The sequence below is a fragment of the Natator depressus genome, chromosome 14 (genome assembly GCF_965152275.1).
Source record: "Natator depressus isolate rNatDep1 chromosome 14, rNatDep2.hap1, whole genome shotgun sequence".
NCBI classification, from domain to species: domain Eukaryota; kingdom Metazoa; phylum Chordata; order Testudines; family Cheloniidae; genus Natator; species Natator depressus.
The window spans coordinates 38,234,923-38,306,489 of record NC_134247.1 but is presented as its reverse complement, the minus strand read 5'-3'; the positions used below and the strand labels follow the sequence as shown (position 1 = coordinate 38,306,489).

At 45.8% G+C, this 71,567-nt stretch overlaps 3 protein-coding genes and 4 pseudogenes across 4 annotated transcripts; all 7 read right to left on the bottom strand.

The window, feature by feature from the left end:
• Positions 1-2,912: 2,912 nt before the first annotated feature.
• LOC141998912 (putative olfactory receptor 2W6) lies at positions 2,913-5,678 on the bottom strand (annotated as a pseudogene).
• A 7,690-nt stretch (positions 5,679-13,368) lies between these two features.
• LOC141998911 (olfactory receptor 10A7-like) lies at positions 13,369-16,080 on the bottom strand (annotated as a pseudogene).
• Positions 16,081-24,403: 8,323 nt separating this feature from the next.
• LOC141998541 (olfactory receptor 10A7-like) lies at positions 24,404-25,218 on the bottom strand (annotated as a pseudogene).
• A 7,414-nt stretch (positions 25,219-32,632) lies between these two features.
• Positions 32,633-33,589, bottom strand: LOC141998515 (olfactory receptor 6N1-like). Its single transcript, XM_074971381.1, has one exon. The coding sequence runs from the start codon at positions 33,587-33,589 to the stop codon at positions 32,633-32,635; it is 957 nt and encodes a 318-aa protein (XP_074827482.1).
• A 12,894-nt stretch (positions 33,590-46,483) lies between these two features.
• On the bottom strand, positions 46,484-51,221 carry LOC141998507 (olfactory receptor 6N1-like). 2 transcript variants are annotated; one of them, XM_074971376.1, is made up of 2 exons: positions 48,051-48,975; positions 46,484-46,485 (listed from the first exon to the last, which is right to left on the bottom strand). In XM_074971376.1, coding segments are annotated over exons 1-2 (927 nt in total). The 2 variants fall into 2 exon arrangements, with proteins under 2 accessions (XP_074827477.1, XP_074827476.1); XM_074971375.1 differs by lacking the exon at positions 46,484-46,485 and adding an exon at positions 51,202-51,221 and having other exon boundaries at positions 48,013-48,961.
• Positions 51,222-60,950: 9,729 nt separating this feature from the next.
• LOC141998527 (olfactory receptor 11A1-like) lies at positions 60,951-61,887 on the bottom strand (annotated as a pseudogene).
• Positions 61,888-70,222: 8,335 nt separating this feature from the next.
• On the bottom strand, positions 70,223-71,197 carry LOC141998505 (olfactory receptor 6N1-like). The gene has a single exon (XM_074971372.1). It carries the CDS (start codon positions 71,195-71,197, stop codon positions 70,223-70,225), a length of 975 nt encoding a protein of 324 aa, XP_074827473.1.
• Positions 71,198-71,567: the final 370 nt, after the last annotated feature.

Sequence of the window (71,567 nt, the reverse complement as noted above, 5' to 3'; positions counted from 1 at the left end):
TACCCCTACAGATTTTTTTTTTTAACCTACTAAACTCGCAATCTGATCCACCTCTGTTTATGGTAGGGGATTAGCCGGAACAGTTTGATCAGAGCTGTTGCTGTGATAGAAGGATAGGTGCAGCTGCACTTTAAGAGATCAAGGACACCGCATTTCAGCACCGAGTCCTGTCGGTGGTGTCAGTGGAAGTGTGCGGACCAGGCTCATGCATGGGGGGAGGGCAGAAAAACCCACAGAGGAGCAAGGTCCCCCAGATCCTGACTGGGGCTGGGGTTGCTGACACCCCCTTCCCGCCTTTGTCTGAGGTGTGTCCCTCTGTCTCCCAGCCATTGCCCTGAACAATGGGGCTGTGAATAAGAGGCAACTCTCCTTCTCCCCCCGCCCCCCCACCACCCAGGCTAGACAGGAGTAGGGGAGGGGAAGGGAAAGGGGTGGTGGCTTCAAACGAGATAGGGGAATGTGGAGCTGACAATCCCCACCTCCTTAGCCCCCACTCCCCCTTCCATCCATACCCATGATCCCCTTCCACTGTTTCTCCCCTCCCCCTGGCCTGACACGCCCCCACCCCCCGGAACACTCTCCCCACCCTCAATCCTCTCCCCTACCACCCATCCCCATTTATCAGCAATTCATAGAGTTTAAGGACAGAAGAGACCATCAGGTCCTCCAGTCTGACTCCTGCGTAGCCCTTACATTTCACCCGGTTACCTGTGTTTTGAACCCAATCACTCATGTCTGGCTAATACAGCTTTCAGAATGGCAGCCAGGCTGGGTCTGAAGACATCAAGAGATGGAGAATCCCACACTCCTGGGGATTTTGTTCTAATGGGAAATTACCCCCCACTGTTAAAAACATGTGAGCCTTATTTCTACTTTGAACTTCTCTGGCTTCAACTTCCAGCTATTGGTTCTTGGTCTGCCATTCTCGGCAGCCTTCTCCGATATTGACTAGCGTTCTTTTTGGTTTAATCAGAATGTCACTCGGTACTAAATCACACGCCTTGCACAAGTCTAAGTAGATCACGTCTATGCAGTTACCTTTACCAACCAAACTTGTAATCTCAAGGAATGAAATCAGGTTAGTTTGACAGGATCTGTTTTCCATAAAACCAGGTTGACCGGCATTAATTATATTCCTATCCTTTCATTCTTTAGCAGTTGAACCCCGTAACAACTTTTCTAGTGTTTTGCCCGGGATTGATGTCAGGACAACCGGCCTATAGTTACTCAGTCACCCTGCTTGCCTTTTTAGACTATTGGCATCACATTCTCTCCCTCATTCCCCCTCCCCTTGCCACAGCCCCAAACCCATCTCCTATTCCCCCTCCCACCACATATTCACCCTCGTTCTTCGCCCTCCCATACTTCCTAGCTCTGCACCCAAAATAAGGATCTGGAAATGCAAAGAGCAGCTCACCTTAGAGGCAGGGTACGTCAGAAACCCCTTCACCAAATGACCCTGCAACTGGTTTGTCAGTTTACACTTGGTTCCATTGCTCAGCATGGTTGAATTACTAACTGGTTAATAAAGTTATTCAATTTCCATCTGTTTAATCAAGGCTAACATACTTGACAATGCTGCTAAAGTAAAATCAGAGGCTGCATGTGGATTCTAGAGCTCTTTGAAATAATGCTGTAAAACCAGAAATTTTGGTTTCAGGGCAGAACTTCCTGAAGGAACCCTTCAGAATGCAGGGACCTTGCCCAGGGCCCATTCTCCGAGAACTGCCAAGGACAACAGGGCTCAAATTCAGTGTGTGGGTGTAACTTCGGTTCAACGACCGTCATGTGTCACCTTCAGCCATCGACTTCCTGGCACAGCAGACTGCCCACAAACGTCTGGCTGTCAACAGACCCTTTGTCTTGCTGCCCATGCGTATTTCACTCTCTTGGGTCAGCTTTACTGCTGCACTGACCTGGAGTTCCTAACTTAACCCTCAATAGCAGTGATGCTTCCCGGGGGTACCCAGGGCAGTGCAGAGAGGAAGTCTCGTCTGTGTCTATTGGGGGTCAGCTTCCCAACTCCGCCGGCCAGGGTTAATATAAGCACTCCTTCTAGGTCTATGCAGGCCCTGCTGTCAATCTACTGGTTAGTGATAGGCACACTCCAACCCTTGAGCCCTCTGAGCATCTCCATGGAGAGTCCAGCACCTGTTCCACTGGGCACTCAGCATTTCACAGGAAAGGCCCAGCACCCTGTAGGAGTGGACACTATATGCTTTCTCTGCTTTCTGTAATTGAGAAATCAGACTTTAGAGTGCTGGTATTTGGAAATCTGCAAAACAAGGGTACCCCAAGCAATAAGGAATCAAAGCAGCCATTCACACAGGGGTCCCAAGAAACTCCATTGTACAAATGAGGAAACGGATCCAGAGAGGTGAAGTCAGCCAGAAAGAAAACAGGGAATAGAAGTCCGGTGTCTCTGTGCCACTATCACAGTACTGACCATTCTTCTTCACTGTCCCACCTCAGGGCTCCCGTTCTTACAGAGTTATGGGGCCCTGAGACCTGATTCACATCTTACATTACCATTGCACATTGAAGGAGTTAGACTAAAGGAAATATTGAGTATCTGGTGCAATCCACGATAAAGGGGCCTGGTACAAAACACAGCGTGTGCTCACGTAATTACAGACTATCGTAATGGAGACACAGAGAATGGCATCTCTCGGCCTTGGTGCCTCATTGAGGAGGTGTTTCAGAACAACCCACAACAGCAGTGATAAATATCAGACTAATCAAACCACAAAGACCTGTATCCCTAAGCCAAAACAGCAGAAGTATCTGTCCCAATATTGTGCGCAAGCTATAGCAGCCGCTCCCCTCACCTAAAAAGCCAGATGGCCAGTGAGAGGTGACTCAGACTCATTACAGCAAACCAGCTTATTTCCATTTCACGGGCACTGAACAAACTACGGTAAGACGGTCTGAACCCTTTTGACAGCAGCGAATTTAGTGACAACTTTTCCCAGGGTCTCTTTGACCTCTCTGTTCCTCAGGCTGTATATGAGGGGGTTGACCGTGGGAGTCAGGACTGTGTAGAAAACGGAGAACACTTTGTTCAGGTCTCTCAGTGTATCAGTTTTTGGTAGCATGTACACAATCATTATGGTCCCATAGAAAATTGACACCACGATAAGGTGAGAGGAGCAGGTGGAAAAGGCCTTTTGCCACCCAGTGGTGGAAGGCATTCGCAGGATGGTGGTGAGGATACAGATGTGTGTTGCCAGCCTTCATAGAAATGGCGAGAGAGTGCATATAGCAGCCAGCATGGTAGTGACAAGCTCCATCATACGTGTGTCACTGCAGGAGAGTTTTATTACTGGGATGAAGTCACAGAAGAAATGGTCAATTTCATTAGGGCCGCATAAAGTTCATGTCAGCAGCCAGAGAATGACTTATCCAAGTGTAAACTGCTAGCTGGAGGCAGGACCTGCCATTCATAAGGGCTTCATAATGCCGTGGTTTGCATATCGCTAAATGCCAATCGTAGGACATCACTGCCAGGAGAGAACACTCTGCAACTGCCAGGAAACCAGAGAAATAATATTGTGTGAGGCAGCCGCTAACAGAAATGGTCCTGTCCCCAGTCAGGAGACTGGCCAGCATCTCAACCCTCCTGCCCAGGGTGTAGCAGGTCTCCAAGCAGGACAATTCACCAGGAAGAAGTACATGGGGGCGTGAAGTTGCTGATCAGCCACAACTAGCAGAACAATGAGGACGTTCCCAGCCACGGTCACAGTGTAGATGATGAGAAGCAGGAGGAAGAGAAAAAACAATGAGGAGTTCTTGTGGCACCTTAGAGACTAAAACATTTATTTGGACAAACTTTTGTGGGCTAAAACCCACTTCATCAGATGCATGGAGTGGAAAATACAGTAGGAAGAAATATATACAGAGTACACAAATATATACAGAGATGGGGGGCTGCCTTACAAATTCTAATGGGACAGTTCAATTCTATTCGACATTGGTGAGGCCTCATCTGGAGTAGTGTGTCCAGATTTGGGCCCCACACTACAAGAAGGATGTGGAAAAATTGGAAAGAGTCCAGTGAAGGGCAACAAAAATGATTAGGGGTCTGGAACACATGACTTATGAGGAGAGGCTGAGGGAACTGGGATTGTTTAGTCTGCAGAAGAGAAGAATGAGGGGGGATTTGATAGCTGCTTTCAACTACCTGAGAGGTGGTTCCAGAGAGGATGGTTCTAGACTATTCTCAGTGGTAGAAGAGGACAGGACGAGGAGTAATGGTCTCAAGTTGCAGTGGGGGAGGTTTAGGTTGGATATTAGGAAAAACTTTTTCACTAGGAGGGTGGTGAAACACTGGAATGCGTTACCTAGGGAGGTGATAGAATCTCCTTCCTTAGAAGTTTTTAAGGTCAGGCTTGACAAAGCCCTGGCTGGGATGATTTAATTAGGGATTGGTCCTACTTTGAGCAGGGGGTTGGACTAGATGACCTCCTGAGGTCCCTTCCAACCCTGATATTCTATGATTCTATGAATTCAATTAAAGTGGGCTATTATCAGCAGGAGGAAAAAATCACTTTTGTAGGGGTAATCAGGGTGGCCAATTTCAAACAGTTGGCAAGAAGGTGTGAGTAACAGTGGCGGGGGGGGGGGGGGACAGAAGAACCCCGTCCGTCGCTGTAGTAAGTGTCTACACGACAGCAGCACAGCTACAGCGGAGCAATTCCAGTGTAGACGTGGCCTTAGAACGATTCTGCAGCCTGGTAGTTCAGCATCAACCTCCACTGGATGAAAGCCACTGCCCCAGCTTGTGTTCTCGAGCCAGTGCCTGGGCTGGTAGCCAGAAGGCGATGGGGGCATTTGAATATAAATTCTTTTAAATTCATAGTTATTAAAGTTTAACAAATGCTGTATTCTCATGATCTTGGAGAGTTTGTTTTATCTCCCCCAGATACAGACCATGGCAGACACAGAAGGGGGAAATCAAACATCCACCACAGGATTCATCCTCCTGGGACTCAGGAATCTCCCAGAGCTGCAGATCCTTCTCTTCCTGCTATTTCTAGCAATCTACATAGTGACTGTGGCTGGGAACATCTTCATTGTTGTGCTAGCTGTGGCTGATCAGCATCTTCACACACCCCCATGTACTTCTTCCTGGGGAACTGGTCCTGCTTGGAGACCTGCTACACTTCTGCCCTCCTGCCGAGGATGCTGGCCAGTCTCCTGGCTGGGGACAGAACCATTTCTGTCAGAGGCTGTATGACAATTTTATTTTGTTAGTTTCTTTGGGGCTACAGAATCTTCTCTTAGCTGCTATGTCTTATGATTGGTATTTAGCAATATGCAAACCAGTGCACTATGCAGCCCGTAAGAATGGCAGTTTATGCCAACAGCTAGCAAGTGGGTCTTGGATAAGTGGGCTTCTGGCTGGCACCACACCAGTGTCCTTCACATCACAATTATCTTTGTGGCCCCAATAAAAAAAACAACAACATTTTTTTCCTGTGAATCTACAAAAATAATAAATCTCTGCTGCAGTGACACCTACCAGCTAGAGCTTGTAACCACCATCCTGGCTGCTTTACTCACTCTGCCCCCATTTGCATTAACCCTGGCATCCTACGTGTGTATCATCTTCACCATCCTGAGAATCCCTTCCACCACTGGGAGGCAAAAGGCTGCTCTACCTGCTCCCCTCACCTCATCGTGAGACCATAATCACTGTATCTGCTACCAAAAACCAACACACTGAGAGACCTGAGCAAAGTGTTCTCTGTCTGCTACACAATTCAGACTCCTATGGCCAATCCCTTCATGTACAGCCTGAGAAACAAAGATGAAGGAAACCCTGAGAAAAATTGTCAGTAAGTGTGTAGATCAGTGGTTCTCAACCTTTTTGGGCTCCGGACCCATTTGTAAATGTTTATGGCCTGTCGCGACCCAGTAAACAGGCTGCGGGGGAGGCCCTGGGGTGGTTTTGGCTGGGTCCTGCCCCCCAGGGGAGTTGGGGCGAGTCCTGGGCAGGGCCCAAAGTGGCAGCTCCTGCGCTGCAGGGCTGGCTGGGCTGGGCTTGGCTCTCCGCTCTGGGCATTGCCACCTCCAGGGTTGCAGCGCCGCTCAGGTTTGCCCCCGCCCCCCCTCCTGACTGGACCAAATTTGTGTGTGTGGAGGTGTGACCTGGCTCATGGGGGTGCAGTGCCACTCACTCAGATTTGGCCTACCCGGACTCCCGCCATCATGATGGCTGGGCCAAACCTGAGTGGTGCTGGGACCCCAGAGCAGAGCTGATACTAGGCGTTAGCAGACTAAGCAATCGCTTAGGGCCCCGAGCAGCTCAAGGGGGCCCCCTATTAGTTATTAGTATGTGTGCTATGGGGGGGGTCCCCCCAAATATTCCTGCTTAGGGCCCCCAATGGGCTGGCACCACCTCTGCCCCAGAGCTTGCAGTGCCTGGAGCAGGGAGACGAGCCCAGCCAGCCCTGTGGGACAGGAGCTGCCCCGCCACCTTTGAAACATTCTGGTGACAATTTTTGGTCTTGGCCCACAGGTTGAGAAACCCTGGTCTAGATTGTCTGAGAATTCAGAAATCTCACTTTAAAAAAAGAAGACAAAATGGTGACGAGCGCAGCTGCTTTGCTGTTTGATACTCAGATGCTGTGTAGCCCTTACTTCTCGCTCAGTCTTTGGTCACGTGCACTTATAACATTTGCGGATGTGCAAAGATTTAAACAGGTAAGAGGAGTCCGTACTGGGATCATTACAGTCAGAATAAACTTGCACTGTAGTTTACCTGCTGAATTTGGATAGATAATGATATTTTGGTGAATTGTAGCCAGAGCTATACTGATATAAGGAATCTTTGCATTGCTGTAACTGCCAGGTATAAGGGCTTGGGCCAGTATAATTATATTGGTTAAAAAAAAAATCACACCCCTAATAGACAAAGTTATCCTGCTATGAAATCTAGCACAAACTAGAAGAAGGTTGGTGGGCAGAGCTATCCCTGAAAGTCTTCCTACCTCAGACATGGCTTTTACCAGCCAAAAAGTGATTTTGCTTGTAGAGCTTATACAGATGGGTTCCCTGAAAGAAATAAGCTATATTAGTAAGAGCACATTTTTTGGTTGGTACACCCAGGTCTACGCTAGGGATTTTGCTGGGGAAGAAGTGTCATTAAAAAACCTAACCAACATTACTGTACTGGGAAACATTTCTGTTTAGACCTGGCCAGAGATACAACTGTATTATACAATGGCTACTGGGTAGCAGCAGAGGGTAATGAAAGGAGAAAGGACCATTTTACTCTGGAAATACCCCTAGATGACAGGAAATAAGGAAGAGGGAACAGGCTGTTATACTGTGTAATGACTGCTAGAGGAGAGTGGAAGATAAGGACAATGGAAAGGGGCAGCTGCACTCTACATTTGCTGCCACTGGGTGTGTTACTGGCACCCATTGAGAGTCAAGAGAAAAGGACACCTACAGAAAAGCGTTCTCAGCCGTGGTGCTGTGGCTGCTAGATAGCCAGGCAGCACCAACGATAAAGACAATGTACTGTGCACTAGGTGGCGGCACAAGGTAAGAGATACACATGGGGGAGTCTATTGTGGTAAATAGATAGTGAGAGAGACATAAGAAGCCATCAGTGAGAGCCAGGAGGATTCTGTAGAGGGTAAAGAAGAGGAAAGGATGAACTATACTTCAGCTTGGAAGAATTAGATTTTTCTTGGTAAATGTTGATTTCACCCAACACAAACTGATGAAAAAAATTTCCATTGATGACCATTGAAATTTACAGATCGGCAAAGAACAAAAAATGCTGCTTGGGAACTTAGAGTTTGATTTAAGGATATTTACTTGGTATATTTTGACACGGGATGTTAAAAATTTGTGTTTTAACAGTTTAAAGCTTTAACGTTTTGAATCTCAACAACTACTGTAATTAAATAACTATTGACTGACCCACTCACGGTCTGATCCCCCATAAATACATTTTCAGTTGCAGAAAATTAAGTATTTTTTTATTTTTATGGATTAAATCAATATTATCCATTGAAACAAATAAAAACTGGCTTCTGCCAAGCCTAGCGATAGGTTCCCTTTTCTCTTGCATTACTCTCAGCTCTCACCTTGTCCCAGTAGCAGAGATGCCCCACTCCTTTGGGACACTGCTTTGCCATCTAAGGTCCATTAGACGCTGTAGCAGCATAAATAGTATAAAAGTTGCAATGTTGCTACCTAGTGACTGTTACACAATGCAGCCACTTAGCGAAGGGATGTCAATCCAGAGCCCTCTCAGGGGGTCATTATTCAACATAACATTTTCATTGCTTTCCCAACACCATCAGCCTGTGCCATGCCATTGAAACCTGGGGCCTGAGCTATATAGCACCTGGGACAAGGAGCACGCAGCATCCTTACCCCTCTGAGCATTCCTCCACCCAGGGTCCTCATCTCTCAAGCGGTTCCCAAGTTCACAATCTGGGAGTTCCCACAAATATCCCACTGTGCAGCACTACACTCAGCCTGTATCCAACGCAATCTACGAGAGTGGGGAGCAAAAGTTCTGTGCATCCCCTCTCCCACAGAGCTCAGGTAGACAATCACCCAGATAGAGTCACTCATGGCCCACAGATAGAGCATGGAGACATTTCTTCAGCGAATGGTAAATTTGCCAAAAAAAAAAAAAAAAAAAGCATTTTTCAGGGCAGTGAAACTATTCAGGAATTCAGGTTGAATTTGGTGAAGAGTTTTGGGGGGAAAAAATTGGGAATGTCTTGAAATGTTTTAAATTCACATTGAAAAAATTTCATTCAACTTGAATAAAATTTTTTCAGCCGTTCATTTCAGTGAGAGACTCATTTTGGTTAAAAACAAAAAAACTTACTAATTTGATCAGTTTTGCTGTGACACTTCCTGTAATACCCAGTGCTGTGAAGCACCTCGCCACCGCCTGCCCTCAGTGTGAGGAAGACTTGTTTGTACCTACCGGGGGTCAGCTCCCCAACTCCACCAGCCATGGGCGACACAAGCACTCCTCTCTAGGCCTCTGCAGGCCCTGCTGTTACTTTACAGTTCGCATTGGGCACATACCAATGCTCAAGGCCTCAGAGCATCCCCCTGGAGTGACCAGCTCCTGGTCCACTGGACACTTGCCATATTCACAGATCTGCTGCTTCCAAAGAACCAGAAAACCTTAGCTTAACCATTCCATCTCGGATCACTGCTCTGCTTAACACACAGCACTTACATATGTTTATAGTGAAAACAAATAAAAGTTTATTTAACAAAGCTTAGAGATTCCAGTAGTAGTAAGTACTGGAAACAAATGGTTACCTATAATAAAATAAAATCATAACATGTATTCTAGAGCCCAAACTTAGTTAACAAGATACATGTGTCTTGTAGAGTATTGCTCCCCCAAAATCCTTGCTGTGCTTTATAGCCAGGCTAGTGGTGACCCTCCTTTCATAAGACAAATACTGTTAACTTGTCTCCTAGGTGAAGGACGCTCAACACCCCCTGCTGTTTTGTTTCTCTCCGATTTTGCAATCTCTCAACTTGCACCAGGCTCATTCTGTAAAGAGGCCTCCATGGTGAGGCCTACAATATACAAATGGCCAGACAGGGAGAAAAGCATCCTGTTATCTCAGACGTATAAAACTATAGGGTTAGAAGGGACCACAAGGGTCATCTAGTCTAACCCCCTGCCAAGATGCAGGATTTGTTTTGTCGAAACCATTCAAGACAGCTGGCTATCCAGCCTCCTTTTGAAAACCTCCAGTAAAGGAGCTTCCACAACCTCCCTAGGCGTCTGTTCCGTTGTCCCACTGCTCTTACAGTTAGGAAGTATTTCTGGAGGTGTGTCACCTCCTGGTGACCTGGCTCAACCCCAAGATGGTATTTTCAGTATAGATACATAATCCTTGTGAAATGTTTGGCTCGATAATTCTTAAGGAGTTATGACAATCCGTGTGATATTGGCTCTCAGTACAGACCTCACATGCCACCCTCTGGTGAGCTTTTGTGCAGATATCCAACCCAGGGGATCCCTATGAAACTATGCACACTCTGTGCCCTTGGCCAGTTGGCAGAGGTCCTGGTCTCATGTGGGCCACCAAGCTGTAAACGTAATGATTCCCTCCGCTCTCATCGGAGAGGTTAAAGACCAGGAGTAAAATTTTCAGAAGTGCCCAAGAGCCAGATTTTTATAGAATACCAGGGTTGGAAGGGACCTTAGGAGGTCATCTAGTTCAACCCCCTGCTCAAAGCAGGACCAATCCCCAACTAAATCATCCCAGCCAGGGCTTTGTCAAGCCTGACCTTAAAAACTTCTAAGGAAGGAGATTCTACCACCTCCCTAGATAACGCATTCCAGTGTTTCACCACCCTCCTAGTGGAAAAGTTTTTCCTAATATCCAACCTAAACCTTCCCCACTGCAACTTGAGACCATTACTCCTTGTTCTGTCATCTGCTACCACTAAGAACAGTCTAGGTCTATCCTCCTTGGAACCCCCTTTCAGGTAGTTGAAAGCAGCTATCAAATCCCCCCTCATTCTTCTCTTCCGTAGACTAAACAATCCCAGTTCCCTCAGCCTCTCCTCATAAGTCATGTGTTCCAGTCCCCTAATCATTTTTGTTGCCCTCCGCTGGACTCTTTCCAATTTTTCCACATCCTTCTTGTAGTGTGGGGCCCAAAACTGGACACAGTACTCCAGATGAGGCCTCACCAATGCCGAATAGAGGGGAACAATCATGTCCCTTGATCTGCTGGCAATGCCCCTACTTATACATCCCAAAATGCCATTGGCCTTCTTGGCAACAAGGGCACACTGTTGACTCATATCCAGCTTCTCGTCCCTAGGTCCTTTTCTGCAGAACTGCTGCCTAGCCATTCGGTCCCTAGTCTGTAGCAGTGCATGGGATTCTTCCGTCCTAAGTGCAGGACTCTGCACTTGTCCTTGTTGAACCTCATCAGATTTCTTTTGGCCCAATGCTCCAATTTATCTAGGTCCCTCTGTATCCTATCCCTACCCTCCAGTGTATCTACCTCTCCTCCCAGTTTAGTGTCATGTGCAAACTTGCAGAGGGTGCAATCCATGCCATCCTCCAGATCACTTATGAAGATATTGAACAAAACTGGCCCCAGGACCGACCTTGGGGCACTCCACTTGATACCAGCTGCCAACTAGACATGGAGCCATTGATCACTACCCGTTGAGCCCGACAATCTAGCCAACTTTCTACCCACCTTATAGTCCATTCATCCAGCCCATACTTCTTTAACTTGCTGGCAAGAATACTGTGGGAGACAGTGTCAAAAACTTTGCTAAAGTCAAGGAACACGTCCACTGCTTTCCCTTCATCCACAGAACCAGTTATCTTGTCATAGAAGGCAATTAGATTAGTCAGGCATGACTTGCCCTTGGTGAATCCATGCTTACTGTTCCTGATCACTTTCCTCTCCTCGAAGTACTTCAGAATTGATTCCTTGAGGACCTACTCCATGATTTTTCCAGGGACTGAGGTGAGGCTGACTGGCTTGTAGTTTCCCGGATCCTCCTTCTTCCCTTTTTTAAAGAAGTGCACTACATTAGCCTTTTTCCAGTCGTCCGGGACTTCCCCGGATCGCCATGAGTTTTCAAAGATAACGGCCAATGGCTCTGCAATCACATCTGCCAACTCCTTTAGCACTCTCGGATGCAACGCATCCGGCCCCATGGACTTGTGCACGTCCAGCTTTTCTAAATAGTCCTGAACCACTTCTTTCTCCAGAGAGGGCTGGTCACCTCTTCTCCATGCTGTGCTGCCTAGTGCAGTAGTCTGGGAGCTGACCTTGTTCGTGAAGACAGAGACAAAAAAAAGCATTGAGTACGTTAGCTTTTTCCACATCCTCTGTCACTAGGTTGCCTCCCTCATTCAGTAAGGGGCCCACACTTTCCTTGACTTTCTTCTTCTTGCTAACATACCTGAAGAAACCCTTCTTGTTAAGAGTAACATCTCTTGCTAGCTGCAACTCCAGGTGTGATTTCGCCTTCCTGTTTCACTCCTACATGCCCGAGCAATATTTTTATACTCTTCCCTGGTCATTTGTCCAATCTTCCACTTCTTGTAAGCGTCTTTTTTGTGCTTAAGATCAGCAAGGATTTCGCTGATACATTTTAAAATGTATTTAGACGCCAGTAGGACTTTCAGCAGCATCTTGGGGCCTAAACCCATTTTTGGCAAGTTCTGCACCTGGATGCTTTTGAAAATCCCACTAGGCACCTCAATACCTTTAAGTACATCTGGCCTCAAGCGACCTTGGCGACACAGGAACACAAATCTCACTGAGAGGCCATGGGCCTAAGAGCATCCGTCTCTTCGGAAGATGGGTTTTCAGAGCTAGGTCCACAAAGGGACTCAGGTGCCTCGGGCCAGCATTTAGGCACCACTGAGAGCCTCAAAACCTCGGCTCAGCTGACACCTGATGTCATAGGTGGCTAAATCTCTGCCACTAAAGGCCTGTAGGAGCCAGTCTCTGCCAGTGAACATATGCACAGCCCCCTCAGTCTAGGCACTTGTCTCAGACCTCACCCCCACAGGAGCCTCAAGCTAGACGTGGCCCTGCCTGTCTCACCCGCAGGGCTCCATCCGGTAGGCATGCTCACAGCACGCCTATCCCCAACCAAAGTGGCTGGGGGCATGAAGCCTCCATTATAACCCTGATCCCAGTGGCTAGGGCATTCAGCCAGGACGTGGGGGAGACAGGTCCAATTCCCTCCCCCCCGCCCCCAAAGAGGAGTCCAGTGGCTAGGACACTTGCCTGGGGTGGGGGAACCCACAATCATATCCCTGCTCTGTATTAGTCGGGGGGACTGAACCTGGGTCTCCAACAGCCTGGTGAGTTCACCCCTCCCCGCTTGGGGTTCCCAGCTGAAAATCCCAAGCAGAGGCAGTGTCGAACTCCATGGGAGAGATGGGGCTTAGGCAACACTCTAACTGATTTTTCCTCTTGGCTAGGTGAGGCAGCTCCTTGCTTCGCATGCTGACCTCTGGGGATCCCTTTCTTAGCTGCCTACTTCTCCCCATGCACCGTATAGGGAGCCTGGCTGCGAACTCAGGGCTGAGGTTCCCACTGGCTGGCCTGGCACTAAAACTTACTCGTTGCAACACCAAAGTCCCTTCGTAGATCTAGCCCTAAGTTATTCTAGTGTATGGAATTAATCGAGATATCTACCCACATTCAGCAAGTAAAATACAGCTCAAATTTATTCCAACAGTCCTGGTATTGACTCTTCTTATACTTTCAAAACTTTGCACATCCTCAAAATGTTATAAGCGCATATCACCAAAAATGGAGTGAGAAATAAGGTCCACATAGCATGAGTATTACACCATTTTGCCTTAAGGGATTAAAGTTTCTGAATTCTCATAAAATCTAGACACTTACTGACAGTTTTTTCAGGGCTTCCTTGACCTCGTGGTTTCTCAGGCTGTATATGAAGGGATTGGCCATAGGAGTCAGAATTGTGTAGCAGACAAAGAACACTTTGTTCAGGTCTCTCAGTGTGTTGGTTTTTGGTAGCAGATACACAGTGATTAGGGTCCCATAGAAAATGGTCACCATGATGAGGTGAGAGGAGCAGGTAGAAAATGCCTTTTGCCTCCCGGTGGTGGAAGGGATTCGCAGGGTGGTGGTGATGATGATGCACATGTAGGATGTCAGGGTTAATGCAAAGGGGGGCAGAGTGAATAAAGCTGCCAGGATGGTAACAACAAGCTCCGTCTCGTAGGTGTCATTGCAGCAGGGATTTATTATTTGTGTAGATTCACAGAAAAAGTTATCAATTTCATTGGGACCACAGAAAGTAAATTCTAACACAAGAAATACTATTATGGGAATAGTCAAAAATCCACACATCCAAGAACCAGCTGCTAGCCGGAGGCATAAACTGCCATTCATAAGGGCTGCATAATGCAGTGGTTTGCATATTACTAAATACTGATCATAAGAGAGAACATTCTGTCGCTCCAAAGAAACCAAACAAGTAATATTGTGAGGCAACCACTGACAGAAATGGTTCTGTCCCGAGTCAGGAAACGGGCCAGCATCCGGGGCAGGATGGTGGAGGTGTAGCAGGTCTCCAAGCAGGACAGATTCCCCAGGAAGAAGTACATGGGGGTGTGAAGGTGCTGATCAGCCACAACCAGCACAATGAGGAGGATGTTCCCGGCCATGATCACAAAGTAGATTGCTAGAAACAGCAGGAAGAGAAAAACCCGCAGTTTGGGGATATTCCCAAATCCCATGAGGATGAATTCTGTGATGGACGTTTGATTTCCCTGTTCCGTGTCTGCGATAGGATGTATCTGGGGGAAGCGATAAACTCTACAGTACAATGAGAATGATGTTTGTTTAACTTTAATCTATTGATTCAAATGCGTCCTCTCCTTGAGGTCACAGCGCAAATGCTGCGTTGAGGACCCAGGCTGAGGTGGTGGGATTCATACAATGTAGGCTAATGATGAAGTAGGAGGCCGTAGAGTTATTTTCACCCAGTTTTCCTAGTCCCATGAGTATTCATTGTCATCATGACTGACTATGAATCGCCATTATGAACGGCAACAGATAGTCATTGGGCCGGGAATGGAGTATGAACGTGACTCTATAGCCTCCCTAGGATGTGGGAGAGCCATGTTGAAGTCAGACTCCAAGGCCAGAAGGGACAAACAGCTGAACATTGGTTTGTTTTGGACTCGTCCCCAGCATAAACCAGCCTCCTTGACTGTTTTTTCCAGTCCAAAACTGGAACGCCAAAGCCTTTTTAGGCAGGCATTTGTTCGATTTCATTTGTGCTGTACCATGCAGATCAGTTTTTATGCTGTTATGTGAGCATCATGGTGACACTTTGGGGATCCCGCAGACCAGTCAGGGCTTCTGTCCCTGCCTGCCCTGCAACCTCGGGTGCCTAAATGCTTTGCCAGCTCTGGCAGAGCCCTGACCCCAGTAGCCAGCCCATAAGAATAAAGCTCTTGCCCTGGCTACCATCAGCCTTGCGGGGTGAGCCCCCTCAAATGACATCCGCAAACCCAGAGATTAAGGGGCACCTTTCCCCCTTCCTAACAGCTAAGTTTTCCTCAATTCGCACAACAGAGACCCCTGCTGGGGTAAAAATAAACAGGAGATTTATTTAATAGAAAAATTGTGGATTCATATGTAACCCTTCTGCCCGCCAGAGTTGGCAGCAACAAGGGCCGGGTTCAGTATCTAGGGGATCCATTCCAATAGCACAATGCAAAACCGGCTCGAGCCCCCACCCAGTGACCTGGGACAAATATATACCACCCCCGCTGGGCGCCTCCAAGAGGCAATACTTCCCCTCTCGCAAGCACAGAGTCTGAGTGTAGCAAAAAGCCTTTTAATAACAGAGAGAAACAATGTGGCATTATGTTGGGGAAACACCACCAACAGGATTCATAACACAACCCATGAGCAAAAAACCCACCCCAAGCAAATTGGGGGGTGTCCTTTCCCTTTGGTTCTTGAGTCCAGCAACCCCAAATCACCCAAAGTCCAAAAAGTCCAATGACCCAGAAGTCTCTGTCCCTGGTCAGGGCAGCCCCAGAGTTCGAAAGTTTATCTGCAGAATTTTACCTCCCAACCTGGGTGGAGTTGGGGGGGGAAGGGGGGGGAGAAGAGGTAAGGGGCACCTTACATGATCTGAAGCTGACTGCCCCGCAGCTCCATATGGCTTAACTTTGCTCTGCTCTACGAGCTGCCCCACGAACTGCTCTACTCCGCTTCCCACAAGCAGCTCCTGCCGTCCCATGAACTGCTCCACAAGCCACTCCAGCCATCCTATAAACTGCTCTACAATGTATCTTCAGGCTCCCCCACTACTTAACACAACACTCAGTGATTTCAGCTCTTAGTCAGTTCAGCTCTTTTGTGATTTCAGCTTGTAGTAGGGGAGCCTCAGTGCTGGTGCACCATTAGCCCAAAGTGAATTCAGCTCAACAGCTTGTAACTAGACTCCTAATAGAATCAAAATTAGCTCTGATATTCTACAATGGAGAGAGGAGGCAGTGCAATTAGCATGTAAGGCCCTCACCAGAAGAGCCATGCTGCTAAGTATTAATACCTGTCCCCAGCCTCTTGCTATTCACTGGGTTTTGGAACCCATGACCCTTGCCTAGCGAGTGCTGCTTAGTTGATGGTGAGTCCCCCCATCATAACAAAAGGCCAAGTACAGTTCCACTCTCCTTGATTCCCATAATCAGGGTAATAACAATTTATTCTTCCTGCCCCAATAACAGAGAAACTGGGGATCCCACAGCAGCCAAAGTGACCATTTGGGCAGCTATGGCCTCATTCTAGGAGGGGTGGGTGTCCTATGCAAAGGAGATCGGCCCCTGAAGTTCTTTTCCACAACTTGCCACATCTCACCACCAGATGTCAAGGTGGAGCTCATCCTGACTCTGTTTACACATAGATGAAATAGCAAGGGAAACAAACCCATACAAGCCATGCAGAAAAAGCAAAGATGCAACATCAACCTTTAAAATTTCAAATTAGATAAAAATCCCTTTTCTAATAAAAGCTTTCCCCAGCATATTCCCTAACTGTAGGGGGATTCAGCATGTCACAGACAGCACCCATCAAGTGTCTGTCCCTCAGTTACTGGAGAGATTTCACTTGAAACCCCTTCAACTTAAGATTTTCAGATTGTTCCCCCCACGGCTTGGTCTCAGACTAGGGTGGTTCATGGTTAGTCAGAGCAGGGGAAATGCCCTCTACTTGATCACCAGGATGTCTCAGTGTTTTCCCCTTAAGTGTAAGGGTCCACCATTTGTCTTTTTCTGTGTTGTACAATACCAGGTGCTTTGAGCTAGTCACATCTGGGGAGGGGCGAGCAGCCCCCCTCTACCAGAATGGCCACTGCGAGGCGGAGCTGAAATTGTAATAACCTGTGCTCAGAACCTATATGCATACTCATAACCACAGTCTGTATACATATCTCAGTGATTAAGTTTAGAGCATTACAAGATTTTATCAACAACCTTACTTAACATATTTTTATGTACAACACCACAATATGCAATCAGTTGGTTTAACTGCTTGTTTTTAAACTTTCTATTCTCCCCTTGAGGTGTCTGAACCCTGGTTGCCACAATCAGGGATTAACTTTTCAAATTCTCTACCAATAGATATTGTTGATTCAAACTGCTTAGTGAGATTCTGAAACGGCATGATAAAAATATCCATTAAAATCTCCACTAGCAAAGTTATACATTTACAAGGGATAGAAGCTTACAGGATTCAGAAAACATGCCAACTATCATGTCTAAAGTTTGTACACAATTCCTAGTTCTTCCCCCCATAATTTTGAAAGAGTTACAGAGAGAAAAGGAAAAATGAAAGCCTGTTACTTTGCCACATGATAATTTTTCAAAGTTTGAGGAAGTTTTGGAAAGTGTCATAAATATAAAGGGAAGGGTAAACACCTTTAAAATCCCTCCTGGCCAGAGGAAAAATCCTTTCACCTGTAAAGGGTTAAGAAGCTAAAGGTAACCTCGCTGGCACCTGACCAAAATGACCAATGAGGAGACAAGATACTTTCAAAAGCTGGGAGGAGGGAGAAACACAAAGGGTCTGTGTGATGTTTTTGCCGGGGACAGAACAGGAATGGAGTCTTAGAATTTAGTAAGTAATCTAGCTAGGTATGTGTTAGATTATGATTTCTTTAAATGGCTGAGAAAATAGCTGTGCTGAATAGAATGGATATTCCTGTCTGTGTGTCTTTTTGTAACTTAAGGTTTTGCCTAGAGGGATTCTCTATGTTTTGAATCTAATTACCTTGTAAGGTATTCACCATCCTGATTTTACAGAGGTGATTCTTTTTATTGTTACTTCTATTAAAATTCTTCTTTTCAAGAATTGAATGCTTTTTTTTTCGTTGATCTAAGATCCAAGGGTTTGGGTCTGTGGTCACCTATGCAAATTGGTGAGGATTTTTAGCAAACCTTCCCCAGGAAGTGGGATGCAAAGGTTGGGAGGCTTTTTGGGGGGAAAGATGTTTCCAAACAATGCTTTCCTACTAAAATAAACCCAGATAAATGTTTGGTGGTGGCAGTGGAAGTCCAAGGGCAAAGAATAAAATAGTTTGTACCTTGGGGAAGTTTTAACCTAAACTGGTAAAAGTAAGTTTAGGAGGTTTTCATGCAGGTCCCCACATCTGTACCCTAGAGTTCAAAGTGGGGGAGGAACCTTGACAGAAAGTTACCAAGTGACAAAAAAGAATAAAAGATGGAAAAGAGCAATGGGAAGTGACACTATTTATTTTCTAGCACACTGCAGTTTAAAAACAAAATCACCAAAAGTTTAAAAAAAATGCTAACTTCTTCCTGATTAATGGAAGTAACTTTCAAATGTCAACATTTTTAATGAAACTGGTTTTCCATTTTCCAATCAATTCTAGTGATCATTTAGCAGAGAGAGAGAGAGCAACCTGATTGCTTAGGTAGCTTCTTGCCAATCTGTTGCTGAAGCAAAGGGGACTCCTCTCAGCAGTCCTTCAGTCTCTCTAGCAGCTAACTTACCTGGTGGCTGAGCAGCCCTTTTATCTCTGCAGCTGTTGGGAGGCCACTGATCAGTCCCAGCTGAGCAGGCAGGCAGTATCCCTATTAACCCTTTAGTGGTATCCCCTGACAGACAGGTTCAGTCTCGGTGCCTGGCAGCAGCAGCAGCATGAGGGATAGCGTTCACCTGAGACCACAGGATATTCAGCCTCCAGTAGATGAGCTTGGATCTCTCAGTGTTGATGACCAGGAGTCAGGTTCTTTTCTCTCACTTCTCTCCAGAAATTGGGTTCTCTCAGTAAAGAGACCCACGTGGCCCTGAAGAGACAAGCAGTTGCTGAGATCTCCCTTGGAGAATGGTCTCCTCTCTCTATTGGCAGAGCACACTCGCCTCCTCAGATTTGTATCCTCTGGGGGAGAAGGTTGTGTCTCCCCTGCTGCTACTTTTGAGGGGCATTTCCCTCCACTGAGTGCGGGGAGCTGCAGCTGGGTTTGCGACACAGACGGGGCACAAACACCAGTGCTGGTGAAATCAGCCTGCTTGGCCCAAAGTTCTCTCCTCTCGGGGAGAGTCTTCTAGCCCAAATGGTAATCGCAGCCTGGGCCTCCCGGTGCATTCACTCCCAGGACAGCCCAGTCATCTAGTCCACCAGTGATTTACTGGGACAAGACCAGGTGCACGGAGCAAGGATCTTCCACCATAAGCTAGCTTCAGCTGGGGACCCTACAGGCTTGTCTACACAGGGAATAATGCCAGTACAAATACACCACTATCGCAATACTGGCAAAACTCCCCATGTGGAAACACTTATTCTGGACTCAGAGCGCCATTTTCTGGTTCAGCTTATTTTGCTTTGAAAGTGACGCCAGCTACACTGGGGAAAGCCAGCATCATGCAGAATACGGGTGTCCCGATGGGGCGTTACACTGGTGTAACTGTCGCTGTATCAGGATGCTAGTCACATTCCCTATATAGACAAGCCCGACAGCATCAACTTAAGTCACAAAAGATCTGCGTTTAGGTCAGGCCCAGCTAAATCTGATCACTTTCCCCACCTCCGCCATCAATGCTGAGTGAGACCTGAGCAGGCAGGGTCGGGCTCTCATTAGTCATTGTGAGACGGCCCCTCCCTGAGTGTCTCTCTTCATCTCCATCACTGGGGCATTCCATCACTCTCCTTTCTGCTCCACTTCCACCTAGTGGTCAGTTCAGTAATAGCCTATTTAGAGGCATGAGTCCAGAGACTAGCTGTGTGGGTGAGTAATCTCAGCTCCTCTGGGTGTGCTCAGGATCCAGTTCATGAGACAGCCCTGCCTCTCCCAAAGGTACTTATCTGCCCCCCTTTGCCATCGTAGCTGGGTGACCCACAGTCTATAAAGTATAGATCCTCACAACACGCCTGTGAGGTACGGAATGCCTGTTTTCTCCATTGTACAGCTGGGGAACTGAAGCACAGAAATGTCCATGGTCAAACAGGGGATCTCTGGTGGAGCCGGGACTGGAACACAGGTACCCCAAGTAGAACTGAACAAACAGCTGATTTTTGGATTCAGTGGCAGTTCCAAAAAATCAGAAAAGACAATTGCTGCAGGTTGAACCAAATCTGGAATTTTCAACAAACCAAAATGCAACAGAAAATCCACTTTGGGTTAAAAATACCACATCACTCAACTGGAAACATTTGACTTCCAGGCATTTTTAAAAGGGTCGATTCACAAGGATCTTTAGGTTCCATTCATAAAATGGGCAGTGGAGAATGGGGCCCAGCTTGCCTTCATGACCTTTGGCCCAGTGGTTTGAGTTCTAGGCTGTGATGTGCGAGACCCAGATACTAATCCCAGTCCTGGTGAGTGCCCTAACCCTAGCGACAGGCTGCTCGGGGGGGTGTCTCTCAGACTCTTCTGTTGAAGCTGTCCCACTTTGTATCAATGATGACATGTTCATTGTTGCAGGGACTTGAGTCAAGGTCTTCTATCTCCCAGCTGCATGCTCCGACCACTGGGCTGTACAGTCATTCTCATGCTTGCTCCCTGAGTTAATGACTATTGAGGTATTTTATGTGTAACCCTTCTGCCCGTCAGAGTTGGCAGCAACAAGGGCTGGGTTCAATATCTAGGGGATCCATTCCAATAACACAATGCAAACCGGCTCGAGCCCCCACCCAGTGACCTGGGACAAATATATACCACCCCCGCTGGGTGCCTCCAAGAGGCAATACTTCCCCTCTCGCAAGCACATAGTCTGAGTGTAGCAAAAAGCCTTTTAATAACAGAGAGAAACAATGTGGCATTATGTTGGGGAAACACCACCAACAGGATTCATAACACAACCCATGAGCAAAAAAACCCACCCCAAGCAAATTGGGGCATGCCCCTTTCCCTTTGGTTCTTGAGTCTAGCAACCCGAAATCACCAAAAGTCCAATGACCCAAAAGTCTCTGTCCCTGGTCAGGGCAGCCCCAGAGTTCGAAAGTTTATCTGCGGAGCTTTACCTCCCATCCTGGGTGGAGATGGGATGGGGGTAAGAGGCACCTTACATGATCTGAAGCTGACCGCCCTACAGCTCCATAGGCCTTCGCTCCGCTCCGCTCCGCCAGCTGCCCCACGAACTCCTTCGCTCAGCTCCGCTCCACTTCGTGTCCCACCAACAGCTCCCGCCATCCTACGAACTGCTCTGCCAGCCTGTCCACAAGGCACTCCAGCCATCCCGCAAACTGCTCCACGATATATCTTCAGGCTCCCCCACTACTTGACACAATGCTCAGTGATTTTAGCTCTTAGTCACGTCAGCTCTTTGGTGAACTCAGTTTGTAGTAGGGGAGCCTCAGTGCTGGTGCCCTATTAACCCAAACTGAGCTCAGCAGCCTGTAACTGGACTTCTAATGAAATCAAAATTAGCTCTGATATTCCACAGTGGAGAGAGAAGGAAGTGCAACTAGCATGTAAGGCCCTCACCAAGGGGCCCATACCACCAAGTATTAATACTTGTCCCCAGCCTCTCTCTATTCACACAGTTTTGGAACCCATGACCCTTGCCTAGCAAGTGCTACTTAGTTGATGGTGAGTCCCTCCATCATAACAAAAGGCCAAGTACAGTTCCAAGCACAGTTCCCATAATCAGGGTAATAACAATTTATTCTTCCTGCCCCAATAACAGAGACACTGGGGATCCCACAGCAGCCAAAGTGACCATTAGGGCAGCTATGGCCTCAGTCTAGGAGGGGTGGGTGTGCCTATGCAAATGAGATCAGCCCCTGAAGTTCTTTTCCACAACTTGCCACACCTCACCACCAGATGTCAGGGTGGAGCTCATCCTGACACTGCTTACATATGCAAAGTGGAACAGCTTCAACAGCGAGGCTGAAAGAGATCCACCATTGAACACTCTATGGCCCGGGGTTTAGGGCACTCCCCTCAGAGACGGGAGGCTTGCATTGAAATTCCTGCTCCAGCACAGGAACTTGAAACTGGGTCTCCAGCATTGCAGGTGAGCATTGCAACCATTCTCTAAAATACAGACCTCTGCTGCTTTCTTCTCCTCCAGCCATTTTGTGAACAAGCCCTAAGTCTCTTTGTCAATCCAGCCCCCTCACTCCCGAAAGTATTAGGCAAATTCATGTCAGATAGTTTCAGTCAACAAAAACTGTATTTTTTTTAGGTGAATAAACTGTTAAAATGAAACATTTTATCCAGTTCTAATCCCAAATGCTAGACTGATGCCCTAACCAGTAGAACACCCTTCATATCTTCCTTCTTCATGGCTTCCACCTCTTTCCCTTCTCTGTGCCCCCAATCCTCTCTCCTCAGCATATCTGCCCTCACTTCTTTTCATTTAGCCAAATGCTTCCTAACTAAACCCCATCCCAAAGCAGTAATCAGAATTAAAAACAAAAAGGCATGGCTCTTCCGTGACATTGTGAGGCTTTGACTCTCTTCTGTTTCTGTGTTGTCTCTAGGCTTGGTAGAACTGGATAATATTGATGTTTATTTTTAAACATTTTTTATTATTTGTATTGATTTAAATTTTCACAGTTGTAGGAAATTATGAGGAGGGTCAGACAGTTTTTTTTAATGACAGTAGCTGCTGAGATTCAAACTGTTAAAGCTTTGTAACCACGAAAACTCAAAGTCAGCATCACATCACAATGTACAGAGTAAATAGCCCTAAATCAAACTCTAATTAGTTCTCAAACAGCATTTGTCTTACTTAGCCCAACTGTAAATTTTTCACACCCCTGACTGACAAAAGTTTTACCGACAAAAGTGCTAGTGTAGACAAGGCCTGAGACTCTCTTACTCTGTGCCTGTACATTGCCCAGCAAAATGGGGCCAGGGCCAGGTTTCTGGATGGTCCTGTTACAGCCTGGCCATAATACAAAGGAATAATGACAATAATTTTGCTTTGTCAATAGTCATAAAAGCTGCAATTTTAGAGAATTACTGCCGCCCCGTAGTGCCCATAGGACAGGATACCTGCCCCTTTCCCATCCCTCACCCTCTACGGGGGTAGCAATTAAACAGTACAGCATCCCCTTTGTCAACAGTTGCCTTGTTTGCCATCCAATGGCTCTTACAGTGAATAAATGCCTGTTTCTCAATCCTCACCCTCTGCTTGTGAGGTCAGTAGTTCATGGCCTGTAGAAAGCACAGGAGATTAACTAGTGAGAACAGGGAGGCGTTACCCTCTCAGGTGCCGAAGGATGGTGTAGTGATAGGACCTGGAGCATGATGCGGGACATCTGCATTCAATTCCCTGCTCAACCACAGACTTTCTGTGTGGATTTGGGCATGCCCCGTAATCTACCCTGTGCCTCTGTAATACGGGGATGTGAATTCCCTACCTTCCGGCAGTGATTGTGAGGGGTCCTGTCATTTTATTTTTGTGATTCATTCTTTTAAAATTTTCATGAAGAAACAAACAAGAGCAATTGTTACAGCTCGTACATGTCGCCCGACACTGCACATTTCATAGGCTAGCTAAAAAAATATGCAATTACGCAACTTTGCAACTTGTCAAAACTATAAGACTAGGCAATGGAAAATCAGACGAACCTTGCCTGCGAGGGAGGGGGGAACAACAATGTTTAAAAAAGACACAAATGGGCAAAAAAAAAGAAGTTGGGGAACAGGGGCAGGAAGTGGGAGGGAGAAAGCAGAGAGGTCCGGTGGAATGGAAGTCAGGCATTATTTCAGCATTTTTTATCCAAAAGTAGCTGGAAACAGGGCCCACATTTCTTCAAATTCATATAATTTCTTTCCATATCGACAAACTCTTCTTTCTTGAGGTGTCCCATTGTTAATGTTGGTGAGGGCCACCTCGCATACCTAGATAGAATGACTTGAACGGATCGTTTCCCACCATTGAACACACAACAGGTTATGAAAATTCTATGTGCTCTGAAAAATCTTGGTGTCTCAAGTGGGGGTCCGCAGTGGCTGAGGCACCCAAAATCAATGTATCCTTTCAAATATTTTGTCATTCAGCCGGGATTGTCAAGGGACCTAATGGAGTTAGGTAACACAACCCCATTGAAATTTAGATCCCTAAGCCCCTTAGGATCCTTTGATAATCCCAGTGTAAATTGTTCTTTTATTTTATATTCTTACTTGGGCTTAGTGTATGGAATTGCCTAACTCGAACCAAGTGTAATACAGTTCAATTTTATTCTGAATGTAAAGATCCTGGTATTGACTGATCTCACATTTCATATATTTGCACATCCTCAAATATTATAGCAGCACATTCCCAAAGACCTAGCCAGAACTAGGGACCACCCAGAATCTGGTTCTATAAAACAATAAGCCAGCTCTGCATCTCACCATGTTCCCTTAATACAGTAAGAAATAAAAACCTTGTGATTTCTAATTTCATGTAAAATCTACACATTTACTGACAATTTTTCTCAGGGCCTCTTTCACCTCTTTGTTTCTCAGGCTGTATATGAAGGGATTGGCCATAGGTGTCAGAATTGTGTAGCAGACAGAGAACACTTTGTTTAGGTCTCTTAGAGTGTTGGTTTTTGGTAGCAGATACACAATGATCAGGGTCCCATAGAAAATGGTCACCACGATGAGGTGAGAGGAGCAGGTAGAAAATGCCTTTTGCCTCCCGGCGGTGGAAGGGATTCTCAGGATGGTGAAGATGATACACACGTAGGACATCATGGTTAATACAAATGGAGGCAGAGTGAACATAGCAGCCAGGATGGTAATGACAAGCTCTATCTGGTTGGTGCCATTGCAGCAGAGATTTAACATTTCTGTGGATTCACAGTAGAAATGATCGATTTTATTGGGGCCACAGAAAGTTAATTGTAACATAAGAACTATGACTATGATAACAGCCAGAAATCCATTTATCCAAGACCCAGCTGCTAACGGCAGGCAGAACCTGGTATTCATGAGGGCTGCATAATGGAGCGGTTTGCATATCGCCGAGTACCTATCATATGACATCACTGCTAGCAGATAGCATTCTGCAGCAGCAAAGAAACTAACAAAATAATGTGAAAGTGCCGATCAGCCACAACTAGCGCCACAATGAGGATGTTCCCGGCCAAAGTCACAACGTAGATCACTAGAAACAGCAGGAAGAGTAGGGCCAGCAGTTCAGGAAGATCCCTGAATCCCAGGAGGACGAATTCTGTGATGGACGTTTGATTCCTCCCTTCTGTGTTTGCCATGGGGTGTATCTAGGAAGGATAAAAAGTGAGGAAGAGAAAAATACGTCTTGGAGATGATTGGCAAAAACATACTTAAGCTTTAACCCAGCAAAGAAGAAGTTGGGGGGAAGGAAGCCCCCTGGTTTGATAATGGAGTTGCAGGAACAGAGCTGGCTGGCATGTTGACTCTTTGGATATATTATCGTAAGTTTTATGCAGCAGATTTAACGAAACATCAACATCTCTCGAATCGGACCAGGAACCCAATTGCTATGTTGAAGGGTCTGAGAGCCCACCATAATGGGCAGCCATTTAGACACACATAGTTTGATTCACATCATCTCATATCTCTTCTCATGACAAAGTTTGTCCAAATGTGGGATACCATTACTGAGAAAGTCTTCATATTTTTGTATAAGCCAAATCAATCAATCAATCAATCTAGTGTTGGATATCAGACTAGAGGATCTAATGGTCTTTTGTGGCTTTCCAATCTTTTAATCTATGAATGTACCTCTGTGATTCTTTCACACTGTTATAGAGTTCCAAAATATCAAAAATTCCCAACAGGTAGAGCCAGATTTACCACCTTTAGCAAATATTAATAAGTGTTGAAAACCCTTTCCATTATATAAGTTGTGGAACCTGAAAATGTTGTTAAATTGTGCTGGGAATTCTCTCCCTGTAACATGAATTCTTGGACTATTAAGGCTGAGACTTCGATAATACTCTATAGGAGTTAGGCACCCGCTCCTCTTGACGAGTTGGGCACCTAAATCCATTAAGGCACTTAGAAAATTCCAACCAATATTGGTAGGAAAGTTAAAACTTTTATTTCACTGATTTTTCTAGTCTCTCTCTCTCTCCCCTTAAGTATTCAGCTGTATATCCATCTCTCTGTCTCCCATGTATATAGAATGGGTGCTGTGTGTCTGCAGGCTACAGCGTCCCTGTTTCACCATCCGTATTTATCTCCAGCAGCTACAACTGGCTTTGTCCCCTGCTATGGAATCCTCTCCGGGACCTTGTGACCAGTGTGAACCTCTAGTGACTCAGGATGGCCTCTTCAAGAACAGGTGTGACTGATTGGTTCACAGAAACCTACCTAGCAGAGGGAAACAGGGTTAAAGCAATAAAATCCTATGCACCTATTGTCTGATTTCATGCACCATTTCAGTCTCTTGCTGAAGTTCTCATAATCCTCATCGCAGCCGTCCAGGAGGCTCCAGTCTTCCCTGGAAATGTTTTCCTTCAGGGTTGCCTTGTCGAAAGCTACCGGTTGGTGCCTTCTGTTCGCCATACACAGTGCCTTTTTCTCCACCTTCACAGTGAACGTGAGTCTGGCTCTCAGCAGGCGATGGTCGCTACTGGTGTTGAACGATGGCACTACTGAAATATCCTGCATGATGCGTCGTCTATCGATCAGGAAGTAATCGATTTCATTCTTTGTCTTCGCATTTGGTGCGATCCGGGTCCATCTTCTGTTGGCCTTCTTTCGGAACCAGGTGTTACCAATGAACATTCTCCTCGTCTCTGCCAATATATCTAGTCGTTCTCGCACGTTTCATTCTCTGATACCTATGAACTTTTCGCCCTCTCTCCCTCTTCCAACCTTGGCGTTAAAATCTCCTATCGCAATCCTTTATGTGGAACTCTGAGCGAGGGTTTCCTCCAGCTCCTGATAGAATCCTTCCATATCCTCATCTTCGCATGCACTTGTGGGAGCGTAGATCTGGATGATTTTGAGGGTACTGTTTCGCTTCAGTAGGAGGTAAAGCACCCCGATACGTGATGACTTCAAATGGCATGAGACGATTTGTCTATCTAAACACTGCCTTTCCTTGCCAGTTTAAACAGGTTCCACTTAACCCAGGTACCCCCAAAAAACAATGAGGCAGGTTGCCCCCTGCAACCCCGGCCTCTCGGATAGTCTGACACCCCAATCAGAATCTCTCCCCACTTATTCATAGATTCCAAGGCCAGAAGGGTCCCTGGGATCATCTAGACTGCGTCGCTGTGAAACTCAGGCTGTAAGACTTCCCTGAATTAATTCCTGTTTGAACTAGAGCAGATCCTTCAGAAAAAAAATCCAATCCTGATTTTAAAATTTCCATTGATGGGAAATCCACCATGACTCTTTGTAAATTGTTCCAGTGGTTAATTACCCTCACTGATAAAAACTGTGCCTTATTTCCCGTATGAATTTGTCTAGCTTCAACTTCCAGCTCTTAACCCTTGTTATACCTTTCTCTGCTAGATTGATGAGCCCACCCTTATCACATTTCTGATCCCCACATGGTTACTTACAGACTGTGATCAGTTCGCCCCTTAACCTGCTCCTTGTTAAACTGAACTGATTGAACTCCTTGAGTCTTCCAATCCTTTAATCGTCCTCATGGCTATTCGCTGCACCCTTTGTGAACTGTGAATTGTGGGCACCACAACTGGACACAGGATTCCAGCAGTGGTCGCACCAGTGCCAAATACAGAGGTAAAATAGCCTCTCTGCTCCAGATTACCCCGTTTATACATTCAAGCATCACATTAACCCTTTGAGCCACAGGCTGTTTTTTTATCCACTCCAAAGTCCCTTAGTTCAGGGTTCCTGCCCAAAGGTCCCCTGGGGGTTCGAGAAGGGCGTCTGAACCTGACTACACTGGTTCATGCAGTGTCATAGCTGAAAGCTTGTCTCTCTCACCAACGGAAGTTGGTCCAATAAGAGATATTACCTCACCCACCCTGTATCTCTCATACACTGCTTCATGCATTTCTCCCACGGGGCTTTTCCTTTTGAGCATCAGACCACTGAGGTCTGTCTACAGCTACCATGAGGGAGTGCTTGCAGAATTTAACCCTTATCTACCCATACCACAGCCACCCAAAGTAACTGTGCGTATCAGCAGGACTTGGACCTGGGCCTGTAAGGTTAACGGGTAAGTAATATCCCCATACTGCAAGCTGGCAGTCCCTGCAGCTGACTCATTGCCTGTGGCCTATAATCTGCAGTGGTTGTATGCCACGGTAAATTCCATCCTGCATGATTGGACTGAAAGTGCTCTTGGCTCCTTGACCCTATATTCGCCCATGGGGAGCACCAAGAAGTGTCCAGGCAACAATGTGGATCCCAGCCAGCTGCCATGACCACCCTGCTTCTCTGTGTCTGAAGTCCTGGTACTGACCTCGACTCTGACTTGGATTCTGACTCCTGATCGACCCCTGGAAACACAACTGGGATGCTGATACCTGGTTTTGACCCTCGTCCCAATTCCTGATTCTGCCTCCGGCTCTGACCCTCGGCTTGACTCTTGACCCTGATACTGACTCTGAACCCTGGCTTCAGTTCCGGGATCTCCAGCTCCTACCACTTGTCCTACCTACCTCTGCCCAGCGTCCTGACACAGACGATGTATCGTAAAGATGAATACAGACACTTCCCACATTCTTCACAGAAGGCGAATCTTAAATTGTTCATGCTTAATTGCTCAAGCACTTTAATATCCTGGTTCGGAAGGTGATATATAAATGCAAAGCAGCAGCAGTTTGGAATTGGGTGCTCACCTCTATTCGTAGGACAGCTCACACTGGAGTCGATGAACTCATTTCTCAGGGTTTGAGACCAGGTGGTGAGGTAATACCTTTTCTTGGACCAACTTCTGCTGGCGAGAGACATGTTTTTGACACACAGAGCTCTTCAGGGTTTGGCAGACAGGACTCCGGTTCCACTGAGGTTCTTGTCTTTCATCATTCTGCAGAAATGGGACTTTCTCAGTAAAGAGACCTGCAGTTATCTGAGGAGATGAGCTGGTGCCTGTGATCTACCTTTGGAAAATGGGCTTCCCCTTCGATTCAATAAGTGTAAATGCTCTCTCATAGTTGTATTCTCTCTTCATGCTTTTCAATACAGTCCCATTTCAACCTTTCTCCCACTTGGTTCATTTTGTGTCTCCAAAGCTTTGTAGCTAACAATGCCCACTGTGAGTTGCAATTAAACAAGTCCCATTCTACATCATGTTTTAGTCTAATGATCCTTTGTGGAAAATATTTTAGATCATGGACAAACAGCAGCTTACATTTTTGGGACATGCCTGTCCAAGGTGATGGCCAGTTGTCATGTACTTGCACCGCCCCGAATTAGTATTCAAGATATGCTGCCATCTAATGGGCATTTTTGAAAATAGCAGCCCATATCTCACTCTTACAACATGCTGCCACCTAGTGGCCATTTTACAGTATAACTTTCCCATTATTGACAGGTTTCAGAGTAGCAGCCGTGTTAGTCTGTATCCGCAAAAAGAACAGGAGGACTTGCGGCACCTTAGAGACTAACAAAGTTATTTGAGCTTAAGCTTTCGTGAGCTACAGTAAGGCAGAGGGGCATTTCTGCACATCTACCAATGTGATATATGCCATCATGTGCCAGCAATGCCCCTCTGCCATGTACATTGGCCAAAATGGACAGTCTCTACGCAAAAGAATAAATGGACACAAATCAGACATCAGGAATCATAACATTCAGAAACCAGTAGGAGAACACTTCAACCTCTGTGGCCACTCAGTAAAAGATCTAAGGGTGGCAATTTTGCAACAGAAAAGCTTCAAAAACAGACTCCAAGGAGAGATTCTGAGCTTGAATTAATATGCAAACTAGATACCATTCACTTGGGTTTGAATAGAGACTGGGAGTGGCTGGGTCATTACACATATTGAATCTATTTCCCCATGTTAAGTAGCCTCACACCTTCTTGTCAACTGTCTAAATGGGCCATCTTGATTATCACGACAAAAGTTTTTTTCTCCTGATGGTAATAGCTCATCTTAACTAATTAGCCTCTCAGAGTTTGTATGGTAACTTCCAACTTCTCTGTATGTATATGTAGATATCTATCTATCTATCTATCTATCTTACGATATGTTCCATTCTATGCATCCGATGAAGTGAGCTGTAGCTCACGAAAGCTTATGCTCAAATAAATTTGTTAGTCTCTTAGGGGCCACAAGTCCTCCTGTTCTTTTCCCCATTATTGGCTACTGAACTCTATTGGTCACTAGTCAGTATTTCTGACACTCCCACCCGCTTCATGTCCTCTACTCTGCTGCCATCTAGTGTTGATTTCCCAGCATGACAGCCTGTTGCTCTTTTCTCCTCTAGTGGATTCTTCTCTCTATAGCTGCCTCTTTCCCGTTCTTGACTCTCATGTCACGTGGTGGCCGTTATTTAATATAACAGCCCAAAACTCACTCCATAACATCTGCTATATCCACCTTTCACTATGCAGCACAGAGGTCCTCTTCTCTTCAGTGCTCTTTACTCAACACTTACACACCGTTATACAGCTTCACCTCCCTTTCCATTGGTCATTTGGCAACATAACTTCTCCTTTCTTGCCCTTCCACTTTGGCTGCTGTTCATTGGGCAGCACAGCTGCACCTGTCCTCTCTGCCCTCTTGTGGCCCTAGACAGCATAACTGCATCTCTCCTCATTTCTTACCTACTGCTAGGTGGGTGCTGTTTCAAACTATAGCCACTGGGAACAAAATCATACAAAAAATGATTGCTACCTTAATGGCTACAAGAGCGCATACAGTGGCAGCAGCTCTCAAAGGCTTAGCAGGGGTTTCCCATCCATCCAGTGCCTTTCTGTTGATGTGGGCTCTGTGTGCAATGGAAATGCATGGATTGAAGCTACCATGACAGAATCCCAGTGGCTCTCCAGGCTGAGATTCTCAGAGGCGTGTAAGGTGATGTGCATCCATCTCCCATTTCAAAGGGATTTGGGTGACTAGCTCCGTCAGGTCCCTTCGGAAATCCTTTCCGCAGAGTCGGAGCCCTACAATTCTCGATGGTGCCCAGCTCCCCGACCTCTGGCCAAGCCCTGAAGTGCTCCCAGTGACTGAGCCAGCACTGCCGTGTTTGGAATCACAGGAGTTCTGCCCGTTGGTAGGTGGTTGCCGCTTCCTCTCACCATAAGTTGCCTCACCCCCTGAGGAAAGGGCCCTGTGTGGAGCAGAGCTGCCTGGGGTACCTGGGGCTGACTAGACACCGTGCCCTCAGAACTAGCCCTCTCGGACATTGGGCTTGTTGCAGTTAGTTTTGGGGACGCTCATTGTAACAGGTCCCCTCCCTTTGAACTGCTCTGTGCAGCTGGTGGAAGCAGAGCAGCTGGTGCCCTGCAGGGCCATGAGCAGAGTCCCTCGTCAGTGACCATTTGACAGACCTGACCCCCGGAACGGCCTCAGTTCTACGGGTGCCCTGGCAAACCCCCAGCTGGGCCTGGACCTGGCGTGTGAGTCTACCTCTTTGTTTGCCCAACCTCCCTGCCTCCAAGGCAGAGCAGATCGAGGGACGTGATCGTTCCCCTCTATTCGACATTGGTGAGGCCTCATCTGGAGTACTGTGTCCAGTTTTGGGCCCCACACTACAAGAAGGATGTGGATAAATTAGAGAGAGTCCAGCGAAGGGCAACAAAAATGATTAGGGGTCTGGAACACATGACTTATGAGGAGAGGCTGAGGGAACTGGGATTGTTTAGTCTGCGGAAGAGAAGAATGAGGGGGGATTTGATAGCTGCTTTCAACTACCTGAGAGGTGATTCCAGAGAGGATGGTTCTAGACTATTCTCAGTGGTAGAAGAGGACAGGACAAGGAGTAATGGTCTCAAGTTGCAGTGGGGGAGGTTTAGGTTGGATATTAGGAAAAACTTTTTCACTAGGAGGGTGGTGAAACACTGGAATGCGTTACCTAGGGAGGTGGTAGAATCTCCTTCCTTGGAAGTTTTTAAGGTCAGGCTTGACAAAGCCTTGGCTGGGATGATTTGATTGGGGATTGGTCCTGCTTTGAGCAGGGGGTTGGACTAGATGACCTCCTGAGGTCCCTTCCAACCCTGATATTCTATGATTCTATGATTCTATGATTCAAGGGCCCGGTGAGCCTGGAGCTGTTGCTTTCCCGGAGCTGGTCACAGCCGGGTATAGCCCAGATAAGAGCTATAACGCTGTTCCTGGTGAAGTGTCCAGAGGTCACTGCTGGGGCCTGGTTGTTTGCCTCCGGCTTCTGTGAGTTCAGTGAAGATGATTGGTTTGCAGAGGGTTATGACGGTAATAAGCACAATTTCAGGGGTGGCAGATTTCCCAGCCTTACGTTCCCATCTCTGCTGCACAAGGAGTTACTATTTTTATTGTCCAAACATCTATTTTGATCAAGAATGGCTTTTTTAAAGATCTAAACAATTGGTTACAATTTTGTCTCCATTCTGCCTAGTGCCCATAACTCCATGATGGGAACATGGTTATGGCCACCTCCCTCCCTGCTCCTTCCACTGAGATGGACAACACTGAATGCTGAGATTTTCACTAGGACTTTTCAACTTAATTTTAATGGGGGATGATTGCTGAAATCACCCAGACAGCCTGAGGTTTTCAAAGCTAAGTTATTATCTCAGAGTCTCTGCACGTTTTTGCGAAAGCCACATTTATTGAATGCTTTCCTCAAAGCTTCCTTGACCTCTCTGTTTCTCAGGCTGTAGATAAGGGGGTTTACCAGGGGAGTCAGGACCATGTAGCAAAGAGAGAGCACTTTGTTTAGGTCTCTCAGTGTATCATGTTTCGGTAGGATGTAGACAATCATTAGGGTTCCATAGAAAATTGTCACAACAATGAGGTGAGAGGAGCAGGTGGAAAAGGCCTTTTGCCTACTGGTGGTGGAAGGGATTCTCAGGATGGTGGCGATGATGCACATGTAGGATGTCAGGGTTAGTAGGAATGGAGGCAGGGTGAATACACAGGCTAGTATGAAATCCGCCAATATGACCTGGTGGGTGTCACTGCAGGAGAGCTCTATCAGTGGGAGGGGATCACAATACAAATGGTCAATTTCATTTGGGCCACAGAATATTAACTGTGATAGGAATAAGACAAAGATGGTAATAGCCAAAAAACCATTTAACCAGGAGCCAGCAGCCAACTGGAAGGAAAACCTGATACTCATAAGAGTTGAATAGTGCAGGGGTCTACATATCGCTAAATACCGATCATAAGACATCGCTGCTAGGAGATAGCATTCTGTAGCCGCCAGAGAACCAAAGAAATACAGTTGTATGATGCAGCCACTGACTGAGATGGTCTTGTCCCCAGTCAGGAGACTGGCCAGCATCCGGGGCACGAAGGCTGAGGTGTAGCAGGTCTCTACGCAGGACAAATTCCCCAGGAAGAAGTACATGGGGCTGTGAAGATTCTGGTCAGCCACAACGAGCACCACAATGAGGGTGTTCCCAACCACGGTTGCCATGTAGAAAACTAGGAACATTAGGAAGAGAAGAATTTGCAGGTCAGGGAGATCCCCGAATCCCAGGAGGAAGAATTCAGTGATGGCTGTTTGGTTTCTGCAGTCTGCCATTGGTTGAGTCTAGGAACAATAAATCTGTGCGGCTGAATTGGAAGGACACAGAGTTAAAAGTTAATCAAATCTCGTGAATTAGTTCCATAAATATTCAGAAACTCCCCTTCCTCTCCTGGTTACAGGCTGAAATTTTAAGGCTAAATTTAGATTTCAGAGCAAAGTGCCAGGAAACTGAGGCTGAGGACAGAACATTGCTCTGATGGGGAAGAGGGTGTTCGACACGGATACCAGTGATTACTATAACAGCCCATTTATCTGGTAGCCACATACTGATATGACAGATCAGATCATTTCTCTGTCTATCATATCCTATCTAGTGACATACCAGAGCTTAACAATGATGCTTAAATGCTGTATTTCACTTCTGGCAATGGCCAGAATCATGCCATGTCTTAGGAGTCAAAATCAAACATCAACTAAAATCTTGGACTGAGATTTTTCAATGTGGTCTAGAGTTCTTAGGCACCGTCCTGCTGTTAGATTTCTTTCCGTTAATTCTAACACTATATCCTGGTATATTCAGCATTTCAGTGCCCTGTAGGAGAAGGAATAATTTTCATCCCCTCACAAGAGATCAGTTCATGCCATAAATTATGAAGTGGAGTAAATTCTCCCTTAGTGCCTGTGGTGGTGATGGTGACATGGTGAGGGACTGGCAGTGCCTTTTCTGTTTCCCAACAGTAGCTATGTAGCAGTCATAAAATACTGCTCTTTGGAGGGTGGATCTTAGGAAGGGGTAAAACCAGGCTGATGTGCAACCCTAACTGGGGAATGACCCTCCCCACTCCATAATGAGTGTGGGATGATAATACAGGAAAGGCACTGGGTGAAAAAAGATGCTTTCCCTAAACTCAGAATCTAGAAACAATCTGGCATGTGTGATCCGGGCTAGTAAGACTCTATCACCACTCGCCACCCCATTAAAAGTCATGGAAGACCGGAGACATTCCAGAAGACTGGAAAAGGGCAAATATAGTGCCCATCTTTAAAAAGGGAAATAAGGACAACCTGGGGAATTACAGACCAGTCAGCTTAACTTCTGTACCCGGAAAGGTAATGGAGCAAATAATTAAGCAATCAGTTTGCAAACACCTAGAAGATAATGAGGTGATAAGTAACAGTCAGCATGGATTTGTCAAGAACAAAGCGTGTCAAACCAACCTGATAGCTTTCTTTGACAGGGTAACAAGCCTTGTGGATGGCGGGAAGCGGTAGCTGTGGTATATCTTGACTTTAGTAAGGCTTTTGATACTGTCTCTCATGACCTTCTCATAAACAAACTAGGGAAATACAACCTAGATGGAGCTACTATAACGTGGGTGCATAACTGGTTGGAAAACCATTCCCAGAGAGTAGTTATCAGTGGTTCACAGTCATGCTGGAAGGGCATAATGAGTGGGGTCCCACAGGGATGGGTTTGGGGTCGGGTTCTGTTCAATATCTTCATCAACGATTTAGATAATGGCATAGAGAGTACACTTATAAAGTTCGCGGACAATACCAAGCTGGGAGGGGTTGTGAGTGTTTTGGAGGATAGGATTAAAATTCAAAATGATCTGGACAAACTGGAGAAATGGTCTGAAGTAAACAGGATGAAATTCAATAAGGACAAATGCAAAGTACTCCACTTAGGAAGGAACAATCAGTTGCACACATACCAAATGGGAAATGACTGCAGAAGGAAGAAGTACTGTGGAAAGGGATCTGGGGGTCATAGTGGATCACAAGCTAAATATGAGTCAACAGTGTAACACTGTTGCAAAAAAAGCAAATATAATTCTGGGATGTATTAGCAGGTGTGTTGTAGGCAAGACACGAAAAGTAATTCTTCCACTCCTGGGCACCACATTCAGGAAAGATGTGGACAAATTGGAGAAAGTCCAGAGAAGAGTAACAAATATGATTAAAGGTCAAAACCTTGGTTTGACATGTATCCCAATCCTGACTCTGTCTTTGGCTCTGAACCTCGGCTTAACTCTGACTCTGATTTTTGCTTGACCCTCAGCTTGACCCTGACACTGGCTCTGACTCCTGGCTTCAGTTCTGGGATCCCAAGCTCCTGCCACTAGTCCTCCCTACCTTTGCCAAGGATTCTGGAAGTTTTCCTGGACCACCCCTCACACTTGTAGAAGGCCAGCCCTGTGGGACATGGAGGTAGTGGGTCACCCCCTTCCCATCATGTTCCAAGGGGCACTAAACACGCCTGAACAGGTTGACAGCCCTCAGACAGAACTTCTCATGGTGCGAACACAATTGGGCAGCTTTGACCAACACTCTGTGAAGTAGTTAGGTTACAACCTGTCTCCGAGGGCCTCAAAATGGACCCCAGGAAGGTGAACGCTGTTCGGACCTGGGCGGCACCCCTGGAACATCAAGGAGCTGCAGTGCTTCCTTGGGTTTGCTAATTTTTATAGGCATTTCATGCCTGGGTTTTCAGACCAGATAGCCCCATTGACAGTGCTCCTCTGCAAAGACGCCTCTTTCACCTACTCTCCGGAGGCTCAACAGGTGTTCGACCAGCTCAAGATGGCCTTCACCAGTGCTCCAGTCCTGATCCATCCTGACCCAATGCGGGCCTTTGTCAGTGAGACTAATGCATCTAATGTTGCAATTGGGACCATACTTCCCCAAGAATCAGGCCCCCAACAGCACCTGTTCCCTTGTGCTTATTATTCTCAGAAACTCACACCCAGCAGAAAAAAATTATGAGATTTTAGATACGGAGCTTCTAGCAATCAAAGCCACCTTTGGGGAATGGCGCCACCACCTTGAAGGTGCCCAACACCCAATACAGGTATACACAGATCATAAAATCTTGGACTATCTCCATAGGGCAAAGGCGCTGAACCAAAGACAGCTTCAATGGGCGCTGTTGTTCACACACTTTTATTTTACCATCACCTATCACCAGAACAAGGCAGCCAATGCCCTGTCCTGAAAAGGGGAATACAGCTAGCAAGAGATGTTAAGAGTAACAAGAAGGGTTTCTTCAGGTATGTTGGCAACAAGAAGAAAGTCAAGGAAAGTGTGGGCCCCTTACTGAATGAGGGAGGCAACCTAGTGACAGAGGATGTGGAAAAAGCTAATGTACTCAATGCTTTTTTTGCCTCTGTCTTCACGAACAAGGTCAGCTCCCAGACTGCTGCGCTGGGCATCACAGCATGGGGAGTAGGTGGCCAGCCCTCTGTGGAGAAAGAGGTGGTTAAGGACTATTTAGAAAAGCTGGACGTGCACAAGTCCATGGGGCCGGACGCGCTGCATCCGAGAGTGCTAAAGGAATTGGCGGCTGTGATTGCAGAGCCATTGGCCATTATCTTTGAAAACTCGTAGCGAACGGGGTAAGTCCCAGATGACTGGAAAAAGGCTAATGTAGTGCACTTCTTTAAAAAAGGGAAGAAGGAGGATCCTGGGAACTACAGGCCAGTCAGCCTCACCTCAGTCCCCGGAAAAATCATGGAGCAGGTCCTCAAGGAATCAATCCTGAAGCACTTACATGAGAGGAAAGTGATCAGGAACAGTCAGCATGGATTCACCAAGGGAAGGTCATGCCTCACTAATCTAATCGCCTTCTATGATGAGATTACTGGTTCTGTGGATGAAGGGAAAGCAGTGGATGTATTGTTTCTTGACTTTAGCAAAGCTTTTGACACTGTCTCCCACAGTATTCTTGTCAGCAAGTTAAAGAAGTAGGGCTGGATGAATGGACTATAAGGTGGGTAGAAAGTTGGCTAGATTGTCGGGCTCAACGGGTAGTGATCAATGGCTCCATGTCTAGTTGGCAGCCAGTATCAAGTGGAGTGCCCCAAGGCTCGGTCCTGGGGCCATTTTTGTTCAATATCTTCATAAATGATCTGGAGGATGGTGTGGATTGCACTCTTAGCAAATTTGCGGATGATACTAAACTAGGAGGAGTGGTAGATATGCTGGAGGGCAGGGATAGGATACAGAGGGACCTAGACAAATTGGAGCATTGGGCCAAAAGAAATCTGATGAGGTTCAGCAAGGATAAGTGCAGCGTCCTGCACTTAGGACGGAAGAACCCAATGCACCGCTACAGACTAGGGACCGAATGGCTAGGCAGCAATTCTGCGGAAAAGGACCTAGGGGTGACAATGGACGAGAAGCTGGATATGAGTCAACAGTGTGCCCTTGTTGCCAAGAAGGCCAATGGCATTTTGGGATGTATAAGTAGGGGCATAGCCAGCAGTTCGAGGGACGTGATCGTTCCCCTCTATTCGACATTGGTGAGGCCTCATCTGGAGTACTGTGTCCAGTTTTGGGCTCCACACTACAAGAAGGATGTGGATAAATTGGAGAGAGTCCAGCGAAGGGCAACAAAAATGATTAGGGGTCTGGAACACATGACTTATGAGGAGAGGCTGAGGGAACTGGGGATGTTTAGTCTACAGAAGAGAAGAATGAGGGGGGATTTGATAGCTGCTTTCAACTACCTGAGAGGTGGTTCCAAAGAGGATGGTTCTAGACCATTCTCAGTGGTAGAAGAGGACAGGACAAGGAGTAATGGTCTCAAGTTGTAGTGGGGGAAGTTTAGGCTGGATATTAGGAAAAACTTTTTCACTAGGAGGGTGGTGAAACACTGGAATGCGTTACCTAGGGAGGTGGTGGAATCTCCTTCCTTAGAAGTTTTTAAGGTCACGCTTGACAAAGCCCTGGCTGGGATGATTTAATTGGGGATTGGTCCTGCTTTGAGCAGGGGGTTGGACTAGATGACCTCCTGAGGTCCCTTCCAACCCTGATATTCTATGATTATATGATTCCCTGACCATACCCAGCTGATGTGCATCCTCAAGCCCTATAATTTTCTGGATGCTCTATTCCCCAAGACCACTTCCTCCTTTAGTTAGTAAGAAGGCACCCCTCAGCACCTTCAGACACCCTATCTAGACTCTAGGTGGTTAGTACTGTGGATTTGAAAGTCAAGCTTCCCTTATCTGCCAAGCATACCATCATCCTCCTAGAAGAGCCTGTCTGGGCAGCACCCCTAGAAGAGATGATGTAAGGCCTAGAGGGTCTATAGGACTACCAGGCAACAAACATCCCCACATTGCTACCTGTAATTTGATTATTCCTTGCAACACACAATCTGCAGTGGTTTAACACCAGGGGAAGTTCCGCCTCATGTGATCTAATTGACAGTGGTCTTAGCGATCCCTGATTGGCTCCTTGACCCTATATAAAGCGATGGGGTGTAAAAGGAAGTGTCCAGGGTCTGGTTGAAGAAAGGCTGTTTCAGTGGTGACTGTGGGGTGCTGGCTCGGTGGCTGGCTGGGCAGAGTGAGATGGATGAGAGAAATGAAACTGAAACCAGGCTAGACCATGAGTACAGGGAAAACATTGATGAAGACTGGATGCCAGCAAGGTAAAAGAAAAGGGGAGATTCTCTGCACCCAGAAGAAGGACCAGCAAACAGGAGGGCAGGAAAGGGAAATGGGGGGTGTCATAAATATAAAGGGAAGGGTAAACCCCTTTAAAATCCCTCCTGGCCAGAGGAAATCTCCTCTCACCTGTAAAGGGTTAAGAAGCTAAAGGTAACCTCGCTGGCACCTGACCAAAATGACCAATGAGGAGACAAGATACTTTCAAAAGCTGGGAGGAGGGAGAGAAACAAAGGGTTTGTGTGTCTGTCTACATTTTGTCTTTGCCGGAGATAGACCAGGAATGAAGCCTTAGAACTTTTAGTAAGTAATCTAGCTAGGTATGTGTTAGATTATGATTTCTTTAAATGGCTGAGAAAAGAATTGTGCTGAATAGAATAACTATTTCTGTCTGTGTATCTTTTTTGTAACTTAAGGTTTTTGCCTAGAGGGGTTCTCTATGTTTTGAATCTAATTACCCTGTAAGGTATTTACCATCCTGATTTTACAGGGGGGATTTCTTATTTCTAATTACTTCTATTTTTATTAAAAGTCTTCTTGTAAGAAAACTGAATGCTTTTTCATTGTTCTCAGATCCAGGGGTTTGGGTCTGTGGTCACCTATGCAAATTGGTGAGGCTTTTTATCCAACATTTCCCAGGAAAGGGAGGGTGCAAGTGTTGGGAGGATTGTTCATTGTTCTTAAGATCCAAGGGTCTGGGTCTGTAGTCACCTAGGCAAATTGCTGAGGCTTTTTACCAAACCTTGTCCAGGAAGTGGGGTAAAAGGTTTTGGGAAGTATTTTGGGGGGAAAGACGTGTCCAAACAGCTCTTCCCCAGTAACCAGTATTTGTTTGGTGGTGGTAGCGGCCAATCCAAAGACAAAAGGGTGGAATATTTTGTACCTTGGGGAAGTTTTGACCTAAGCTGGTAAAGATAAGCTTAGGAGGTTTTTCATGCAGGTCCCCACATCTGTACCCTAGAGTTCAGAGTGGGGGAGGAACCTTGACAGGGGGAAATGACCTAACTGTAAAATCCGTAGATAAGGACATAAAGATAGGAGATATCAACCCCCTGAGAATGGCAGAGGGGATAGAGCAAGAGCTAAGATGGTACCTGCTGGAGACTCATTAGTGGAATGTAAAAACAAAGACCAAGTAGGGACACTCCTTAAGACAAAGGTGCTAGGTAAAATAAAAATAAGTTGTCAGCTACCCAAATTCCTCACAGAAACAAGATGGGTAGTATCTGGGTGCCAAATGAAATTTCAGGAAAGAAAGCAAGGAATAGGTGGAGATAAGGTGATAAGTGCTAAGAGGCTAATTAGCAGAAGAGGCAGTGATAGCAAGTGCTTGACAGCTGTGCTGGTCACATTTTAAGGGAGGGATGTGACCAGATAGTCCAGAATATCAGAGTAACTTTAGGGTATCAAAGTCCTATAGTCCTCTTTCTGTGAGATGCTACAGCAGCCAGAGATTTGGTCATGTTGCAAATAATTCCAATGGGAAAATACAGCGCAGTAAGTGTGGAGGTGACCATTCATAGGATGACTGTGAGGAAGGGACAGAACAAAAATGTTGCAACTGTGGAGGAAAACACAGCTCAGAATATGCAAGCTGTACTGAGGGGAGCAAGCTAGAGAACTACAAAAACCCCAAGTTGCTAATAACATGTCCTGTGCAGAAGCTGTTAGGAGATACCTAAAAGAGAACCTGATGTGAGGAAAGGCAATAGCCTGCAACAAGTTAATGGGAGGGAATGAGTAACATTGGGATGAAAAGAGATTCATTGCGTTAATGGCTGATGTAATCAATTGTAGTTCTCAAACAGGAAAGAAAACAGAAAATGAGAATTATAATTAAAGCTGCAGGCTAGCAACCTGTCAGTGGAACAACTTCAGACTTTCCTAAGTGAAACTACTATGGACGGTTAGAAACAGGGGTTACTATTTTCAGCTTGAATGCCCACAGCTTAATAGCACATGGGCAGGAATTAAAGACCAATATTTTTGATATGAAAACAAAGCCTGATCTAATATGCATACAAGGCTTGGCTAATAGGAAAATAAGACTATAAAATCCCAGGATATGGTCTATATGGACAGGACAGAGAAATGGAAAAGGTGGGGACGCATACCCTTTCACTAAGGAGAACCTGAAGTACCTTGAAGTAGAGATTAGAAAGCTAAATCTCAAGGATAATGCTATTGAGATACCAATAGAAAACAATTCTGCATCTCTAAGACTTTATCATGTTTATAACCCATGCAGGAAACTAGAGGCTATGGTCCTGAAAGAATTCATTGCAAGTGTCACATGCCCACTCATTGTCTGTGGTGATCTGAATAGTCACAACCGATTGCGGGGAAGAAAGAAAAACATGGAAAATGTTCAGAGCAAATCTTTGAAGAGAATAATTTAGCACTAAATGATGGAGCACCTACCAGGTTCAATACAGCTGATGGAAGCTTCTCATGTCTGGATCTGGGACCATAGGGAGTGAATGCAGCTGTGAAATTGACAGAGGGGTGGGAATGGCTAGTGGCCACGTCCTGACATTAATTACATCTCAAGGAAAAGGATATCCCCACTTGGAATCTTAAAAAAGCAAACTGGAAAAATCTTTGGAAAGAGAAGTGAGCAATATGTGAATAAGTAATGTATCTGTGAAGATATTGAGGAATTCTGTAGTAATATTAATAAAGGAATCATAAAGACAGCCAGCCTAGCTATTCCTAGGATACCAACACTGCCTGAAGATAGGAGACGTGTACCACGGTGGAACAGGGAATATGAAATGGTAATTAGGGAAAGGAATAAGGCATATAAGACAGCAAAAAATCCTTAAATAATGGACTTAATGAAATATAAAAAAGTAAGGTAGTTTCACAAAGGGCTATAAAAAGGGCAAAAAGAGACAGCTGGACACCATAACATGGGAAAGTAAGTAAAAATACCAATACAGCAAAGATTATATATCAAGAAACTAGGGAAATGAATGGAATAAAGAGTAAGAGTCACGTAACACCAAGTCTTCCAGTTGCGGGGCATGGAGTAATAAGCTCTAACAAAAGAAAAGCAGAAACTCTGGCCACCATGCTTCAAAAAGTTAGTAATGATGAATATCAGAGGATACAAATTAGGGAGAAGAAAAGAACATTAAGGATAATTATGAGATGAAGAGGTGGGATGGGAGAAGGATGTGGATATTTTAAATGTAAACTTTAGTGTGGCTTAGGTAAAACCATGGAAAGTATAGCAAGGGAGAGAACAGTAGCACACCTAGAAAGAAGAAGGTTTATAGATAAAACACAAAGTGGGCTCCAGTAAGGTGGGAGTGTGATTGACCACGTTGTCAGGATAGAGACAGAGCACAAAAAAGCATGAGAATAATAGAATTAATTATACTAATATTCCTGGGCCTAGAAAAAGCCTACGATGTGTTCTGGAGAGAGGAACTACTTCATAAAGTGGCCTCAATGGGTAACATAGGAAGAATGTACAGATGGATAAGGAACTTCTTAGGCAAAAGAACAAGTCCAATTGGAGAAAGCTTTCTCCAACGTATAGTAAATTGCAAGTGAAACTCCACAGAGCAGTATAGTTATGCCAGCCCTCTTTAACATCATGATAAATGATCGCCCTGAAGAGATGAGTATAGGAATAGGGATCATGTTTGCTGACTGTGCCATATGGATCAAAAGCAGAAACCTTGAAAGTGCCACCAAAAGAATGATGATGCACTTAAGAGAAGTGCAGAATGGGGAAAGAGGTGGGGCTTCAAATTCTCATAGACAAAACTAAGGGAATGATCCTCACAACATGGAAAAGCCAAAAAGATGTAAAGTTATAGCTATATGACCAATAGATAAATATACTGACATTACAAATTCTTCGGTGTGATATTTGATAACAAGCTCACTTGGAGGGACCATATTGAAAATATTAGATAAGTGCAAAAGTCAAATACCCTTTGGAACATCCTGGGGAGTGGATATGAAAACGGTGGCAATGCTATACAGAGCACTAATTAGACCAGTTATTGAGTATGGATGCCCGGCCTTTGGGTCAGCAATGAATACAAATCTGAACTAGATTATATCCACACACACGCATTGCATATCAGGTGGTAACTTCATTACTGTATCTCTGTACTACAGATATACGCATTTCCATCAGCTGCTGCTAACTCTTAGAACGAAGCTCCCAGACTTAACCTTTTTGGGCCAAAGTACAAGATAACAGTGAAGATCGCACTAAGCTAACCGATTAGGACAAAAACTCAACATTCCCCATGTAAATAGGGTACGGAAGTGGATAGCTGATCTTCATGAAAAGAAGGGATTGAAAGAGACCAAAATGTATAGCTATGGGACAATACTCTATCATTAGAAAATCACCCCCGGTCGGGAAAGACATGGAATTATATAATGAAATCAATAAAAGAATGATAGACAAGATGTCACAATTATATTGATTTGCTATAAGTGGGGACACTATTGACAAATACATACAGAAGGTTCCAAAGAGGAAAGAACAGAGTGGGAACAGCTTCCTGTGTGCCCTCACTCGGACTCAAGAAAGCTGTATGGCTAACTAACTATGTATCCGTCTTTATGGCTGAGATACACAGGGATTATGCTAGCACTAAATCGTGCTTTAGATGTGTGGCCAGCTGCTGTGGCCATCCTGTCTGACTCCTTATCAGGGCTGCAGCAGGCAACTCACAGTGGTGAGTGTGACGGCAGAAATGATTTTCTTAATTATATATTACTGCTAACAGCCAGACTGGTGGAACTGGATATAACCAACGTAATCGCATGGATCCTGGTGCAGACAGGGATAGCAGGCAACGAAGTGGCTGGCAAAAAGTGTTATTAATCACAAACAAGTTGACCTCGGGATCCCCTTAAGCAAACTGGAATTTAAACACCTAATCAAAAGTGAGCTAAGGAAGGAATGGCAAGAAGTGTAGGCAAATGAAATGAAGGGGAAAAAAATTCCTGATTCTGCCTCTGGCTCTGACCCTCGGCTTGACTCTTGACCCTGATACTGACTCTGAGCCCTGGCTTCAGTTCCGGGATCTCCAGCTCCTACCACTTGTCCTACCTATGTCTGCCCAGCATCCTGACACAGACTATGTATTGTAAAAATGAATACAGACACTTCCCACATTCTTCACAGAAGGTGAATCTTAAATTGCTCATGCTTAATTACTCAAGCACTTTAATACCCCGGTTCGGAAAGTAATATATAAATGCAAAGCAGCAGCAGTTTGGAATTGGGTGCTCACCTCTATTCATAGGACAGCTCACACTTGAGTCGATGAACTCATTTCTCAGGGTTTGAGACCAGGTGGTGAGGTAATACCTTTTTATTGGACCAACTTCTGCTGGCGAGAGACATGTTTTCGACACACAGAGCTCAGGTTCCACTGAGGTTCTTGTCTTTCATCATTCTGCAGAAATGGGACTTTCTCAGTGGAGACCTGCAGTTACCTGAAGGGACGGAAAATGGGCTTCCCCTTCGATTTAATAAGTGTAAATGCTCTCTCATAGTTGTATTCTCTCTTCGTACTTTTCAAAATGGTCCCACGTTGACCTTTTTCCCACTTGGTTCATTTTGTGTCTCCAAAGCTTTGTAGCTAACAGTGCCCACTGTGATTTGCAATTATACAAGTCCCATTCTACATCATGTTTTAGTCTAATGATCCTTTGTGGAAAATATTTTAGGACATGGACAAACACCACCTTACATTTTTGGGAGATGCCTGTCCAAGGTGATGGCCAGTTATCATGTACTTGCACTGCCCCGAATTAGTATTCAAGAGATGCTGCCATCTAATGGGCATTTTTGAAAATAGCAGTCCATATCTCACTCTACAGCTCACTTCATCGGATGCATACTGTGGAAAATATAGTGGGGAGATTTTATATACACAGAGAACATGAAACAATTTGTTAGTCTCTAAGGTGCCACAAGTACTCCTGTTCTTTTTACCATACAGACTGTAACAAGACTGTTCAGGAAAGGTGAGCTATTACCAGCAGGAGAGCCGGGGCTGGGGGTGGGGGGACGACCTATTGTAGTGATAATCAAGGTGCGCCATTTCCAGCACTTTACAAGAACAGTAGGAGGGGAAATAAACATGAGGAAATAGTTTTACTTTGTGTAGTGACACATCCACTCCCAGTCTTTATTCAAACCTAAGTTAATTGTATCCAGTTTGCAAATTAATTCCAATTCAGGAGTCTCTTGTTGGAGTCTGTTTCTGAAGTTTTTTTGTTGAAGAATTGCCACTTTTAGGTCTGTAATCGAGTGACCAGGGAGATTGAAGTGTTCTCCAACTGGATTTTAAATGTTATAATTCTTGATGTCTGATTTGTGTCCATTTATTCTTTTACGTAGAGACTGTCCAGTTTGGCCAATGTACATGGCAGAGGGGCATTGCTGGCACATGATGGCATATATCACATTGGTAGATGTGCAGATGAACGAGCCTCAGATAGTGTGGCTGATGTGATTAGGCCCTATGATGGTGTCCCCTGAATAGATATGTGGACACAGTTGGCAATGGGCTTTGTTGCAAGGATAGGTTCCTGGGTTAGTGTTTTTGTTGTGTGGGGTGTGGTTGCTGGTGAGTATTTGCTTCAGGTTGGGGGGCTGTCTGTAAGCAAGGACTGGCCTGTCTCCCAAGATCTGTGAGAGTGATGGGTCGTCCTTCAGGATAGGTTGTAGATCCTTGATGATGCGTTGGAGAGGTTTTAGTTGGGGGCTGAAGGTGATGGCTAGTGGCGTTCTGTTATTTTCTTTGTTGGGCCTGTCCTGTAGTAGGTAACTTCTGGGTACTCTTCTGGCTCGGTCAATCTGTTTCTTCACTTCAGCAGGTGGATATTGTAGTTGTAAGAACGCTTGATAGAGATCTTGTAGGTGTTTGTCTCTGTCTGAGGGGTTGGAGCAAATGCGGTTGTATTGTAGAGCTTGGCTGTAGACAATGGATCGTGTGGTGTGGTCTGGGTGAAAGCTGGAGGCATGTAGGTAGGAATAGCTCTCAGTAGGTTTCCGGTATAGGGTGGTGTTTATGTGACCATTGCTTATTAGCACCGTAGTGTCCAGGAAGTGGATCTCTTGTGTGGACTGGTCCAGGCTGAGGTTGATGGTGGGATGGAAATTGTTGAAATCATGGTGGACTTCCCCAAGGGCTTCTTTTCCATGGGACCAGATGATGAAGATGTCATCAATGTAGCGCAAGTAGAGTAGGGGCGTTAGGGGACGAGAGCTGAGGAAGCTTTGTTCTAAGTCAGCCATGAAAATGTTGGCATACTGTGGGGCCATGCGGGTACCCATAGCAGTGATGCTGTTTTGAAGGTACACATTGTCCCCAAACACTCCCTCCTCAGGCCCTATGTTACTAGCACTCCCAGCTATCTTCAAGACACCACTGACTTCCTGAGGAAACTACAATCCTTCGGTGATCTTCCTGAAAACACAATCCTGGCCACTGTGGGTGTAGACGACCTCTACACCAACATTCCACACAAAAATAGACTACAAGTCATCAGGAACAGTATCCCTGATAATGTCACGGCAAACCTGGTGACTGAACTTTGTGACTTTGTCCTCACCCATAACTACTTCACATGCCTGTTGCCAGCTGTGTCCACATATCTATTCAGGGGACACCATCATAGGGCCTAATCACATCAGCCAGACTATCAGAGGCTCGTTCACCTGCACATCTACCAATGTGATATGTGCCATCATGTGACAGCAATGCCCCTCTGCCATGTAGCGTGGATTAGCAGGGGTTTCCCATCCATCCAGTGCCTTTCGGTTGATGTGGGTTCTGTTTCCAATGGAAATGCATAGATTGAAGCTACCATGACAGAATCCCAGTGGCTCTCCAGGCTGAGATTCTCAGAGACGTTTAAGGGAGATAGGCGTCCATCTCCCATTTAAAAGAGATTTGGATGACTAGCTCCGTCAGATCCCTTGGGAAATCCTTTCCGCAGAGTCGCAGCCCTACAATTCTCACTGGTGCCCAGCTCCCCGATCTCTGGCCAAGCCCTGACGTGCTCCCAGTGACTGAGCCAGCACTGCCGTGTTTGGCATCACAGGAGTTCTGCCCGTTGGTAGGTGGTTGCCGCTTCCTCTCACCGTAAGTTGCCTCACCCCCTGAGGAAAGGGCCCTGTGTGGAGCAGAGCTGCCTGGGGTACCTGGGGCTGACTAGACACTGTGCCCTCAGAACTAGCCCTGTCGGACATTGGGCTTGTTGCAGTTAGTTTTGGGGACGCTCATTGTAACAGGTCCCCTCCCTTTGAACTGCTCTGTGCAGCTGGTGGAAGCAGAGCAGCTGGTGCCCTGCAGGGCCATGAGCAGAGTCCCTCGTCAGTGACCGTTTGACAGACCCGACCCCCGGAACGGCCTCAGTTCTACGGGTGCCCTGGCAAACCCCCAGCTGGGCCTGGACAGTGCCAGTTGACCTGGCGTGTGAGTCTACCTCTTTGTTTGCCCAACCTCCCTGCCTCCAAGGGCCCGGTGAGCCTGGAGCTGCTGCTTTCCCGGAGCTGATCACAGCCGGGTATAGCCCAGATAAGAGCTATAACGCTGTTCCTGGTGAAGTGTCCAGAGGTCACTGCTGGGGCCTGGTTGTTTTCCTCCGGCCTCTGTGAGTTCAGTGAAGATGGTTGGTTTGCAGAGGGTTATGATGGTAATATGCACAATTTCAGGGGTGGCAGATTTCCCAGCCTTACGTTCCCATCTCTGCTGCACAAGGAGTTACTATTTTTATTGTCCAAACATTTATTTTGATCAAGAATGGCTTTTTTAAAGATCTAAACAATTGGTTACAATTTTGTCTCCATTCTGCCTAGTGCCCATAACTCCATGATGGGAACATGGTTATGGCCACCTCCCTCCCTGGTCCTTCCACTGAGATGGACAACACTGAGTGCTGAGATTTTCACTAGGACTTTTCAACTTAAATTTTAATGGGGGATGATTGCTTAAATCACCCAGACAGCCTGAGGTTTTCAAAGCTAAGTTATTATCTCAGAGTCTCTGCACGTTTTTTGCGAAAGCCACATTTACTGAATGCTTTCCTCAAAGCTTCCTTGACCTCTCTGTTTCTCAGGCTGTAGATGAGGGGGTTTACCAGGGGAGTCAGGACCGTGTAGCAAAGAGAGAGTACTTTGTTTAGGTCTCTCAGTGTATCACGTTTCGGTAGGATGTAGACAATCATTAGGGTTCCATAGAAAATTGTCACCACAATGAGGTGAGAGGAGCAGGTGGAAAAGGCCTTTTGCCTCCCGGTGGTGGAAGGGATTCTCAGGATGGTGGCGATGATGCACATGTAGGATGTCAGGGTTAGTAGGAATGGAGGCAGGGTGAATACACAGGCTAGTATGAAATCTGCCAATATGACCTGGTGGGTGTCACTGCAGGAGAGCTCTATCAGTGGGAGGGGATCACAATACAAATGGTCAATTTCATTTGGGCCACAGAATATTAACTGTGATAGGAATAAGACAAAGATGGTAATAGGCAAAAAACCATTTAACCAGGAGCCAGCAGCCAACTGGAAGGAAAACCTGATATTCATAAGAGTTGAATAGTGCAGGGGTTTACATATCGCTAAATACCGATCATAAGACATCGCTGCTAGGAGATAGCATTCTGTAGCCGCCAGAGAACCAAAGAAATACAGTTGTATGATGCAGCCACTGACTGAGATGCTTTTGTCCCCAGTCAGGAGACTGGCCAGCATCCGGGGCACAATGGCTGAGGTGTAGCAGGTCTCTACGCAGGACAAATTCCCCAGGAAGAAGTACATGGGGCTGTGAAGATGCTGGTCAGCCACAACGAGTACCACAATGAGGGTGTTCCCAACCACGGTTGCCATGTAGATCACTAGGAACATCAGGAAGAGAAGAATTTGCAGGTCAGGGAGATCCCCGAATCCCAGGAGGAAGAATTCAGTGATGGCTGTTTGGTTTCTGCAGTCTGCCATTGGTTGAGTCTAGGAACAATAAATCTGTGCGGCTGAATTGGAAGGACACAGAGTTAAAAGTTAATCAAATCTCGTGAATTAATTCCATAAATATTCAGAAACTCCCTCCCTCTCCTGGTTACAGGCTGAAATTTTAAGGCTAAATTTAGATTTCAGAGCAAAGTGCCAGGAAACTGAGTCCGAGGACAGAACATTGCTCTGATGGGGAAGAGGGTGTTCGACACGGATACCAGTGATTACTATAACAGCCCATTTATCCGGTAGCCACATACTGATATGACAGATCAGATCATTTCTCTGTCTATCATATCCTATCTAGTGACATACCAGAGCTTAACAATGATGCTTAAATGCTGTATTTCACTTCTGGCAATGGCCAGAATCATGCCATGTCTTAGGAGTCAAAATCAAACATCAACTAAAATCTTGGACTGAGATTTTTCAATGTGGTCTAGAGTTCTTATGGACCATCCTGCTGTTAGATTTCTTTCCATTAATTCTAACACTATATCCTGGTATATTCAACATTTCAGTGCCCTGTAGGAGAAGGAATAATTTTCATCCCCTCACAAGAGATCAGTTCATGCCATCAATTATGAAGTGGAGTAAATTCTCCCTTAGTGCCTGTGGTGGTGATGGTAACGTGGTGAGGGACTGGCAGTGCCTTTTCTGTTTCCCAACAGTAGCTATGTAGCAGTCATAAAATACAGCTCTATGAAGGGTGGATCTTAGGAAGGTGCAAAACCAGGCTGATGTGCAACCCTAACTGGGGAATGACCCTCCCCACTCCATAATGAGTGTGGGATGATAATACAGGAAAGGCACTGGGTGAAAAAAGATGCTTTCCCTAAACTCAGAGTCTAGAAACAATCTGGCATGTGTGATCCGGGCTAGTAAGACTCTATTACCACTCGCCACCCCATTGAAAAGTCATGGAAGACCGGAGACATTCCAGAAGACTGGAAAAGGGCAAATATAGTGCCCATCTTTAAAAAGGGAAATAAGGACAACCTGGGGAATTACAGACCAGTCAGCTTAACTTCTGTACCCGGAAAGGTAATGGAGCAAATAATTAAGCAATCAGTTTGCAAACACCTAGAAGACAATGAGGTGATAAGTAACAGTCAGCATGGATTTGTCAAGAACAAAGCGTGTCAAACCAAACTGATAGCTTTCTTTGACTGGGTAACAAGCCTTGTGGATGGTGGGAAGTGGTAGCTGTGGTATATCTTGACTTTAGTAAGGCTTTTGATACTGTCTCTCATGACCTTCTCATAAACAAACTAGGGAAATACAACCTAGATGGAGCTACTATAAGGTGGGTGCATAACTGGTTGGAAAACCATTCCCAGAGAGTAGTTATCAGTGGTTCACAGTCATGCTGGAAGGGCATAATGAGTGGGGTTCCACAGGGATGGGTTTTGGGTCAGGTTCTGTTCAGTATCTTCATCAACGATTTAGATAATGGCATAGAGAGTACACTTATAAAGTTTGCGGACAATACCAAGCTGGGAGGGGTTGTGAGTGTTTTGGAGGATAGGATTAAAATTCAAAATGATCTGGACAAACTGGAGAAATGGTCTGAAGTAAATAGGATGAAATTCAATAAGGACAAATACAACGTACTCCACTTAGGAAGGAACAATCAGTTGCACACATACCAAATGGGAAATGACTGCAGAAGGAAGAAGTACTGTGGAAAGGGATCTGGGGGTCATAGTGGATCACAAGCTAAATATGAGTCAACAGTGTAACACTGTTGCAAAAAAAGCAAATATAATTCTGGGATGTATTAGCAGGTGTGTTGTAGGCAAGACATGAGAAGTAATTCTTCTACTCCTGGGCACCACATTTCAGGAAAGATGTGGACAAACTGGAGAAAGTCCAGAGAAGAGTAACAAATACGACTAAAGGTCAAAACCTGGGTTTGACCCACATCCCAATCCTGACTCTGTCTTTGGCTCTGACCCTCGGCTTAACTCTGACTCTGATTTTTGCTTGATCCTCAGCTTGACCCTGACACTGGCTCTGACTCCTGCCTTCAGTTCTGGGATCTCAAGCTCCTGCCACTAGTCCTGCCTACCTTTGCCAAGGATTCTGGAAGTTTTCCTGGACCACCCCATCACACTTGTAGAAGGCTAGCCCTGTGGGACCTGGAGGCAGTGGGGTCACGCCCTACCCAGCAAGTTGCAAGGGGCACTAAACACGCCTGAACAGGTTGACAGCCCTCGGACAGAACTTTCCATGGTGCGAACACAATTGGGCAGCTTTGACCAACGCTCCGTGAAGTAGTTGGGTTACATCCTGTCTCCGAGGGCCTCAAAATGGACCCCAGGAAGGTGAACGCTGTTCGGACCTGGGCGGCACCCCTGGAACATCAAGGAGCTGCAGTGCTTCCTTGGGTTTGCTAATTTTTATAGGCACTTCATGCCTGGGTTTTCAGACCAGATAGCCCCATTGACTAGTGCTCCTCCGCAAACACGCCTCTTTCACCTACTCTCCGGAGGCTCAACAGGTGTTCGACCAGCTCAAGATGGCCTTCACCAGTGCTCCAGTCTTGATCCATCCTGACCCAATGCGGGCCTTTGTCAGTGAGACTGATACATCTAATGTTGCAACTGGGACCATACTTCCCCAAGAATCAGGCCCCCAACAGCACCTGTTCCCTTGTGCTTATTATTCTCGGAAACTCATACCCAGCAGAACAAAATTATGAGATTTTAGATACGGAGCTTCTGGCAATCAAAGCCACCTTCGGGGAATGGCGCCACCACCTTGAAGGTGCCCAACACCCAACACAGGTATACACAGATCATAAAATCTTGGACTATCTCCATAGGGCAAAGGCGCTGAACCAAAGACAGCTTCAATGGGCGCTGTTGTTCACACACTTTTATTTTACCATCACTTATCACCAGAACAAGGCAGCCAATGCCCTGTCCTGAAAAGGGGAATACCTCCCTGACCATACCCAGCTGATGTGCATCCTCAAGCCCTATAATTTCCTGGATGCTCTATTCCCCAAGACCACTTCCTTCTTTAGTTAGTAAGAAGGCACCCCTCAGCACCTTCAGACACCCTATCTAGACTCTAGGTGGTTAGTACTGTGGATTTGAAAGTCAAGCTTCCCTTATCTGCCAAGCATACCATCATCCTCCTAGAAGAGCCTGTCTGGGCAGCACCCCTAGAAGAGATGATGTAAGGCCTAGAGGGTCTATAGGACTACCTGGCAACAAACATCCCCACATTGCTACCTGTAATTTGATTATTCCTTGCAACACACAATCTGCAGTGGTTTAACACCAGGGGAAGTTCCGCCTCATGTGATCTGACTGACAGTGGTCTTAGCGATCCCTGATTGGCTCCTTGACCCTATATAAAGCGATGGGGTGTAAAAGGAAGTGTCCAGGGTCTGGTTGAAGAAAGGCTGTTTCAGTGGTGACTGTGGGGTGCTGGCTCGGTGGCTGGCTGGGCAGAGTGAGATGGATGAGAGAAATGAAACCGAAACCAGGCTAGACCATGAGTACAGGGAAAGCATTGACGAAGACTGGATGCCAGCAAGGAAAAAGAAAAGGGGAGATTCTCTGCACCCAGAAGAAGGACCAGCAAACAGGAGGGCAGGAAAGGGAAATGGGGGGAAATGACCTAACTGTAAAATCCGTAGATAAGGACATAAAGATAGGAGATATCAACCCCCTGAGAATGGCAGAGGGGATCAAAAAAGTGCTGGAGATAGAGCAAGAGCTAAGATGGTACCTGCTGGAGACTCATTAGTGGAATGTAAAAACAAAGACCAAGTAGGGACACTCCTTAAGACAAAGGTGCTAGGTAAAATAAAAATAAGTTGTCAGCTACCCAAATTCCTCACAGAAACAAGATGGGTAGTATCTGGGTGCCAAATGAAATTTCAGGAAAGAAAGCAAGGAATAGGTGGAGATAAGGTGATAAGTGCTAAGAGGCTAATTAGCAGAAGAGGCAGTGATAGCAAGTGCTTGACAGCTGTGCTGGTCACATTTTAAGGGAGGGATGTGACCAGATAGTCCAGAATATCAGAGTAACTTTAGGGTATCAAAGTCCTATAGTCCTCTTTCTGTGAGATGCTACAGCAGCCAGAGATTTGGTCATGTTGCAAATAATTCCAATGGGAAAATACAGCGCAGTAAGTGTGGAGGTGACCATTCATAGGATGACTGTGAGGAAGGGACAGAACAAAAATGTTGCAACTGTGGAGGAAAACACAGCTCAGAATATGCAAGCTGTACTGAGGGGAGCAAGCTAGAGAACTACAAAAACCCCAAGTTGCTAATAACATGTCCTGTGCAGAAGCTGTTAGGAGATACCTAAAAGAGAACCTGATGTGAGGAAAGGCAATAGCCTGCAACAAGTTAATGGGAGGGAATGAGTAACATTGGGATGAAAAGAGATTCATTGCGTTAATGGCTGATGTAATCAATTGTAGTTCTCAAACAGGAAAGAAAACAGAAAATGAGAATTATAATTAAAGCTGCAGGCTAGCAACCTGTCAGTGGAACAACTTCAGACTTTCCTAAGTGAAACTACTATGGACGGTTAGAAACAGGGGTTACTATTTTCAGCTTGAATGCCCACAGCTTAATAGCACATGGGCAGGAATTAAAGACCAATATTTTTGATATGAAAACAAAGCCTGATCTAATATGCATACAAGGCTTGGCTAATAGGAAAATAAGACTATAAAATCCCAGGATATGGTCTATATGGACAGGACAGAGAAATGGAAAAGGTGGGGACGCATACCCTTTCACTAAGGAGAACCTGAAGTACCTTGAAGTAGAGATTAGAAAGCTAAATCTCAAGGATAATGCTATTGAGATACCAATAGAAAACAATTCTGCATCTCTAAGACTTTATCATGTTTATAACCCATGCAGGAAACTAGAGGCTATGGTCCTGAAAGAATTCATTGCAAGTGTCACATGCCCACTCATTGTCTGTGGTGATCTGAATAGTCACAACCGATTGCGGGGAAGAAAGAAAAACATGGAAAATGTTCAGAGCAAATCTTTGAAGAGAATAATTTAGCACTAAATGATGGAGCACCTACCAGGTTCAATACAGCTGATGGAAGCTTCTCATGTCTGGATCTGGGACCATAGGGAGTGAATGCAGCTGTGAAATTGACAGAGGGGTGGGAATGGCTAGTGGCCACGTCCTGACATTAATTACATCTCAAGGAAAAGGATATCCCCACTTGGAATCTTAAAAAAGCAAACTGGAAAAATCTTTGGAAAGAGAAGTGAGCAATATGTGAATAAGTAATGTATCTGTGAAGATATTGAGGAATTCTGTAGTAATATTAATAAAGGAATCATAAAGACAGCCAGCCTAGCTATTCCTAGGATACCAACACTGCCTGAAGATAGGAGACGTGTACCACGGTGGAACAGGGAATATGAAATGGTAATTAGGGAAAGGAATAAGGCATATAAGACAGCAAAAAATCCTTTAATAATGGACTTAATGAAATATAAAAAAGTAAGGTAGTTTCACAAAGGGCTATAAAAAGGGCAAAAAGAGACAGCTGGACACCATAACATGGGAAAGTAAGTAAAAATACCAATACAGCAAAGATTATATATCAAGAAACTAGGGAAATGAATGGAATAAAGAGTAAGAGTCACGTAACACCAAGTCTTCCAGTTGCGGGGCATGGAGTAATAAGCTCTAACAAAAGAAAAGCAGAAACTCTGGCCACCATGCTTCAAAAAGTTAGTAATGATGAATATCAGAGGATACAAATTAGGGAGAAGAAAAGAACATTAAGGATAATTATGAGATGAAGAGGTGGGATGGGAGAAGGATGTGGATATTTTAAATGTAAACTTTAGTGTGGCTTAGGTAAAACCATGGAAAGTATAGCAAGGGAGAGAACAGTAGCACACCTAGAAAGAAGAAGGTTTATAGATAAAACACAAAGTGGGCTCCAGTAAGGTGGGAGTGTGATTGACCACGTTGTCAGGATAGAGACAGAGCACAAAAAAGCATGAGAATAATAGAATTAATTATACTAATATTCCTGGGCCTAGAAAAAGCCTACGATGTGTTCTGGAGAGAGGAACTACTTCATAAAGTGGCCTCAATGGGTAACATAGGAAGAATGTACAGATGGATAAGGAACTTCTTAGGCAAAAGAACAAGTCCAATTGGAGAAAGCTTTCTCCAACGTATAGTAAATTGCAAGTGAAACTCCACAGAGCAGTATAGTTATGCCAGCCCTCTTTAACATCATGATAAATGATCGCCCTGAAGAGATGAGTATAGGAATAGGGATCATGTTTGCTGACTGTGCCATATGGATCAAAAGCAGAAACCTTGAAAGTGCCACCAAAAGAATGATGATGCACTTAAGAGAAGTGCAGAATGGGGAAAGAGGTGGGGCTTCAAATTCTCATAGACAAAACTAAGGGAATGATCCTCACAACATGGAAAAGCCAAAAAGATGTAAAGTTATAGCTATATGACCAATAGATAAATATACTGACATTACAAATTCTTCGGTGTGATATTTGATAACAAGCTCACTTGGAGGGACCATATTGAAAATATTAGATAAGTGCAAAAGTCAAATACCCTTTGGAACATCCTGGGGAGTGGATATGAAAACGGTGGCAATGCTATACAGAGCACTAATTAGACCAGTTATTGAGTATGGATGCCCGGCCTTTGGGTCAGCAATGAATACAAATCTGAACTAGATTATATCCACACACACGCATTGCATATCAGGTGGTAACTTCATTACTGTATCTCTGTACTACAGATATACGCATTTCCATCAGCTGCTGCTAACTCTTAGAACGAAGCTCCCAGACTTAACCTTTTTGGGCCAAAGTACAAGATAACAGTGAAGATCGCACTAAGCTAACCGATTAGGACAAAAACTCAACATTCCCCATGTAAATAGGGTACGGAAGTGGATAGCTGATCTTCATGAAAAGAAGGGATTGAAAGAGACCAAAATGTATAGCTATGGGACAATACTCTATCATTAGAAAATCACCCCCGGTCGGGAAAGACATGGAATTATATAATGAAATCAATAAAAGAATGATAGACAAGATGTCACAATTATATTGATTTGCTATAAGTGGGGACACTATTGACAAATACATACAGAAGGTTCCAAAGAGGAAAGAACAGAGTGGGAACAGCTTCCTGTGTGCCCTCACTCGGACTCAAGAAAGCTGTATGGCTAACTAACTATGTATCCGTCTTTATGGCTGAGATACACAGGGATTATGCTAGCACTAAATCGTGCTTTAGATGTGTGGCCAGCTGCTGTGGCCATCCTGTCTGACTCCTTATCAGGGCTGCAGCAGGCAACTCACAGTGGTGAGTGTGACGGCAGAAATGATTTTCTTAATTATATATTACTGCTAACAGCCAGACTGGTGGAACTGGATATAACCAACGTAATCGCATGGATCCTGGTGCAGACAGGGATAGCAGGCAACGAAGTGGCTGGCAAAAAGTGTTATTAATCACAAACAAGTTGACCTCGGGATCCCCTTAAGCAAACTGGAATTTAAACACCTAATCAAAAGTGAGCTAAGGAAGGAATGGCAAGAAGTGTAGGCAAATGAAATGAAGGGGAAAAAAATTCCTGATTCTGCCTCTGGCTCTGACCCTCGGCTTGACTCTTGACCCTGATACTGACTCTGAGCCCTGGCTTCAGTTCCGGGATCTCCAGCTCCTACCACTTGTCCTACCTATGTCTGCCCAGCATCCTGACACAGACTATGTATTGTAAAAATGAATACAGACACTTCCCACATTCTTCACAGAAGGTGAATCTTAAATTGCTCATGCTTAATTACTCAAGCACTTTAATACCCCGGTTCGGAAAGTAATATATAAATGCAAAGCAGCAGCAGTTTGGAATTGGGTGCTCACCTCTATTCATAGGACAGCTCACACTTGAGTCGATGAACTCATTTCTCAGGGTTTGAGACCAGGTGGTGAGGTAATACCTTTTTATTGGACCAACTTCTGCTGGTGAGAGACATGTTTTCGACACACAGAGCTCTTCAGGGTTTGGCAGACAGGACTCCAGTTCCACTGAGGTTCTTGTCTTTCATCATTCTGCAGAAATGGGACTTTCTCAGTAGGGACCTGAAGTTACCTGAAGGGACGGAAAATGGGCTTCCCCTTCGATTTAATAAGTGTAAATGCTCTCTCATATTTGTATTCTCTCTTCGTGCTTTTCAAAATGGTCCCACTTCGACCTTTTTCCCACTTGTTTCATTTTGTGTCTCCAAAGCGTTGTAGCTAACAATGCCCACTGTGAGTTGCAATTATACAAGTCCCTTTCTACATCATGTTTTAGTCTAATGATCCTTTGTGGAAAATATTTTAGATCATGGACAAACACCAGCTTACATTTTTGGGAGATGCCTGTCCAAGGTGATGGCCAGTTATCATGTACTTGCACTGCCCCTGAATTAGTATTCAAGATATGCTGCCATCTAATGGGCATTTTTGAAAATAGTGGCCCATGTCTCACTCTTACAACATGCTGCCACCTAGCAGCCATTTTACAGAATAACTTTCCCATTATTGTATTGGCTACTGAACTCTATTGGTCACTAGTCAGTATTTCTGATCCCCCGCAGCCCCATTTCCTCTACTCTGCTGCCATCTAGTGTCGATTTCCCAGCATGACAGCCTGTTGCTCTTCTCTCCTATGGTGGATTCTTCTCACTATAGCTGCCTCTTTCCCATTCTTAAAAAGAAAAGGAGTACTTGTGGCACCTTAAAGACTAACAAATTTATTAGAGCATAAGCTTTCGTGAGGTACAGCTCACTTCATCGGATGCATACAGTGGAAAATATAGTGGGGAGATTTTATATACACAGAGAACATGAAACAATTTGTTAGTCTCTAAGGTGCCACAAGTACTCCTGTTCTTTTTACCATACAGACTGTAACAAGACTGATCAGGTAAGGTGAGCTATTACCAGCAGGAGAGCCGGGGTGGGGGGGGGGGGTCCTATTGCAGTGATAATCAAGGTGCGCCATTTCCAGCACTTTACAAGAACAGTAGGAGGGGAAATAAACATGGGGAAATAGTTTTCCTTTGTGTAATGACACATCCACTCCCAGTGTTTATTCAGGCCTAAGTTAATTGTATCCAGTTTTCAAATGAATTCCAATTCAGCAGTCTCTCGTTGGAGTCTGTTTCTGAAGTTTTTTTGTTGAAGAATTGCCACTCTTAGGTCTGTCGAGTGACCAGGGAGATTGAAGTGTTCTCCAACTGGTTTTTAAATGTTATAATTCTTGATGTCTGATTTGTGTCCATTTATTCTTTTACGTAGAGACTGTTCAGGTTGGCCAATGTACATGGCAGAGGGGCATTGCTGGCACATGATGGCATATATCACATTGGTATATGTGCAGGTGAACGAGCCTCTGATAGTGTGGCTGATGTGATTAGGCCCTATGATGGTGTCCCCTGAATAGATATGTGGACACAGTTGGCAACAGGCATGTGAAGTAGTTATGGGTGAGGACAAAGTCACAAAGTTCAGTCACCAGGTTTGCCGTGACATTATCAGGGATACTGTTCCTGACGGCTTCTAGTCCATCTTTGTGTGGAATGTTGGTGTAGAGGGCTTCTACATCCATAGTGGCTAGGATCGTGTTTTCAGGAAGATCACCGATGGATTGTAGTTTCCTCAGGAAGTCAGTGGTGTCTCGAAGATAGCTGGGAGTGCTGGTAGCGTAGGGCCTGAGTAGGGAGTGTTTGGGGACAATGTATACCTTCAAAACAGCGTCACGGCTACGGGTACCCACATGGCCCCACAGTATGCCAACATTTTCATGGCTGACTTAGAACAAAGATTCCTCAGCTCTCGTCCCCTAACGCCCCTACTCTACTTGCGCTACATTGATGACATCTTCATCATCTGGACCCATGGAAAAGAAGCCCTTGAGGAATTCCACCATGATTTCAACAATTTCCATCCCACCATCAACCTCAGCCTGGACCAGTCCACACAAGAGATCCACTTCCTGGACACTACGGTGCTAATAAGCAATGGCCACATAAACACCACCCTATACCGGAAACCTACTGACCACTATGCTTACCTACATGCCTCCAGCTTTCACCCAGACCACACCACACGATCCATTGTCTACAGCCAAGCTCTACGATACAACCGCATTTGCTCCAACCCCTCAGACAAACACCTACAAGATTCAAGCATTCTTACAACTACAATACCCACCTGCTGAAGTGAAGAAACAGATTGACCGAGCCAGAAGAGTACCCAGAAGTTACCTACTACAGGACAGGCCCAACAAAGAAAATAACAGAACGCCACTAGCCATCACCTTCAGCCCCCAACTAAAACCTCTCCAACGCATCATCAAGGATCTACAACCTATCCTGAAGGACGACCCACCACTCTCACAGATCTTGGGAGACAGGCCAGTCCTTGCTTACAGACAGCCTCCCAACCTGAAGCAAATACTCACCAGCAACCACACCCCACACAACAAAAACACTAACCCAGGAACCTATCCTTGCAACAAAGCCCGTTGCCAACTGTGTCCACATATCTATTCAGGGGACACCATCATAGGGCCTAATCACATCAGCCACACTATCAGAGGCTCGTTCACCTGCACATCTACCAATGTGATATATGCCATCATGTGCCAGCAATGCCCCTCTGCCATGTAGCGTAGATTAGCAGGGGTTTCCCATCCATCCAGTGCCTTTCAGTTGATGTGGGTTCTGTTTCCAATAGAAATGCATAGATTGAAGCTACCATGACAGAATCCCAGTGGCTCTCCAGGCTGAGATTCTCAGAGACATTTAAGGGAGTATGCGTCCATCTCCCATTTAAAAGAGATTTGGGTGACTAGCTCCATCAGGTCCCTTGGGAAATCCTTTCCGCAGAGTCGCAGCCCTACAATTCTCGATGGTGCCCAGCTCCCCGACCTCTGGCCAAGCCCTGACGTGCTCCCAGTGACTGAGCCAGCACTGCCGTGTTTGGCATCACAGGAGTTCTGCCCGTTGGTAGGTGGTTGCTGCTTCCTCTCACCATAAGTTGCCTCACCCCCTGAGGAAAGGGCCCTGTGTGGAGCAGAGCTGCCTGGGGTACCTGGGGCTGACTAGACACTGTGCCCTCAGAACTAGCCCTGTCGGACACTGGGCTTGTTGCAGTTAGTTTTGGGACGCTCATTGTAACAGGTCCCCTCCCTTTGAACTGCTCTGTGCAGCTGGTGGAAGCAGAGCAGCTGGTGCCCTGCAGGGCCATGAGCAGAGTCCCTCGTCAGTGACCATTTGACAGACCCGACCCCTGGAATGGCCTCAGTTCTACGGGTGCCCTGGCAAACCCCTAGGTGGGCCTGGACAGTCCCAGCGGACCTGGCGTGTGAGTCTACCTCTTTGTTTGCCCAACCTCCCTGCTCCAAGGGCCCGGTGAGCCTGGAGCTGTTGCTTTCCCAGAGCTGATCACAGCCGGGTGTAGCCCAGATAAGAGCTATAAGGCTGTTCCTAGTGAAGTGTCCAGAGGTCACTGCTGGGGCCTGGTTGTTTTCCTCTGTCCTCTCTGAGTTCAGTGAAGATGGTTGGTTTGCAGAGGGTTATGATGGTAATAAGCACAATTTCAGGGGTGGCAAATTTCCCAGCCTTACGTTCCCATCTCTGCTGCGCAAGGAGTTACTATTTTTATTGTCCAAACATTTATTTTGATCAAGAATGGCTTTTTTAAACAATTGGTTACAATTTTCGCTCCATTCTGCCTAGTGCCCATAACTCCATGATGGGAACATGGTTATGGCCACCTCCCTCCCTGGTCCTTCCACTGAGATGGACAACACTGAGTGCTGAGATTTTCACTAGGACTTTTCAACTTAATTTTAATGGGGGATGATTGCTGAAATCACCCAGACAGCCTGAGGTTTTCAAAGCTAAGTTGTTATCTCAGAGTCTCTGCACGTTTTTGCGAAATCCACATTTACTGAATGCTTTCCTCAAAGCTTCCTTGACCTCTCTGTTTCTCAGGCTGTAGATGAGGGGGTTTACCAGGGGAGTCAGGACCGTGTAGCAAAGAGGGAGCACTTTGTTTAGGTCTCTCAGTGTATCACGTTTCGGTAGCATGTAGACAATCATTAGGGTTCCATAGAAAATTGTCACCACAATGAGGTGAGAGGAGCAGGTGGAAAAGGCCTTTTGCCTACTGGTGGTGGAAGGGATTCTGGATGTTGGCAATGATACACATGTAGGATGTCAGGGTTAGTAGGAATGGAGGCAGGGTGAATACACAGGATACTAACCAGTTTGTGTCACTGCAGGAGAGCTCTATAGGTGGGATGACATCACAATAGAAATGGTCAATGTCATTCGGGCCACGGAATGTTAACTGTGATAGGAATAAAACAAAGATAGTACTAGCCAAACAAGCTTTAACCAGGACCCAGCAGCCAACTGGAAGGAAAAACCCGGTATTCATAAGAGTTGAATAGTGCAGGGGTTTACATATCGCTAAATACCGATCATAAGACATCGCTGCTAGGAGACAGCATTCCGTACCTGCCAGAGACCCAAAGAAATACAGTAGTGTGATGCAGCCACTGACTGAGATGGTTCTGTCCCCAGTCAGGAGACTGGCCAGCATCCGGGGCAGGATGGTTGTGGTGTAGCAGATCTCCAGGCAGGACAAATTCCCCAGGAAGAAGTACATGGGGGTGTGAAGGTGCTGATCAGCCACAACGAGCACCATGATGAGGGTGTTCCTGGCCACGGTTGTCATGTAGATCACTAGGAACATCAGGAAGAGAAGAATTTGCAGGTCAGGGAGATCCCCGAATCCCAGGAGGAAGAATTCAGTGATGGCTGTTTGGTTTCTGCAATCTGCCATTGGTTGTGTCTAGGAACAATAAATCTGTGCGACTGAATTGGAAGGACACAGAGTTAAAAGTTAATCAAATCTCGTGAATTAATTCCATAAATATTCAGAAACTCCCTCCCTCTCCTGGTTACAGGCTGAAATTTTAAGGCTAAATTTAGATTTCAGAGCAAAGTGCCAGGAAACTGAGTCTGAGGACAGAACATTGCTCTGATGGGGAAGAGGGTGTTTGACACGGATACCAGTGATTACTATAACAGCCCATTTGTCTCGTAGCCACATACTGATATGACAGATCAGATCATTTCTCTGTCTATCTGACATACCAGAGCTTAACAATGATGCTTAAATGCTGTATTTCATTTCTGGCAATGGCCAGAATCATGCCATGTCTTAGGAGTCAAAATCAAACATCAACTAAAATCTTGGATGAGATTTTTCAATGTGGTCTAGAGTTCTTAGGCACCGTCCTGCTGTTAGATTTCTTCCCATGAATTCTAACAATATATCCTGGTATATTCAGCATTTCAGTGCCCTGTAGGAGAAGGAATAATTTTCACCCCCTCACAAGAGATCAGTTCATGCCATCAATTATGAAGTGGAGTAAATTCTCCCTTAGTGCCTGTGGTGGTGATGGGAACATGGTGAGGGACTGGCAGTGCCTTTTCTGTTTCCCATCAGTAGCTATGTAGCAGTCATAAAATACAGCTCTTTGGAGGGTGGATCTTAGGAAGGGGTAAAACCAGGCTGATGTGCAACCCTCACTGGGGAGTGACCCTCCCCACTCCATCATGAGTGTGGGATGATGATACAGGAACAGGAAAGGCACTGGGGTGGGGCGGGGGAGGGGGGAAAAGATGCTGTCCCTAAACTCGGAGTCTAGAAACAATCTGGCATGTGTGATCTGGGTTAGTAAGACTCTGTCGCCACTCGCCACCCATTGGGGCACACACTGAGCCAGATCCTCAGCTGGTGTAAATCAAGGTAGCTCCATTTCTGTCATTGGAATAGTTCCCCAACTGAGGGCCTGTCACAAGACATGAATCTCATGCTCCATCTCTGTGAAAAGGTGCTGTGAACACTGACTGGCGCTGCAGTGGGAATGAGAGGCTAAAACTCTTAATATTCACCTGAGGAAGAGCTCTGTATAGCTTAAAAGCTTCTCTCGTTCACCAACAGGAGTTGGTCCGATAAAAGATATTACCTCACCCACCTTGTTCCTCTAATATTCACAAAGCACATTCATGCCCCTGTGTCAAGGTTCCTTCCCCACTCTGAACTCTAGGGTACAGATGTGGGGACCTGCATGATAAACCCCCTAAGCTTATTTTTACCAGCTTAGGTTAAAACTTCCCCAAGGTACAAACTATTTTACCTTTTGCCCTTGGACTTTATTGCTGCCACCACCAAGCGTCTAATAAATATATAACAGGGAAAAAACCTGCTTGGAAACGCCTTTCCCCCCAAAAAATCCTCCCAAACCCTACACCCCCTTTCCTGGGGAAGCCTTGATAAAAATCCTCACCAATTTGCATAGGTGAACACAGACCCAAACCCTTGGATCTTAAGAACAATGAAAAACGAATCAGGTTCTTAAAAGAAGAATTTTAATTGAAGAAAAAGTAAAAATCACCTCTGTAAAATCAGGATGGTAAATACTTTACAGGGTAATCAGATTCAAAGCAGAGAAGCCCTCTCGGCAAAACCTTAAGTTACAAAAAGACACAAAAACAGGAATTTTGATTGACTGGGGATTTGTCCTGCTTTGAGCAGGGGGTTGGACTAGATGACCTCCTGAGGTCCCTTGCAACACTGATATTCGATGATTCTATGAATATACATTCCATTCAGCACAGCTTATTTTATCAGCCATTTAAACAAAACAGAATCTAATGCATTTCTAGCTAGATTACTTACTAAGTTCTAAGACTCCATTCCTTTTCTGTTCCCGGCAAAAACATCACACAGATGGAGAGAACCTTTGTTTCTCCCCCGCTCCAGCTTTGAAAGTATCTTGTCTCCTCATTGGTCATTTTGGTCAGGTGCCAGCGAGGTTACCTTTAGCTTCTTAACCCTTTACAGGTGAAAGGGTTTTTCCTCTGGTCAGGAGGGATTTTAAAGGTGTTTACCCTTCCCTTTATATTTATGACATGCCCCCCAAATCACAGATAGGGTGAAACGCTGGCTGTGATTTCTTCCTGGAGCTTTAGGAGAAAACAGAGTTAATAAGACACATGCACCTCTAAATATACTACCAAATATAAAAAGACTAACAATATTTTCCACATCTCAAGGACGATTTTAACCAGTTGATTCTGGGAAACTTTCACGGGAGAGTGCATCAGCCACTTTGTTAGAAGCTCCTGAGATGTGTTGGATGTCAAAATCAAAATCTTGGAGAGCTAAACTCCACCGAATATGTTTTTGTTATTTCCCATGGCGGTATGAAGCCACTGTAGCGCAGCATGGTCGGTTTGCAGGTGGAGATGCCGTCCCCAAACATATGGGCGTAGCTTTTCCAGAGCGTAGACAATGGCGTAACATACTTTTTCACTGACTGACCAGTTGCTTTCCCTCTCAGACAGCTTCTTGCTGAGAAACACTACAGAGTGGAATTCTTGATCCGGTCCTTCCTGCATTAAAACTGCTCCCACACCACGCTCGGACGCATCTGTGGTTACTAGGAACGGTTTGTCAAAGTCTGGGACCCTTAGTACAGGGTCAGACATGAGTGTCGCTTTAAGCTGGTTAAAGGCCTTCTGACACTCTTTGGTCCACAGAATGGCTTTTTGGCTGTTCCTTTTTGATTAGGTCTGTCAGTGGGCGGCGATTTGGCTGTATTGCGGTACAAATCGCCTGTAATATCCAGCCAAACCTAAGAAGGATTGGACCTGTTTCTTTGACTTGGGACAGGCCATTTTTGGATAGCATCCACTTTGGCCTATAGGGGGTTGATAGTTCCTTGACCCACCTGGTGTCCAAGGTGAGTCACTCTGTTTAGGCCTATTTGACACTTCTTAGCCTTAACAGTTAGTCCTGCCTCCCTTATGTGCTCGAAGACTTTTTGTAGATGTTCCAGGTGTTCTGCCCAGGAATCCGAAAATATGGCCACATCATCAAGGTAGGCGACTGCATATTCTCCTAATCCCGCTAGGAGACCATCTACAAGTCTTTGGAAGGTGGCAGATGCATTCCGCAGCCCGAAAGGGAGTACATTAAATTCATACAGCCCGACATGTGTGGTGAAGGCTGACCTTTCCTTGGCAGATTCATCTGGCGGTACCTGCTAGTACCCATTGGTTAAGTCCATAGTAGAGATGAACTGGGCCCATCCCAGTTTCTCTAATAGTTCATCTGTGCATGGCATTGGATAGTGTTCTGGGCGAGTTACAGCATTTAGCTTACGGTAGTCCATGCAAAAATGTATCTCCCCATCTGGTTTGGGAACTAGAACCACTGGAGATGCCCAGGCACTGCCAGAGGGGCGGATTACCCCCATCTGTAGCATATCCTGGATCTCCCATTCTATAGCAGTTTTAGCTTGAGGAGACACCCGGTAAGGTTGGACTTTAATTGGGTGAGCATTACCTGTGTCAATGGAGTGGTATGCCCGTTCAGTCAGTCCTGGGGTGGCTGAGAACATTGGCTTGTAGCTAGTGCACAGCTCCTGGATCTGCTATCGCTGCATACGCCCAAGGGTCATGGAGAGGTTCACCTCTTCCACGCCACCAGCACTTTTCCCTTCGTAGTAGACACCTTCAGGCCACTCAGTGTCGTCTCCTCCCTGGGCTGTAAACGGACAAACCTTTAATTCTCTGGAATAAAAGGGCTTTAGAGAATTAATATGCAAAAAGAAAAGGAGTACTTGTGGCACCTTAGAGACTAACCAATTTATCTGAGCATGAGCTTTCGTGAGCTACAGCTCACTTCATCGGATGCTGTAGCTCACGAAAGCTCATGCTCAAATAAATTGGTTAGTCTCTAAGGTGCCACAAGTACTCCTTTTCTTTTTGCGAATACAGACTAACACGGCTGTTACTCTGAAACCTAGAATTAATATGGTACACCTTAGGCTTTCGGTTGGAGATGGGGAATTCTATGAGATAATCAACAGCTCCCAGGAGCTCCTGGACCGTGAATGGCCCTTCCCACGACGCTTCCATTTTATGGGCCTGAAGTGCCTTTAAGACCATGACCTGGTCTCCTACTTTGAAGGAACACTCTCTGGCACATTTATCATACCAGGCTTTTTGCTCTTTTTGAGCATCCTGTAGGTTTTCTTTAGCAAGGGCTAAAGAGGTTCGGAGGGTGTTTTGTAGGTTGGTTACAAAGTCCAGAATGTTAGTTCCTGGAGAAGGTGTAAACCCCTTCCATTGCTGCTTCACCAACTGTAATGGCCCCTTAACCTCACAGACATATACAAGTTCAAATGGTGAAAACCCTAAACTGGGATGTGATACAGCTCCGTAGGCAAAGAGCAACTGCTGCAACACTAGGTCCCAATCATTGGAGTGCTCATTTACGAATTTACGTATCATGGCCCCCAAAGTCCCATTAAATTTCTCCACCAGGCCATTTGTTTGATGGTGGTAAGGGGTGGCAACCAAGTGATTCACCCCATGAGCTTCCCAAAGGCTTTCCATAGTTCCTGCCAGGAAATTAGTCCCTGCATCTGTGAGGATGTCGGAGGGCCAACCTACCCTGGCAAAAATGTCTGCTCGTGCCTGGCACACACTTTTAGCCCTGGTGTTGCTGAGAGCTACTGCTTCTGGCCATCAGGTGGCAAAATCCATGAACATCAGTATGTACTGCTTTCCTCTGGGTGTCTTTTAAGGAAAAGGACCCAGAATATCCACAGCTACTCGCTGAAATGGAACTTCAGTGATGGGGAGTGGTTGGAGAGGGGCTTTGGCCTGGTCTTGAGGTTTTCCCACTCTTTGGCATACCTCACAAGACTGGACATAGGTAGAAACATTCTTGCCCATTCCCTCCCAGTGGAATGATCCCCCAAAATGGTCTTTGGTCCTGTTCACACCAGCATGGCCACTAGGATGATCGTGGGCCAAGTTCAAGAGCTTTACCCGGTACTTAGTTGGAACTACCAACTGTCTCTGAGAATGCTAGTCTTCCTGGTGTCCACCAGAAAGTGTTTCCTTGTAGAAAAGTCCTCTTTCTACAACAAACCTGGATCGATTAGAAAAGCTGAGAGGTGGTGGGGGTTGCTCCGTGCCGCCATCCAAGCTCTCTGGAGGCTTTCTTCTGCTTCCTGTTCGGTCTGGAACTGTTCCCTTGATGCTGGAGACATCAGTTCCTCATTGGATTGTGGACCTAGGCTTGGTCCCTCTGGAAGTGATGTAGGGGATGGGGCTGTTTCCGTTGACTGTGTACCGCTCTCCGCTGGTGCACTATGTTGGGGTTCAGGCTCCGGCTGAGCCTCTGGTGGGTTATCGGCTGCTGCCGGTTCAGGTTTGGTGGGGCCCTCTGGTGTTGGGGTTGCAAGTACTGGGTTCAGTGCTGGCAATGGGTCTCGTGCTGGTTGTTCCGCCGGTTCTGGGACTGGCTCTGTCTGGGTCTGTGGGACTGGATCCACAACTGCTGTTGCAGACATTGGCCTGGGGTCCGGGTCCATCACCTCTGACCGGGTCCTGATAGAAGTTTCCAGAACAGAGCTAGGTATCACGGCTTGTTTAGCCTGGCTGCGGGTGACCATTCCCACCCTCTTGGCTAGCTTCACATGATTGGCCAAGTCTTCCCCCAACAGCATGGGGATGGGATAATCATCATAGACTGCAAAAGTCCATGTTCCTGACCAGCCCTTGTACTGGACAGGCAACTTGGCCGTAGGCAAATTGAAAGAGTTGGACTTGAAGGGTTGAATTGTCACTTGGATCTCTGGGTCGATTAAATTGGGGTCCACTAAGGAAGCATGGATAGCTGACACTTGTGCTCCAGTGTCCCTCCACGCAGTGACCTTCTTCCCACCCACACTCACAGTTTCCCTCCACTCCAAGGGTATCTGGGAGGTATCTGGGCCTGAGGACCTCTGGGGTGATTCCAGTGCAATGAACTGTAATCTCTTGGCCTTCACATGCCCCGGCTCGTTACATTTAAAACATTGTCCAGCTGACTGATCACTGGGGCAAGGTGGGTTGCTGGAGAACGGTGTGGCAGGACAATAAGGTGTCTGGAGGGTTCTTTGGGGGGTAGTTGGGGCCTTGGGCTGCCCCCGATAGTAGGGTGTGGTCTGAGGTTGTCCTTTCTGGTCTCCGCTCCAACTGCAACCAGTTTTTTTCTTTTCTGCCACCTCCACCCATTTAGTTCCAATCTCCCCAGCCTCGATTACAGTTTTGGGCTTCCCATCCAGGATGTATCTTTCTATTTCCTCAGGAACACCCTCTAAGAACTGCTCCATTTGCATTAGGAAGGGCAAATCTTCTGGAGATTTAACACTTGCTCCTGATATCCAGGCATCCCAATGTTTCACAATGTGGTAGGCATGTCGGGTAAATGACACGTCTGGTTTCCACCTTAGGGCTCTGAACCGCCGATGGGAATGCTCGGGTGTTAGCCGCATTCTGACTCTCGCCTTGGTTTTAAACAGTTCATACTGGTTCATGTGTTCCTTAGGCATTTCCGCCGCCACCTCAGCTAAGGGTCCACTGAGCTGCGGACTCAGCTCTACCATGTATTGGTCTGTAGAGATGCTGTACCCAAGGCAGGCCCTGTCAAAGTTTTCTAAGAAGGCCTCGGTATCATCGCCTGCCTTGTAGGTGGGGAACTTCCTGGGATGGGAAGTGGTACCTGGAGAAGGATTGCTATTCTGCTGAGCCTTTGCCTTCTCCATCTCCAGTGTATGCTTCCTCTCTTTTTCCTTTTCCTCCATTTCTTTTTCCCTTGCCTCCATAGCTCTTCTGTGGGCAGCTCCCTTTCCTCCTCAGCATGCTTCCTTTCTTTTACCTTTGCCTCCATAGCTCTCCTGTGGGCAGCCTCTTTGGCTGTATGTTTTGGGCTTTGTCATGTTTGCCTCTCTGTTTTTAACTAACTTTACACCCGAGAGTTAGAAATAAAAGAAACTAAAAACTTGGCTTGTAAAATTTTGCTGTGCTGTAACCGGATACCTATGTTCTCTGATAGTGATTGTCAGCCTACAGAAAAATCCTTAAAAAAACCCCTAACACCTTTGTTTCCAGGCAAAAAGACAGAAAACCCCTCTAGTTGCTCTTAGGTTAAAAAAAAACTTCCTCGTCAGGTCTGTGAAGACTTGTGAATTTCCCTGCAGAAGGTTAACTACCCTGCCTTTAGGTAGAGAAAACTCCAGCTCACAAAAGACAATTCCCTTTTGTCTCTGCTCTGGCCCCCAAGCAGAGACAAAAAATCCTCTAACTGCTTTCAGCTTAAAACCTGCTTTCCAGGAGCCCAAAGGAAAATTTCCTTTTTAAAATCTGTGCTTCTTGTTCAAAAAAATTTCAAATTGATCTCAAAATGCTTTCAAGTTAATTCCACTGCTCTGCCACCATGTAAAGGTTCCTTCCCCACTCTGAACTCTAGGGTACAGATGTGGGGACTTGCATAAAAAAAACCCCTAAGCTTATTTTTACCAGCCTAGGTTAAAACTTCCCCAGGGTACAAACTATTTTACCTTTTGCCCTTGGACTTTATTGCTGCCACCACCAAGCATCTAATAAATATATAACAGGGAAAGAACCCGCTTGGAAACTTTTTTCCCCCCGCAAAATCCTCCCAAACCCTACACTCCCTTTCCTGGGGAAGCCTTGACAAAAATCCTCACCAATTTGCATAGGTGAACACAGACCCAATGCTCTCACCCTTACAACATGTTGCCACCTAGACCATTTTTTGTCTTTTTGTAACTTAAGGTTTGCCTAGAGGGATTCTTACAGCAGCCGAAGTGGAATGGCAAGAAAACTGTTCCTGTTGAAGTGTCCAGAGGTCACTGCTGGGGCCTGGTTGTTTGCATCTGGCCTGTGTGAGCACAGTAAAGGTGGTTGGTTTGCAGAGGGCTATTCTGGCAATAAGCACAATTTCAGAGGTGGCAGATTTCCCAGGTTTATGTCCCCACATATGCTGCACCAGGAGTTAGTATTTTTATTCTCCAAACATTTATTTTGATCAAAATGGCTTTTTTACAGATATAAAAATTGGTTAAAATTTTGTCTCCACTCTGCCTAGTACCCAGTTAAAAACTCCATGATCGAAACATAGTTTTCCCTCCCTGGTCCTTCCACTAAAATGGACAACACTGAGTGCTGAGATTTTAACTGGGACTTTTCAACTTAATTTTTAATGGGGGCTGATTGCTGAAATCACCCAGGCAGCTTTGAAAACCTCAGGCTATGTTATTATCTAGGTGTATCTGCACATTTCTGTGAAAGCCACATTTACTGACTGCTTTGCTCAAGGCTTCCTTGACCTCTCTGTTTCTCAGGCTGTAGATGAGGGGGTTTACCAGGGGAGTCAGGACCGTGTAGGAAAGAGAGACCACTTTGTTCAGGTCTCTCAGTGTATCATGTTTCGGTAGCAGGTACACAATCATTAGGGTTCCATAGAAAATTGTCACCACAATGAGGTGAGAGGAGCAGGTGGAAAAGGCCTTTTGCCTCCCGGTGGTGGAAGGGATTCTCAGGATGGTGGCAATGATGCACATATAGGATGTCAGAGTTAGTAGGAATGGAGGCAGGGTGAATATACAGGATAGTATGAAATCCGCCAATATGACCTGGTGGGTGTGACTGCAGGAGAGCTCTATCAGTGGGAGGGGATCACAATAGAAATGGTCAATTTCATTTGGGCCACAGAATATTAATTGTGATAGGAATAAGACAAAGATGGTAAGAGCCAAAAAACCATTTAACCAGGAGCCAGCAGCCAAATGGAGGCAAACCCTGGTATTCATCAGAGTTGAATAATGCAGGGGTTTACATATCGCTAAATACCGATCATAAGACATCGCTGCTAGGAGACAGCATTCTGTACCTGCCAGAGACCCAAAGAAATACAGTTGTGTGATGCAGCCACTGACTGAGATGGTTCTGTCCCCAGTCAGGAGACTGGCCAGCATCCGGGGCAGGATGGTTGTGGTATAGCAGGTCTCCAGGCAGGACAAATTCCCCAGGAAGAAGTACATGGGGGTGTGAAGGTGCTGATCAGCCACAATGAGCACCATGATGAGGGTGTTCCCGGACACGGTTGCCATGTAGATCACTAGGAATATCAGGAAGAGAAGAATTTGTAGGTCAGGGAGCTCCCCAAATCCCAGGAGTAAGAATTCTGTGATGGCTGTTTGGTTTCTCCAGTCTGCCATGGATTGAGTCTAGGAACAATAAATCTGTGTGATTGAATCAGAAGGACATGGAGTTCAAAGTTAATCAAATCTCATGAATTAATTCCATAAATATTCAGAAACTCCCCTTCCTCTCCTGGTTAAAGGCTGAAATGTTAAGACTAAATGTAGATTTCAGAGCAAAGTGCCAGGAGTGGAAACAGGTTTCAGAGTAGCAGCCGTGTTAGTCTGTATTCGCAAAAAAGAAAAGGAGTACTTGTGGCACCTTAGAAACTAACAAATTTATTTGAGCATAAGCTTTCATGAGCTACAGCTCACTTCATCACTATTCCTTTTGCAGGGGGAAGGATAGCTCAGTGGTTTGAGTATTGGCCTGCTAAACCTTGGGTTG

What these genes read in the sequence shown, in the direction of transcription:
- LOC141998507 (XM_074971375.1), bottom strand. Translation starts at nt 51,221, where the DNA reads ATGGAAAGTTCTGTCCGAGG. An exon ending in ATGGAAAGTTCTGTCCGAGG is followed by an intron (nt 48,962 to 51,201) that starts GCTGTCAACCTG and finishes GGCAGACTGCAG; the next exon opens with AAACCAAACAGCCATCACTG.
- LOC141998515 (XM_074971381.1), bottom strand. Translation starts at nt 33,589, where the DNA reads ATGGCAGACTGCAGAAACCAAACAGCCATCACTGAATTCTTCCTCCTG.
- LOC141998505 (XM_074971372.1), bottom strand. Translation starts at nt 71,197, where the DNA reads ATGGCAGACTGGAGAAACCAAACAGCCATCACAGAATTCTTACTCCTG.